The sequence below is a fragment of the Cupressus sempervirens genome, chromosome 7, assembly GCF_028749045.1.
Source record: "Cupressus sempervirens isolate cs-2001-9-10 chromosome 7, ASM2874904v1, whole genome shotgun sequence".
NCBI classification, from domain to species: Eukaryota; Viridiplantae; Streptophyta; class Pinopsida; order Cupressales; family Cupressaceae; genus Cupressus; species Cupressus sempervirens.
Genome location: NC_143124.1, coordinates 559227959 through 559300047, shown reverse-complemented (window position 1 = coordinate 559300047; position 72089 = coordinate 559227959).

Below are 72089 nucleotides of genomic sequence, written 5' to 3'. Positions count from 1 at the left end.
CCCCAAAAATAAGTAAACAATGGAAAAACAACAAAAATGCAAGATCCAATACCAAATCATAATTCTTTATTCAAAAAATAACTGATTAAATGTAATGTGTCAGGATGTAAGGCCTTCTTGGTTATGGCCAAATATGAAGCAAGTAATAGTTCTACAAGATCCCTCAATATCCAATCCAAACCCTAGCTAATCTAGATTCACAACCTAGTAGAAACCTCTAGGGAAGATCTAGATTTGTGCTTGCAAGCCAACTATGCAATCTCCTTGTTTCCCAAGCCTTGGCTACTAGCCCTTCTCAAACTTACCAAAGATTCACATGTAAAGTGCCTCACATTCAATGCTCTATCCACACATATAGGAAAAAAACACTCACTCAGCTACTCCATCTTCCGAGCTCTTCTCCAAGATGGATCCCACACTCTCTATGACACACTCCACTAAAAGGAAGGCCTAAAAGACTCCATAAGACCCCCTACTTATACCCAACTAAACCACAAATCAAACTATCAAGTTACATTAAATAAACCCTCACATTAATTAAATCCTCAAGCCATAAGTTACATTTAATAATACCACCTATTAAATGTCTTTTTACCTTATTTATTTATTTTTATTTTTTAAATAAAATTATGTCCCTCTTTATTTTCTAGTGCAAGATGCTCCTACATCATAAAAGGTAAGTGGGTTCATTTTAAGATGGTACAATTAGAACATGAAAAACTCTTCACAACATATCTATAAGGAAGATGCATGTTTGGATTCATATGAAACATGAATGGGGGAGTAAAGGCATATGAGGAAGAAATATATTTTGGTATTCATGGTACTTTAATATTTTTCATCATATGTTGTCATCAATACCAAACAAGGAGATTTTTGAAATGAATCATTATGGGAGATTGTATAGAGTGGTTTATAGATTGTTTAGTGCTTATGTGTTGCATTCATGACTTGCAATTTGTAATCAATGTCAAGATATCAACCTTCTTATGAGAATTTTCATATTTGTAGAGGAATATTTGTTTTATGTGGTTAGAGGATTATAATTTGTGTATTGTGGATTCATATTAGAATTCAGGAACATGTTCTAATGCTTTGGCTAATGTTGTGAAAAGAATTACAGAGACTAAATATAGTTATGCAATGTTTTTTAGTGATAATTTCTAGTGGAGGTCATAGGAAACAAAGTACTATTAATTTTGGATTGTATCCTTTTAGAGAGTTCAAATTTTGTTCAAAATAAATGGATGCTAGTTGAATAGATGTTTGTGATGTTATGATTAATTTGGCAGAATTAGATGGTTTAACTGTGAAGACTTGAGAAGTTTAATGTGTGGATTATTCCTTGGAAATTGATTGAGTTTTGTAACGCATTTAATTTGCATTGTAATATGTGGACTGCGATTATAATATCTTATGATAGTCCTATATTATTAATTATTCATTGAGAAAAGCTCAAGGCTAGCTAATTAGTTATTAGGACTTGGTATAAAGGAAATATGTTTTCTTGGGTGTAATCATTAGTGACATCATATGTTATTGACATTATGCTATGCAAACTTTCGAGGCAAATTTTTAAAATATAGATAAGCATTAATGCTAAGGATTAAGAATAGACTTCAAAGGAACTATATTGGAATACAAGGTGTCATTTAGTTGGTTCATCTCTTGGATATACTATCCTTAATAATTGTTTGAGGCAATTTAGACATTGGGTTCATTTTTCTTCATAGCAACTTTGAAACTATTTGGACAATGGGTTTGTTTGTTTTTCTTTCAACTCCTAATATGGTTGCTATAGCTCCTAATAGGGTTTATTTCTTCTAACAAGGATTCAAAGTCTCCAAACAGGGCTCATATGTATTGATTGTAATTCATTTGACTCCTAATTGGGTCACATTGTTTCATAAGAAAATTTCATATTAGTACCTCATCTTGTGGGCATCATTCCCACAAGGGTTTTCTCTCAGATCAAGGTTTTCCCTAATTAACATATCTTGTGTCACATTGTATGGTTATTATCATATGATTTCTATATTCTTTTATTACATGTTTTAGATTGGTTAAAGTTGTTAAAAGTTTTTTAAAGAATTTAATTAATTCACACCCCCCTAGTTATATTTGTGGACTTTACTTTCTAACAACAAGTTGATTAGAGGAAAGGGTCAATTAGGTGTACGTGCAATCAACATTGCAAGAGAGGTTGAGAGGCCCAAACCTAGAGGAACTATAGGAGTTGATGAAATCCAACTCAGAAGACACCCAAGATCACCTACATGCAATGACCTATCAAAGGGAAGCCAAGGAAGGAAGAGCATGGAGCAAGGGAAAACCCCTAAATGGACATGAGAGAGAAAGATATGCAAACACAAGAAACTATGTATTTACAATATGCAAGAAGTAATATGAATTGTGAAAATACAATGAGGCAGCCCGAATATAAAGAGCTCTAAGAATCTCCTAGAAGAAGCTAGAAGATGCTAGGACATAAGTGTGACAACTAAGCATACATCCACATGAGGTGGAAAGTCATCGAATAAGGTGAGAGGATAAGTATGACTTAGGAGAGAACAAACTCCCATATTGTCAACAACTTATAACTAACTCATAGACTACAACTAATAAATAAAATGCATTTACCTAAGTAAGCTTAAGTAAATAGAATAAATAATAAATAATTAATTATTTACTCTAACAACCTCCCTTAAGTTCAACCTAGGGAAATGCCTTAAGCTCACAAGACTAAGATGAAATGCAGAATGCAGAACAGGTCTCGGGAATGAGGCCATGTTAGGTACCCATGTACAATGCAAAGAAATGCAACCTCTGTAAATGAGGAAAGAGAGAAAACCACGTGGGAAAAACCCTCCTTGAAAAAGAGGTAAGAACCTAGTGAAGAACTGAAGAAGCCTCCAACTAGAGGAATTTCCCCGAAAATAGGAACAAGGAGTGATCATGAAGAGCATCATTGAAGCTTGAAGAACTGAAAATCTACCATCAGAAAGAAAACTACTGATCTGAAGAACCACAAATCTTCCATCAAAAAGAAAACTATTGATCTGAAGAACCTCCAATGAAGAAGAAGGCACAAACTAAGCGTGTCTATATGGTATGTTGGATACAATTATTAATTGTGTATTGTCTTTGATGTTACACAAATGTCATATCAGTCATTGAACAGAGTCTACCAAGCTTAGATGATCAGCAAAGTAATTTATAGTGTCTACCAAACATTCCTAAACATTACACAGAAAAGTTAATGTCTACTGAGCTCAATCGGGCATCAAAGGATTTTGTAGCAGAAAGTTAGTATTAACCGAGCTCCCAAGGTTAATGAGGAAAAGTTAATGTCTATCGAGCTCACTTGGGCATCAGAGGATTTTGTAGCAGAAAGTTAGCGTTAAACGAGATCCCAAGGTTAATGAAGAAAAGTTAATGTCTACAAAGCTCACTCGGTCGTCAAAAGAAATGTGGTAGAAAGTTAGCTTCTACCGAGCTCACAAGGTCAGCAAAGGAAGGTCAGTGCTAACTGAGTTCACTCGGTCTCCAAAGGATTTTTGCAGGGTTTGTAGTGTTTACCAAGCTTCACTCAGTTAACACTAAAAAACCATTCTGGAGCAGTGGTTACCGAGTTGGGTTGGCTAGCAAAGGATTTTATTATTTTGATATTAAGTTCAATTATTTCATGCAATAAATGTAGCCGACTGATGTAATGATTTTTTTAGTTGTTGTAACTTATATTTGAGTTGACTTGATAATCTGAAAGGTATATATATAGATGTTCAAGTTGTGAATTTAAGAGTGAGGGCGAATATATGGATGAGGGTGGAATAAGGGAATATTGAGCAAATTCTGATGAAAGATTAGATATCCTAGAGGAGCTACAAAGTTGTATTCGATCAGTAAGGATCCAGTAAAGCAGAACAAAGATCTGTAATCAACAAAAGATAAGTTGCATATCATTCAGGTCACTTCATTGTTGCTTTCTAATCATTGTAACAGTGAATCCAGAATCTCTTTACAGAGTTGGTTTAACAATCATTTTGTAAATCCTCTAACAAGGTGATAGTTCAGTTAAATTGTTCTAAAGATCTCTAACCAGGCCACTCCTAATAGGGTGATTAAATCCTCTAACAAGGTCACACCTAACAGTGTGTATTGTAACCTTTAACAGGGCTCACTTCAGAAGAGTGAAAATTGGTGACTAGTTATTTGGTGGTTTTTACCATATTGAGTTTCCATGTTAAATCTGGTGTCTCTTGTGTTCATTTATTTAACCTTTGCATGCATATTAATAACTATGAATGCTAGATGATCAGTAACTAGTTAACCTACCAAGTTACAGTATTCTTGCACTATTTATCAAGTATCAGCAGTAAGTAAGCATTATAGACATCTAAGAGATTTTTGGAATTATTTTTATGGTAACTGATTCACCCCTCCCCTCTCAATTACTTCATCTATATTTCCAACAATTGGTATTAGAGCTTTTGGTGCTTACAGGATAATATTTCAAGGATCTAATCCAAAGATTAGGATGTCTTATAAGAGTGAAATTCCAAGACTTAACAGGGACAACTTCTTAGCATGGCAAGGGTTGATGAGACTTCATCTAGCTTCTATTGGAGATAGAAGACTAAAATACCTTGATGAAAAATATGCAGAACTAGCTGGTACACTATCTGTCAATGATATTGCTGAAAAGAAGACCCACAACATTATGATGATAGATATAGCATCTGCTTTGAGTTATGAAGAATTTGATGACATCAAGGACTGCAAATCTGCTTTTGAAATGTGGAAAAAGCTAAAAGAAATCTATGGAGGAGATGATAATGTAAGAAGAGCCAATATAGAAAGTCTAAGAGGACAATTTGATCAGATGAGGATGAGAGAGGATGAAAACATTTCAAAATATATTGAAAGAGTCAAAGCATGTGTCAGTGCAATCAAAGCATCTAGAAGAGATATCAAGGAGGACATAGTTATAAGTAAAGTTCTCAGAACATTACTGCCCATTTATGCAATTAGAGTCTCTGTAATTCAAGAAAGAAGATGTGAAGAAAATCATAAGATAAATCTAGAGGCCATAGTTGGAAGATTAACTGCATTTGAGTTAGACAATTTTGAAAACTAGACAACTTTGACAACTATGTTCTAGCTTCCAAGAACATTGAACCAACATTTGAAGCCAAGCTTTCACTCAACGAGAAAAGCAAAAAGAAAAAGGAATCTCAATCAGAAAGTGAAGATGAATCAGACCAAAGTTCCAACAGTGATCTTGAGGTGATTGAAGCTCTACTAGCAAGGAAATATTCAGAAGGAGAGGAAAATATAAAGGTAAAGTTCCTCTAATCTATTTTTCATGTGAAGAAGTTGGTCATATTGCTACTAGGTGCCCAAACAAGCAGAACAAAGATGAGAAGAAAGGTTACAAGTACAATGGCAAGAAAGACTTCAAATCATTCAAGGATAAAGGTAAGAAAACATGTTTTATGGCTAAAAATTCTAATGATTCTAGTGATGAAGAAGAAGATGAAATTTTCTACATTGTTGTGAAAGATGAGTTTGATAATGATTAGGAAATGGCACTCATTTCTCATATGAGAAAAAATGATACATAGATCATAGATAATGGTTGTTTTCATCACATGATTGGTGATAAAACTAAGTTTGAATACTTCGAAGATAATGATGGTGGCTGTGTAAGATTTGGTAACAATGAGCCTTGTTGTATAAAAGGAAGAGGAAGAATCTCTCTTACCAAAGAACTTATATGTGATAATGCCTATTGGGTACAAGGACTAAAGCATAATTTGTTGAGTGTAGCACAGCTACTCAATAATGGATTCAAAGTAGAATTCATGCATGGAAAAGCAAGATTGTTGGATGGCAAAGGAAAACTGATTGGATTAGGCACTCAAACAAAAGGTAACTTATTTTATCTTGAACTTGGTGAATGTTCATGTTTTATTGCTCAAATTGAAGAAAGTTGGTTATGGCATAAAAGGTTGTGTCATGTCAATTTTGATAATTTGGTGAAGATAAGAAAATTCAAGAAAGTAAGAGGCATTCCTAACATAAAGAAACTTGAGGTCGGTATATGCAAGAATTGTCAGATTGGTAAAATGGGAAAGACTAGTTTTAAAAGTGAAAACTATAAGTCTGAAGATATATTAGAAATTGTGCATACTGATTTATGTGGACCCATTGGAATTGAAAGCTATACTGGAGAAAAGTTCTTCATTCTTTTTGTTGATGATTAATCAAGAATGATGACTATCATGTATCTAAGGAACAAATCAGAAGCATTTAAGAAATTCAAATGGTGTTTGGCCAGAGTAGAAAAGGAAATATGGAAAAGATTGAAATGCTTGAGGTTAGAAAGAGGTGGAGAATTCATTTCACATAAATTCAATAACTTTTTCATTGAAAGAGGAATCAAAAGATAGGTATCAGCGCCTGGAACTCCTGAGCAAAATGGAATAGCTGAAAGGAGGAATAGATCTATCATGAATTGTGCAAGAACCTTAATGATTGAAAAGAGCATTGCAATCAAATACTGGAAGGAAGCTATCAGCACTGTAGTTCATACCTTGAATTGAGTACGACTAAAAAAGGACTCATTCGAAACTCCCTATGAGCTATGGTATGGCTATAAACCTAATGTAAGTTATCTAAAAGTATTTGGAAGTAAATGATACATTTTGAAAGAATCTAGAAAAGGCAAATTTGATGTGAAAAGTGATGAAGGAATAATTTTGGGATACTCTTGCAAAAGTAAAGCATATAGATGTTTGAACTTATCTACTTACAAAGTCATAGAAAGTGCACATATGGAAGTTCATGAGTTTGCAGAAAGGACTAACGAAGAAAGCAAAAGGGAACCGAAAGATTATAGAAGGTTTTTTTTCATTGAGCCTGATATAGTACTAGTCAATTAGGAATCTTCTACTCCCGAGTCATCAGTAACTGAGTTATAGGAAGTTCAAACTGAGCTACAGCAACACGAGTTACATTCAGATGTTATCGAGCAAGTGTTTACTGAGTCTGAAGGACCCGAGCCAATATCTACCAAGCCAGGATAGCCATAACCTGAAGTGCCATGTGGCAGGTATGACTAACGTGGTGGGGGCCATGTGGCAAAGTGCCATGTGGCAGACTTGCCACGTGTCTAATGCTGGTAGGTTGTACTCTCCATGCAGACAAAGCTGACTAGACCATGGATTGCTGATGTGGTTGCTACTTGTTGGGCTAATTGTACACAATGCTAACACATGTAGTAGCGGTGCTGACTGGTCCGGAGTGACAGGGCTGAGGAAACTGTTGGTGACACCCGCAGACAGGTGGCAGACATAGGAACACTACCGAACAAGCTGGTGGGTTGGAGGAGGCATAGCCACAACGACCTTGCGGTGGCACACCGGGCTGATTCTGGGATGGCAAAGCGAGGAAGAGGCTAAGCCATAGGAGGAGAGACTAAGTCGTCGGGACTGAGCGGAGAGGATTGGGACACCGCTGGAAGAGCGATGCATGGGCGACCCCATGGTGGCCGCTGGGTAGTGCCACGGTAGTGCACTCATAATTTAAAAAAAAAAAATTTCTTGCACTAATCGTCTGTACAGTCTATATGGAAGCCCTCAAGCTAAAAAAAATTTGCCTCCCGGAGCCCTGTTTCTAAAATTGACAAATTTAATATGGATCATAGCTGAAAAATGCCTTCTAAATCCAATGGTAGCATCTGTTTGGGTCCAAAGTGCTTCAAAAAATTTCTCTACCCATAATTTGAAGAAAAAATGTACAAAAAAATTAGGGTTTGTGACTCCAAATCACGGCTTCAAAAATCCTTCAATGAAGTAGCAATAGGAAGGCTCTGATACCATGTTAGAGTTGATAAAATCTAACTCTGAAGATGCCCAAGATCACCTGCATGTAATAACCTATCAAAGGGAAGCCAAGGAAGGAAGAGCGTGGAGCAAGGGTAAAACCCTAAATGGACATGAGAGAGAAAGATATGCAAACATAAGAAAATATGTATTTACAATATGCAAGAAGTGATATGAATTGTGAAAATGCAATGAGGGAGCCCGAATATAAAGAGCTCCAGGAATCTCTTAGAAGAAGCTAGAAGACACTAGGAGATAAGTGTGACAACTAAGCATACATCCACATGAGGTGGAAAGTCCTCGAACAAGGTGAGAGGATAAGTATGACATAGGAGAGAACAAATTCTCATATTGTCAACAACTTATAACTAACTCCTAGACTACAGCTAATAAATAAAATGCATTTACCTAAGTAAGCTTAAGTAAATAGAATAAATAATAATTAATTATTTATTTACTCTAACAAAAACATGCTCAAAAATTCACATAATTGAGGCCCTAGTTGTTGCTACCTTAGGACCAACACTATCAAAGTGAGACTAAATGCCACCATGAGATAAAAGATCAACCCATAAGGTGATTTGCAAAAGTTCTACAATTGAGGACAGTGCCACAAAGAGGAGAAATAAATACAATTTTAAGAATTTGAATCAATGAGAGTGAGCAATGAACATCTCTAGAGTGCAAGCTAAATAAGTGTTATGTTTTATTTGTATTTTTTATTTTTGATAAATATTTTAATCTAGTATGTCTTCAACTATATCTTTGTTGACATCAATTATAGACTTCAGCAAAGATAAAGAGTTAAGTCTTTTTTCTTGTGATCAATATGATATCTCAAGAATTGATATCAAACATGCCTAGGACATTAGGCATATGATCCTTGAATGTAATTAATTCATCATTTCGATTTCGATAATTCAAAAACTTTAAAATAAATAATTTTAATTCATTGTATGTATATAAAATTGTTCTCTTAAACATAACATAATCCCAATTATCATAAAATAGATCATTCCATTCTTATACATATTTGAATGTGTACTTAATATTTATGTTTAAATATTCTTATTAGCCATTCAATAATCACAAACACATAGATATGTATGTTTACACATGTATAAAGATATAAAGTGCTAAGTAACATAAGTGGCTAGAACTAAATACGTACTTTTGAAAACCACTTTTAATCAGTAACTGAAATGACATAAAATCATTTTACTAGAGTGTTATAACTTTATCTGTTTGTACAAATTTCATAATTTTGAAGTAGATTAAAAAGAAATGTCCCTCTTCATCATGGTACTAAGCTCGACTTATTTTGGTTGTCAGACAGAAGTTTGACAAGATATAAAGATTCAAAAAATGAGATAATGGACGAGATGCCTGTAAAGATTTATGGTTTCAAGGTGGATATCTTCTGAGTTGCCAATATTCTCTACGCATTTGTCAAGAGGGGAGTTCTTGTTTAAAAAGGAGGAATGTATATCATGAGATATGACAGTAGAATAGATTGAATCCCCATCAACCCTCATTCATTGCATTAATCGGCGATGGATGTTGACAAAAGAATATTTGTTAAAAGCTTGAATGGCACGTACAACTCCACAGACTTCCATAGAACGTCCTGCGTGGGTAAGATTTTTATTTTTCGCTGTCAAAACGTTCTGTCAAGAAGACAAGATATGCAAGGACTTCGCCTTATCTCATTCGTCTGCGTTCATGGGCGTCTGTAATAGTAGTAGACATTTCACAGTATGCTTGTTTTTTACTATGATAAATCTTTTGCATTTGTTATTGATATTTCAAGAGAGTAGTGGAATAGAATGTGAAAAATCATTGAAAAATTGTTATGAAATCAATTTAGGAATATAAGGATATTAAATTGTTTTATTATGATAATATATTTTTATAAATCTGTTCAAGAATATAAGGATATTAATTTATTTTTTATTAAAAACTATTTTTGAAAATCAGGGAAAAGCTTACAACACAATCTTTGAGTCTTTTGTGTAGGAGGTCTTGGACCACTTATTACCGACTAAAAATAATTTAAAAGATGAATTTCTAAGATGTTTCTAGTAGTAGCATAGATTTAAGGTTGAGATAACTCTAAAATAGAAAAGGCTTATAGAGATCAAATAATAAAATAAAGGGAAACAAAATATTCAATGTGTGGACATAATAATTGAAATTTTGAGGCTAATAAATATTGTAGAATTTTTATTTTTTTTAAATAAGCACTTTTGATATTTCAAATAAAATGATGTATAGTAAAAAAGATAAGATAAATGTTTTTATCTTGTATTCACAATGACAAGATTAAATATTTTATTGATTAGTTTATTTTCTAAATAATTATTTTTATGAATAATAAAAGTGCTTTCAAGATTTCTCACCATGTTGTTATAGTCGACGACCTTCATTTTGAGTCTTGTGGTGAGTCAATTATCATGTTTCTCATATTTTCAAACCATCAAAATCATCATGGAAGCCTAAATCTAGATGATCATGCAAGATGATGTCAAAATTAATTTTAAGGTAAAAATAAATAAATTAATAGACTGCTAGAAAAATATAACAACTTTTTAGTAGAGTACATAAATTACAAAGTAAAAATTAGCATTAATTATTTAATTAAAGATACCCAACTGTATACTTGTAAGAGTTTTGTAGAGATGTAATCTTAATATGTTCAACATATGTGAATATAAAAAAAGGTACACATATAATAATATGCAAAGTTAATGATATTCAAATCTTAAAAAGAAAGGATAACACTAAAGATTCTCAAAAAGTGCAACCTTAAGTTTGAGTTTAACAACACAAGGAGTCTTCATCAAAGGTTGTTCTAATTTGTGTCTATTCATCTGTAATAGATAAGAAAGATAGATTAGTTATGAAAAAATTATCATTAATGATATCTAGTTTGTTGACTTTTTAAATCCCAATGACAAAAGCAAGGCTAATTGTTAGAAATATTAATTTCTACTAAAAATTAATTATCCGTCATTAAATTTTTCTAAAATTTTAGGTTTAGGTTTAGGTTTAGGTTGTGTCGGCTGTAGTAGTTTCCAGAACTTTGTACATAATTGTCTTGTTGGCAAATGTCAGATATTTCTAGAGTATTGTAAACTTGCCTATAAAAGGAAGTGCTATGTATCCATTTTGATAATAAAAAAAAGGTAATCAAATACAATTATTTTTTATTGTGCCACAACACATTGCGTTTTGTATTTTATTTTTGTGTGCCTCTACCCACCCATCAAAGTGGTATCAGAGCTTGGTTAAGAAGAGGAGTTTGAAGGATTATGCATAAGGAGGATTGCAATAGAGGAAGGGGATAGAAAGTTATTGTGAGATCTATAAGTTTCTTATTGCCCTATTTAGGGTTTGTTATATCTGTGAATTTTGTTTATAAGTTTCTATCAAGCATGGCTTTAGGGAGTTTTTAGGCTTCAATTCTAATGTTTTTTGGAAAGAATTATGATGATTAAGCTTTTAGAATGAAGCCTATATTTGATTCCTATGAGTTATTAGATATAATCTTAAATGGTTATGTTGAACCTATAGATGAGTCTACTTTAAATGATAATCAAAAGAGAAAGCTTGATGAAAATAGGCAAAAGAGTAAAATAGCTTTGCAGATTATTGGACAAGCTCTGGATGACTCAGTTCTTGGAAAGATTAAGTCAGCTGTTATAGCCAAGCAAGCTTGGGACATTCTTGAGACTATGTATCAAGGTACAAGGTAAAGATTGTTAAATTGCAAGCACTTGGAAGAGAATTTGAGAACTTACAAATGAAGGATTCTGACTCTATAAAGCAATTTTCAAATCATGTTAAGAATGTAGTTAATCAAGTAAGGATGAATGGTGATGAGCTTTCTCACTAGAAAGTTGTAGAAAAGATTTTAAGAAGTTTTCCTCCTTAATTTGATAATATTGTGGTTGCAATTGAAGAATCTAAGGATTTAACATCATTGTATATAGATGAGGTGTTTGGATCCTTGTATAATCATGAAGACAAGTTGAACAAGTGTAATGTTAATTCACTCGAGAATGCATTTAAAAAAAAAAAACATTTGATAGAGGCAGAGGAAGAGGCAAAAATAATTTTCAAAAAGAAGAAAGTAGTCCAGATCTAGGAGGAAGAAGAAATCAATACTCCTATTGAAGGGGAAGCTATAACAACCAGACATCAGAAAGGTATGATAAATCAAATATTCAATGTTATTACTGCAAGAAGTTTGGACATTTTGCAAATGAATGTTAGAAAAAATAAGTTGATATGAGTAAGCAAAATGTAAATTTTTCTGAGAGTAATTCTGAGACATTGTTCATTACTTGCAATATAGCTCAAGAGAGCACAAATGATTTTTGGTTTTTAGATAGTGGTTCCACCAATCATATGGTAGGCAACAAAGAGTTTTTTGAAAGTTTGGATAGCTCAATTAAATCAGAAGTGAAGTTGAGAAATAATGAGATAGTGGAAGTGAGTGGAAAAGGCACAATCAATGTCATAACAAAGCATGGTAAGAAATTTATTTTTGATGTATGCTTTGTATCTAGTTTGAAACATGATCTTATAAGTGTGGGGCCACTTAGTTAAAAAGGTTATAGAGTTACTTTTGAGAAAAAATTGTGCACTATATTAGATATGCCTCCTAGTAACACTATGATTGCAAGGGTAGAAATGAAAAATAACATAATGTTTCCACTTTGGATGAACAACAATATGATTGATGAAGTTGCAGCAAGTTTTAAGGAAGCAAGTCAAGATCAAACATGGATATGGCACTTGAGATATGGTCATCTAAATTTCAAAGGATTATCTTTGTTGCAAACAAAGGAAATGGTAAGAGGCTTGCCCACAATTGAAACATCATTGAGTCCATGTGAATATTGTATCTTGGCCAAACATCATAGAGAAATTTCCAAAAGGGGTGTCATATAGAGCTAGGGTACCTTTAGAAATTGTTCATTCAAATATATGTGGTCCAATGAAAATGCCATCATTAGGGGGGAGCATTGATTTCTTAACATTTATTGATGAATTTAGTAGAAAGACACGGGTTTACTTTCTTAAATACAAATATGAAACTTTTGGAAAATTTAAAGAATTTAGAACTTTTGTTCAAAAGCAAAGTGGTTTACCTATCAAGGTATTCAGATTTGATAGAGGAGGAGAGTATAAGTCAAATGAGTTTTTAGATTATTGCAAGGATCACAAAATCAAAAAGCAATTTACTACCAATTATACACCACGGCAAAATGGTGTTACAAAGAGAAAGAATTGGACAATAATGGAGATGGCAAGGAGCATGTTGAAAGGTAAGAATCTTCCTAATGAGTATTGGGTTGAGGAAGTTTCTTGTGTTGTTTACATTTTGAATAGGAGTCCAACAAAGATTGTGAGGGACATAGTTCCACAACAAGCATAGAGTGGTAAGATTTACAGTGTTTCTCATCTCAAGTTATTTGGTTGTGTTACATATGAAGATGTTCCTAAAGAAACTAAAAGTAAGTTAGATGATAAGAGTGAGAAATGCATTTTTGTTGGCTATGACGAACAATCTAAGGCATATAGATTGTTTAATCTTATCACCAAAAAAGTCATTGTGAGTAGGGATGTTGTATTTAAAGAAGATGAATCTTGGGATGGAAATATAGATACAAATGTTACAGGTGTTGCAACAATACCATATGATGAGAAGGATAAAAAGGATCATGAATATCAAGAGGATCAACCAAGTTACTAAGAAGGAACTCCACCATAAAGTCCACAAGGAGATCACTTAGAAAATGAAGTTGAACATGGAGAATCTTCAAATTCACAGGTAAGTAATGATTCAAACCCTATACTTCCACAATTGAAGTCAAGGATTACAAGCAAGAAAACTAGAAGCTTGAGTGAGATTTATGACCAAGGAATTAAAATATATTTGCAATCAATTTTTTCTTTATTTGCTCAAGATCCTATATATTTTGAAATTGCAATTAAGGAAAGGCATTGGATTAATGCAATGAATGATGCAATAGAATCAATTGATAAAAATGATGCATGGGAATTAGTTGATTTTCCTAAGAACAAAGATTGCATTGGTGTAAAATGGGTTTATAAGACTAAGTTTAAAGTTAATGGAGATGTAGACAAATATATGACAAGGTTAGTTGCTAAGGGATTTTCACAAGAATATGGGGTTGACTATAATGAGACATTTGCACCTGTAGCAAGACTTGATACTATCAGAATAGTATTATCTATTGCAGCTCAAAACAAATGGATGGTTTACCAAATGGATGTCAAATCAACATTTTTTAATGGATATTTGGAAGAAGAAGTCTATGTGCAGCAACCACCAAGATATGAAATAAGAGGATATGAAGACAAAGTTTATAAGTTGAAGAAGGTGCTTTATGGATTGAAGCAAGCTCCAAGAGCCTAGTACAACATAATAGATTCATACATGATGGAGAATGGATTCAAGGGAAGCACTACTGAACCTGAATTATATACTAGGATCAATGAACAAGGTCAGATTTTGATTGTTTGTCTATATGTTGATGATTTGATCTTCAAAATCAATTTATCTATTGACATGTTTAAATCAATAATGAAAAAGGAATTTCACAAAATAGATCTAGGATTGATGAAATATTTTCTTAGCATTGAAGTTACTCAAAATGATAAAGGAATTTTCATTTTCCAAAGTAAATATGCAAAAGATATTTTGAAAAGATTTAGTTTTATAAATTGCAGTCCAGTTTCTACACCTTTGGTAGTAGGCACCAAACTAAATAAAGAAGATATTGAGAAAGGTTTTGACTCAACTATATTCAGAAGATTGGTTGGTAGTTTGATATATCTCACTACTACTAGACTAGATATTATGTATGGAGTGAGTTTAATCTCTAGATTCATGGAATCACCTAAGAACTCATATTGACAAGTAGGAAAAAGAATTTTGAGATATATTTCAAGAACTATGAATCATGGAATTTTGTATTCTACTTCAGATGATTTTCAATTAGTTGGATATACAGATAGTGATTTTGTAGGGAATACTGAGGATAGAAGGAGCACATTTGGATATGCATTTCATCTTGGGACAAGTGTTGTATCCTGGGAATCAAAGAAGCAACCTGTCGTAACTTTCTCATTAGTTGAAGTAGAGTATGTAGCAAGAACAACAACAACATGTCAAGCAGTATGGATATGAAGGATTTTGAAAGACTTAATGCAAGCTCAAAATGGACCTACCAAAATCTATTATGATAACAAGTCTACTATGGCACTTTCAAAGAACCATGTGTTTCATAAGAGGACAAAGCACATTGACATAAGGTATCACTTCATTAGAGAGCTCGTTAATAATAGAGAAATTAATCTACAACATTGCAGATTAGAGGAGCAACTTATAGATATCTTCACCAAGGTTTTAGCACAAGAACAATTTGAGATTTTGAGGGAAGCATTGGGAATTGTAAATACTCATGATGTCGATTATATCTAAATTAGGGGGGAGTGTTAGAAATATTAATTTCTACTAAGATTTAATTATTTGTCATTAGATTTTTCTATAATTTTAGGTTTAAGTTTAGGTTTAGGCTTAGTTTGTGTTGGTTGTAGCAGTTTCTAGAATTTTGTAGATAATTGGCTTGTCAGAAAATGTCAAATATTTCTAGAGTATTGTAAACTTTCCTATAAAAGGAAGTGCTATGTACATGTATTTTGGTAATGAAAAAAAGTAATCAAATACAATTAATTTTTATTGTGTTGCAACACATTGTGTTTTATATTTTATTTTTGTGTGCCTCTACCCACCCATCACTAATATTCATCAATATCTCACCCATTACAGAAAACTCCTCCAAGTTGTCGATTCTAGTTACTATCTTTTTCAATGCTAATGATAAAAAAGAAACATTTGATTTTAGCACATTCATATCTATTGATAACATCTCTGTAATTGTTGATCATCATATGTCCATTGATCATTTTAATAGCTTTTCAAAGTGACTCAAAACATTATAGACGAGGTTGATCTGAGCTTGTCTACACTAAAGAAAATAACTAGAAAGGTGACTTGTCTCATTTCCAAAGTAGGTCAAAAAGCCCACAAGAAGAATAATGGGTGTGGAAGTCAAGCCATCAAAGTTTTCCACAAAACTCATAACTTAGGGAAAAGACAAACGTTTGCATTAGATCTGCAATTTTAGGGTCCATTTGGCAATAGGAATACAATTGGAATAGGCATATGTAAATTCTTAAAATTTTGAGTTTTATATTTGGATGGACCAAATCAAAATTGTAAATTGAAATAAAATAGGAATACATATTTTTCAATTTTGACCCAAAAATGAGCAATTGGAATATGTTTTCCTATTTCAGTTTTATTTATTTTAGAAAACATAAATTCTTGGGTCCATGAATTCCCCATCAAATTTCAGCTAAACCAAATAGAGAATAGGAATATATATCCCTATTTTCTATTCTAGAATAAGTATTCTAGAATAATAATTCCTATTCTCATATTTGTTTTCAAATTCCAACAAAGAAACTTTCTCTTTCTTTTCAAAGGGTAAAATGTAGTAGTTGTAAAAGCTACTTCCATGATAGAATGATAAGAAACAACATATGGATGCCAATTCTAAAAAAGAAACAAGGTACATTAAAGGATAACAAAGCATCAAATTCATATGCAACATTTATTTTTATAAAGATAGTGTTCCACTCTACAATCTATTGCCACTCTTTTGAAGTTTGAATTTGAATTCCTCCATGGAAGGCCCTAAGGTTCTGAACCCTGCACCCTGCCCTAATATACAGATGGTGTTAACCCTACGTAGAGATTTGGAGGTCATGATAGATAGGTGTGGGACTGAGCAAGAGGTGGGGAAGAATATTTCATACCCTACTCTTTTTGAAAAAGGTGAATTTGTTGGTTGCCTAGTGGAGAGTGGATAGAAGATGACAGATGGGACCTTGGGAGGTTGGAAGAATGCTCTTGTGTGTTTCTAGGTGGTTAATGTTTCTAAAGAGGAACCAAAGATCACTCACAATGCCAATGGGATGGTGATATCCCTCCTAGATGCTTGGGTGGATCACATTACCTCTAGCCTAAAATTTTGTGTGGTGGGGAGATTTGTGGCCTTCAGACCCATGATAGAGATGGTGCATAAGTGGGTTAGCCAAACATGGAAGATAAAGGGTAGTGTTGATATCTCTGCTATGTTGAGTGACCTCTTCTATTTTAAATTCTCCATGGAGGAGGATTTCAATTTGATACTCTCAGGAACTTGGTATTATCGGAAGCATTATCTTGCATTAACGAGGTGACACCTTGGTTTTGATGCTAGTGTACAACTTAATAAGCTAGCTCCTATCTGCGTAGGGCTACCTAGATTACCACTCAAATTTTGGTATGAGAAGATCCTAAGCTGGATAGGAAATTCCTTTGGTCACTTTGTGACTATGGACAAGGTGGCAATGCAAAAATCTAGATTGGTGTATGCTAGATTCTATGTGAATGTGGCATTAAATTAGGCTCTCTTGACTATGGTTACTCTAAAATCTAAATGGGGAGAGAAATACCAACACATAGAGTATGAGAATGCAGGGCTTTTCTATTAGAAATATGGGCAATTTGGACATCTTATTGTTGACTGTAAAGCCCAAATTCAGAAAGAGAAACAAAAATAAAAGGATCCCCTGGAATAGTAAAAGAGGTTGCTGGGGAACCCTTGGAAGCCCCAAGGCTAGAGGAGGGGGTTGCTGATGTTCAAAATATGGAGTACAACATGATTCAAGATACTCCTGCTAAGAGAGTTGGGGGTGGAGTGTACCTAAAGTTAGGGAAGCTAAAGAGGAGAATAGTGAAATGGAAGAATACCCATTCAGATGTGAGATGGAGGAATTAATAAGTTTACCCCTGGGGAGACTTAAGGAAGGATAAATGATGGAGGAAAGTGAAATAGTGGCACACCACTCCCTTCCTAGTTCACTCGCAAGTCTGGGTGACATACACTTGTAGGAACAAAATCAGGTAGACTATGGTACCTAAGAACGAGTGTGCACTCATCTAAGAGTGATAAAAGCCTCCCCAGTAGAGATTGTTGTAAAGGTGATGGCAAGTTTAGAGAAGGCTGAAAAGGAACTAAGTCCCACTTCACCATAAGAGGGTGATAATGGGGAATGGGAAGTTCATAAAAGGAAGAAAAGGGGGGGAAGAAACTAGATTAGGAACTTGTGGGATAGCTACAAGATCAACTAGTAGAGCAACCAAGACAAAACAAGCAAAAAGGGACATGGCTAGTGGTAAGTAGCTTACACTAGAGACTATAACAAGAGATAAGAAATGAAATTCCTATCTTGGAATCTAAGGGGGCTAAACAACCCCTAGAAGCAATATGCTCTAAAGAAATGTATATTTTAAGAAAAGGTTGATTGTGTGTTTATTCAAGAAACAAAAATGTCTAGTGTTAATTTTGTTAGAATAGTAAGTCGTGTCTGGTCAGGGGTTTCCTTCATACGTATGGATGTTGATGGAGCCTTAGGGGATATTAAAACCATGTGGAACCCATGCTCTATGACTGGGATTAAGATATGGAAGGACACAATTTTTATAATAACTGAGTTGAAAACTAGTAATAAAAAATGGGGGATTATAAACATTTATGCTTCTAACAACAAGGTAGGGAAGAAGGAAACTTATGGAAAGTTGGAAAGGATTATAGAAACCATGAAGGATAAATAATTAATGTGTATGGGAGATTTTAATACCCCCCTCTATCACTTAGAAAAATTAAGGGGAAATAGAGACAACCCTAAAATCTTGCAAGATCTTCATGATTTTATGGGAAGAATGGATTTTATTGATGTTGGTTTAAGAGGGAACCCATTCACATGGACTAATAATAGAAAAGGAAGGGATCTCATCCAAGTAAGACTAGATAGACTAATGGTGTTAGGGAATTGGGACTGGTTGGGTAATTCACTTTTGGAGAATCTCACAAGAACTACCTCTGATCATTCCCCTTTAATTTTTCATTGGGTGGATGGTTTAAGAGGAGGATAAAAACCATTTAGATATGAAATTATGTGGCAATCCCACCCAAAATTCAAAGATCAAATCCAAGAATGGTGGAATATAAAGATAGATGGTACTGCTATATATAAACTAATGCGAAAGTTAGAGAATATAAGGAAAAACATTAAGGGTTGAGCTAAAAGTTCCTTTGGACATTTTTTCAAGATTAAAGAGGAAGTCAAAGAAAAAATTAAAAAGCTGCAAAATGAGATTGCTAAGGGTAATAATCTAGATTTTGTTTCTCAAGAAGAGGAAGAATATAGAAAAAAAATGGAAGGACATCATTTTATGGGAGGAATTTTTTTGGAAGCAAAGATCGAAGGTTCAATGGTTAACTGAGGGAGACATGAACACCACTTTCTTCCATAGGTTATCTTCCAATCATAAAAGAGGAAACATGATCAACAGGTTGGAAGGAGAAGGAGGAAGAGAATATAAGGATCAAGAGGAGATGGTAAGACATGCGGTAGAATATTTTTGCAAGGCCTATAAAAAGGATAGTAATATTGGAAATCAGGTTATTAGAAGAAGTTTGATATATACAATCCCATAAGTGCTAGGAGATGTGGAAAATAATAGCATTCTAAGAAACATTACGAAAGAGGAAGTGAAAAGGGTTGTGTTTTCCATGAAAGCCTATAAAGCTCCAGGACCTAATGGTTTCCCGCAACATTTTTCCAACAATTTTGGGAGGTCGTTAAAGGTGAACTAATATGGATTACCAGAGATTTCTTCAAAATGGGGAAGATGAGAAAAAGGATAAATAAAACCTTTATTACCTTGGTCCCCAAGACTCCGACACCCTTGAGTCTACTAGATTTTAGACCTATAAGCCTCTATAACATAGTGTATGAGATATTTGCAAAAGTGTTAGTGAATAGGATTAAGCCTTTCCTTGAAAGCATTATAGAAACACCACAAAAGGAGTTTGTGTTGGGTAGACAAATCCTAGACATAGCAATAGCTACTCATGAAATCATACATTCTATGGAAAGGAATAAAAAACCTAGTATGGCTTTCAAGCTGGATATCTTTGAGGCATATGATAAGTAAAGTGGAACTTCCTATATGATGTGCTTGAAAGAGTGGGGTTTAATGGTAGAGTCATGAATCTTATTAAGATGATGGTAGTGACAGTTCAGTATGCAGTCCTTCTAAATGTCTCTCCTTGGGGTTATTTTTTTGTGGTAAGAGGACTAAGATAGGGTGACCTGCTATCTCCTTATCTTTTTATTATGGTGGTAGAGGTGTTGGGGAGATCATTTTCTAAATTGGTTATTATAGGATGCGTTAGAGGAATAAAACCTACAACTACTGCTGATACTAATGTGTTACAACAATTTGTGGATGACACATTTCTGTTTGTTGAATCCTTTATAATGGAAGCTGAGGTATGGAAGAGTATACTTAGAAATTATGAAGAAAGTTTAGGGCAGCAAATAAATTACTCTAAGAGTAAGCTTTATTTTTTAATACTGAGGCTATTATGCAAAGGAGGATAAGGAACATATTAGGTAGTCAGTTGACCAACCTCCCAAACATATATCTTGGACTATTGTTAACCACTAAGGAGGCGACCAATGAATTTTGGAACACTATTGTTGAAAGAACCCAAAAGAAGCTGGCAGGATGGAAAGGCAAGATTCTAAGTAATGTTGGTAAACTACAGTTACTCTCTACGGCTCTCCAGGGAATTCCAATTTATTTTTTGTCCCTTTTAAAAATTAATCAGAACATGGCTAAGAAAATATAGAAAATATAGAGGAACTTTCTTTGGTCAGGAAGGGAAGACAAGAACAAATTAAACCTGGTCAACTGGGAAGAGGTTTGTAAACCAAAGGAGGGGGGAGATTGGGAGTTAGAAGAATTTGAGACCTAAATAAGGCTCTCCTTGCAAGAGTTGGATGGAGACTGGGAGAAGAAAATATTGATTGGAGCAATATCATGGAAGCTAAATATCTCTCAAACTCCCTATTCACCCATAATATTTTTAATAATGATCTCCCAAGAGGTTCCAAAATTTGGATGAATATTATTAGGAGTAGGGGACTGCTAAGGGAAGGGGTAAGATGGATCTTGGGAAATGGGCATAAGATCAAGTTCTAGGAGGATAGCTAGATGGGAGGGAAACTACTGGTTTACAGTAAATTTAGAAGACTAATGGAGAAACTCAAGGGGGAGATGGGATATAGAGTGGTGGATTATATTGACTAGGAAAAAAGGTGGAAGAAATTGCAAAATGATACATATTCCCAAGAGGATATTCAAATTCTTTAAGAACTGGAAGAATTGATGGAAGCGCAAAGAATTCCAATTCTAATTCATGAGGATAAAGTGGTATGGGACTTAACTCCTAGTGGCAATTTTACAGTTAGATTGGCCTACAAAAATCTATGGAGTAAAGAATTGTACTCCCCAATATGGCATAAAGTTTGGATAAGTAATCTCCTTCCCAAAAAAAATAAAATTGGTGGACTGTTCAGCATGGAAAAATTCTTACATTGGAGAATCTGAAAAAAGGGGTTTTTTTTACCAAATAGATGTTATCTTTGCAAAGAAGAAGAGGAGAATATGTCCCACCTAGGCATTTGCAGGATTATGGTCAACCAAACTATGCTCTTAAGTGGCAATAAAAAATTAGAAAATTAGGATTATGTCAACTTGACATGCAATTTTCTACTTGTTATTAACTTTATATCAAAAAGTTGAGAGAAAATAATCTCTAGCAAATTGAATCTAGTCTCTAAACTATTAGGAATTATCTCCAAAAAATAATATTGATTGGTCAAAATTTTGAATTTTAATGCAATATTACAAAAATTTCAGAACAAAAATAAGATGTAGAAGTATGTCTGACCACCTTAATCAAAATCAAATTATAATATTTTTAAATAATATTCTAGATATAAGTAGTAGACTCATGCCTGGATGTGACACATATTTTTGGGTTTTTTTTTCTAAATAAATAATAATTAATTAATTTTTGACTTTAGTATTTTTGGAATAAAAGAACTCTCATGTCTGACCACCTTAACTAATTCAAAACTCTACAAAATTCAATTTTTCATTTTTTACTTATAGTAGAAGAAACATAGAATGTGCTGCATCTTTTAGATTTAAAAAATGTTGTACCATTTAAAAGTTATAGTTGTTTTCCAAGTAGTGTGTTAGTTTGCACTTTATACCTAACTACATTAGTAAATAAGTAATAATTACTTATTGAACTCATAATTTGGAAAACCTTCCATTTATGGAAAGATAAGAACATTCTTAAGAAACCCTTTTCATTTCATCAAATTTTAGTGAAAAAAAAAAGTCAACTACATGTTTGAAGTGAAAATCACATAAAACAGGCCAAAAGCACATTTAAAAGATGTTTTTAAAGTTGACCATATAGGTTTGGTATCAAAAGATATAGTAGAACTTATAAAGATATTAATTTTTTTCATTTAGTATCAAGGTGGATGGGAAAAAAGTTGGAATTGATTTTGAAATGGTTTGAGATATTTCAGAACTATAGTTTTTTTAGATCACCACTTTTTGGCATATCATGATCCTACACATATCCACCTGTTTCTAAAATGTCCATATACTTTAAAGATTTGGGAGTTTTTTTGGGAGAAATTATGATTATGTTGGGTGTTAAAGGATAACTTAAGTTAATTTGTGGAAAACTGGGATTGTCCTTTTTATCACCCTAAACTAATACTCCTATGGAAAATTGTTCCACCATATATTTGTTGGCATATCTGGAAAGAAAGAAACAATAGAATCTTTTACGAGGAGGAAAAACCAAAGGAGGTTGTCATGAGAATTATGTAGAAATTGCTAAAGGAAAATATAATGATTTCTAAATGCAAGCTACCAAAGGAAGAACTAGGTGGAAAAAATGACAAATAGTAGAGAGATGGGGTATCCAAGAGGGTTTCAACCATTTTGACAACTCCAAGGTTTCAAAGAGATAGAAAACAAGATGGAAACCACCAACCTTAATACAACTTAAGCTAAATTTTGATGGTGTTGCAAAAGGGGGTATAGGAGTGGTAGGTGGAGTGCTGAGGGATGGAAATGGTGATATGCTACTAGTCTATTATGGGAATGTTGGAGGAGGAAGTAACAATCTGGCTGAAGCAATGGCTTTACTTTGGGGCCCGCAATTGATAAGGGAAATGCAGATAAAGGAAATAACCATAGAAGGTGACTCTGAATTAATCCTTGATTTAGTGAAGGGAGTTTCCAAACTAGGCTGGAATATCCTAAGTGTTATCATGGATATAAGACATATCATAGATGGGATAGAGAAAGTCTAGTTACAACATATTTACAGAGAAGGAAATATGGTGGCAGATGTTGCTGCCACCATGGGATTTGAATTAAGGGAATTGAAATTTTGGAGAAACTTAGAAAGTCTAAACGAGGAAATCAAGGCCTTGATCGACAAGGAAAAGGAGAGGAGCAAAAGTTAAGTATGATTAGGAAAATAAAGATTAGTGCCAATTTTGGCAACATTATACCTAGGAGGATGAAATGTACTAAATTTAATAAAAAGTTTAAGGGGAAGCTGATAAGACAACACCATACTAATTGGATAATAAATGGAGGTGATTTGAGGTAATAGTTATTTCACCATTATGGTAACACAAAGAGAAATTTGAATTACTTCCTTTTCAGAAGTATGAAAAATTTTAGTACCAAGGCTGTCAATAAATTTAGGGATGTGAGAATAATAATGCTAAGTACATGTGAATCCCATCATAATTTTGATTAGGATTTTGAAGCATCTCAAAAACTAGTTTGGGAGACAATTAAAACCCTTGTTGGTGTTATTTTAATAATTGTTTTGATATTGGTGATTAATATTTACAAGAAGCCTAATGACAAGGAAGTTCAAATGTGAATTATTGAGGTTGGAGGGTCAGAAATTAGTGAGCAAGAGATGGGCGGAGATTTGAATAGACTGGAACCATTGAAGATTGAAAATTTTAAAGATAGAATGGCAACCTAGTTTTTGTTAATGGAGGGGGGATTTTTCCCTATATGTAGGCAATTGCAGGATATGACGAAAAATGTGCACTCCAATTTATAAATGGGTGGAATGAGTGCAAGGTCACTATAAATGGCATTACATTCCAAGTAAATGAGGAATTAATAGCAATGGCCACTAGGTTGTCCATGAAGGGGAAAAAATTGAGGAAGGTCACGAAAATGGCGAACGAGGCTAGTCTGATCATTTTTTTTGAGGAAGATGAAGAAACAGTGCATTATATGGCAGGATTCAGAAGGGATAAGTTACCGACTTTGTGGGATGATGTCTACCTAGTGATTATGAAATACCTTATCCTTGAAGGTAGGTTTGGAGTTTACTACTACTATCACTTTCCACTGCTCAATCATTTTAGAAAAAAGGATTTCATTTCTATTCCATTTTTTCTTTTACATTCTCTAGAGGATATGTTTAATGATGTTAGGGGGAAAAGGAGTCAGGGTCAAAAATTTACCATTATCCACCAAGGCCTGATCTTTAGACTCTATCATTTCCATCTTGCCCTCTATCCCCCTAGGGTTATAGTGGTTGATAACCAGAGCCACCACTAGAAATCCCCCCTAAGTACTAGCACAGGTACCACAATCAACACCCCGCACCCCTCCCCTAGCAAAGATGATAAGAAAAAAAAAAAACCAGAGTCGGCTATTGAAAAAAATAGTTGTAAAAAAATTAAGGTTGAAAAACCAATGGAGGTGGAAATTGAGGATTCGAAAGAGGAGGGAGGAGGAAAGGGTAGGAGAAGGTTAGGAAGGCTTGCTAAAACACAGGCTAGGTATAAGAAAAAGTCCAAAAGATATAGGGTGGAAGAGGAGGAAGAGGAAAGTTCTGAGAGCAAGGAAAGGGAGCTAGAGGAGGAGAATTTCTCTAACTCTAAGAGAGAAAAAGAGGAAGCGAAAAAAGAAAAAAATGAAAACTTGATGGATAAAAACTAGGTGTCTTCTGGTAATACCTAGGCATTAGCTAGTAATGACATTACCATCGAGACTCATGTGTTAGCCAACTTCACCCTCTAGCCCATTACTTTATGTGAAGATAATAACAAAGTGGACACTTCCCCCATCACAATTTCCTCTCTAGCAAAGGAAAAATGTAATGTTTTTACTAACCCTCAAATTTTGCAAGATGAAAATCAATTGACAAAGACTAATGAGGAAATTTGGAAGGTTGATAATGAAAGTAAGGAAAATGAGGAGGAAGGAAATAAAAAGACTGCAAAACTAGAAACAAGAGTCAAAACATTGGAGGAGGGATTCTACACTTTCTCTAAATTTGCACTGAAGGTCACTCATGCAACTACTACCACCCTCCAGTTACTGGCATAGAGAAGGATGAACTAGGGATGGACATGGAAGATAATAAGCTCCTCTATAAGTTTCTTGCTAATTATTGGGCTTGGGTTCATTTTGTTGGGAAAGGAAAAGAAAAAGATGAAAAGTAATTTGATTGTTTATGAGGGATTTAATGATCCTAGTTTATTTTGTTTTTTGCTAATACCTAATTTTCTGGTTTACAACTGTTACTAAGACTTGGGTTGGCCTGTTTGAGCCAATAGTTTTTTATTTGGAACTTTATAGTTCATTTAGTACTATAGTTTATTTATTTCTATTAATGGTTGTGTGTTGTATGGGTTGGTTTGGCTTACCTTTACCTATTGTGTTTATCTTGAACATTAGTTGGTTGGATTGTTACAGACATTTGCTACACTTGCTTGCTTCTTGCTGGAGTTTTTGGTTGGTATAGTTTATGTGGCTATGTTGCCTATTGTTACTTTTTTAGGTATTTGCTAATAGTCGGCTAGTTACTAGCATTCTTTTTGTAAGGGCTGACCCCCTTGTTTTGGTCACTTTATATTTCAAAAACAATGCATCAAAGATGTGGGAACTCAAAGAATACCACAACTGTAGAACACAGAAAATGAAAATGAATTTGTTGAAGATGCTTTTCAAATTTCAAAGCTAATGAACAAATTACAAAATGGGAACTTTAGAATAGATTAAGCACTCTTATCACAAATAATTTTTGGTAGATTTTATAGATGGAGATGCTTTAGTATACATGCATGAAAAATGTGGAGCCACATATAATAGAGCTAAATTACTTACTACTCTATGATGAAGAGATGTCTTAAGGAATGAAATGATTGCAGGATGCATGCAAATCAGATTTTTGCAAAGAAAATATCAAATCTTTTACTTAATGAAGCATTTCCAACACTTTCCAATATCATAAGCTTTGTGCTCTATTGCAAAATGAGGGTTGCAAATATTTAAATTGTGTAAAATACTTTTATAATAATGGTCAATCAAAAGGTATTTCAGGTTGACTTATATAGTCATGAATTCTTTTTTGAATAATTTTTAAATATCATATAGGGAAGAAAAAATTAAGTTTTCAAAAGTAAGTCAATTTTAACTATTTATAGTTAGTGTGATGTTTACATTGGAAGTTAAAATGACAATCAAATGTGTAATTTTGTGTTGTCATTTGGAAAACTTCACACATTAATGACTAAGCTCTAGGTAAACTATTAAATATTAAAACTTGAGTTACTTTTTCTAAGCTTAATCTTTACCTTACCATGTGATATATTCTTTTTTCTTTTTTCTTTTTTTTTCTTTCTTTTTTTCCTTCTTTCGTCGAAACTTTATATTTATATTAATAATAACTGGTTCAAAAATGGTTCCCAGATAAAAGAACTAGAAAAGAAAAAATCAAGTCATTACATGATACAAAAAGGATGCAAAAGAAGAAAAAATGCATTTAGATAGAGTATCTATCAACAATAATGATTCTTCTTGTTGTGAATCCCAAATCTAGAATATGGTGACTATAAAAGAGCCCAAAACTCATATGAAGAAAATTATTAATCCAATCATTATTTGTTGTCAGAGAAAACAGCAAGAGCCAAGCCAAAAATTGATATAAAAGTTTTCATCATTGATCTTCATCAAAAATTTCATTTGAGACTGTGATATTAGTAAAAATTCATCCAATGGAAGTGCAAGCTAGGACCCTAAAATTCATACAATATCTCAAAAGAACAAGTGAGATCCATAAAAATAAAACATGTGAAATTATAGAGAAGCCATGATTTCCTACCAAATAATATTTGACAAAGGGCTGAATAGGATTCTAAGCATATTCTTTTGCGCAAACAAATTGTAATAATATTTGTAGATTTATATGAATATAAGTTGAGTATGTCCAACACTAATTTTTGAGTTGGATCATATAGTTGATGCAACTTATATTCTTTGAAATAGTCTTGGTGTGCAAAGACAATGTCCTACCTTGCTAGGGAACCCAAAATGACTAGATCTAAAGTTGTCAAATTATGTGATTAGTCTTCTTTCTGAACTAATTTTAAATTCTATTATTTAATTTTACACTAAGTCTTTATAGGTTCTACTAATCTTAGTTGATTCTTTAAAACACCATTTAGTATTATTAATACACCAATTCACAAACTATTTTATGAAATTAATTATGCTAAACTCTATTAAAACCATATCTAACCATTTATTTTTTCTCATTTTGTTCATTATTCATTTCACTGTCCATTCATCCTATAATAATATATTACAGTAGGAACAAAAAATATTCCAACTTAGATCTCAAGTAAAACTTAGTCCTTTATATTTATAATAGCCCACAAACATCTTTATAGGAGTTGGGATAAGAGGCCAATCAACTACAAAATCTTCCTTATTTTTTTTGTACATATTAATTTCAAGTATGAACTATAGCTTTAAATTATAAGAAAAATAATTACTTAAGTCATTATAAAATAGAAGTTAAGGTACAAGACTTTGTAGCTCAAATGCATATACTACACATTTGTATTGATATATTTTTAGTGGCATATTATTTAGATTAAAATCCTCAATCTCTCATGTTTAGTAACCATATACCATTTTCTAAATTAATTCTACTCCATCATTTGTATTATAACATCTCATTAAACTTTTAGCTAAGTACAAGGTCCTTTTACACACCAAAACATTTTTTATCTTTATCATAATCTAATCATACACATATGGAAAAAATTATATAACATCATTATTACATCATTAATCTCTTTGAAATAATACAACATATTTTCTATTCCATTTATTTTCACCTAGAGATGTCCTTCTTCCATTTAAATTTCTAAATTCCTTTCTTGATACAAGTACATATAATCTCAAGACACCTTTGAAGTGTGCATATTAAATTTACAAAATAAAACATGAATTTATTTCAATAGTAATGCAACATTTAGATTACAAGATTCAAGATATATTCTTCAACATCTACTCAACAATGATCCAAATAGAGCCCTCCATTAACCACAAGCAATACCTCAAGTATATTTTTCACTCAACATGAAGTCATAAATGATTGACATAAGACAATGATTCATATGGACTTCTAAGGAAATCTAAAAGACATGCCGAGAAAAAATGGGAACTAGAGGCAACAAAAACATAAGGAAGGGTTTAAGATACTATCTAGGTAAATGTCATTGAGCATATTCCTTGAATGTTGGAATCAACCTCATGAACTTATGTCACCATCCACACTTAGGCCTTCTATAGGATGACTTATAGTCCCATTACTCCAACATGTCATAAACAACCTCAATATAATTTTATCTTTATTAATATACTAAACCAAACCCCCATAAACTATTTATTTTATTAATTTTTCCTTTTTATTACAAAATCACATATAGATCCAACCTATTTAGGGTCCTGGTCTCTACTACACAGTATCATCTAGTGACCACTTCTGGGTCCTACCAACTATAGTGAGCCACTCATCTAGGGTGCCTAACCATACTTAATAATAATAATAATAATAACACATAGTTTTAGGTTCAAATATGATAGGGTTTTATATCCCTAAGAACTCCCTGAACACTGAGTCAAGCATTTATGATTCCAAAACATGTAGCATGTACAAGAAACAATACTTATAAAACATGGAAGATATCATAATATAATTTGACATGTCATTGGTGACTCAAAAAAAAATTTGGAGTCTTGAAAACCTAAGCATGAGGTAAAATTGGTTAATAGACCTTAAGTTGTGCATTTGATCAATATATTTGTGCATATGTTCAATATAGTTTAATATCTATTCAATATACATGTGCATATGTGTAGTATATGTACACATTTTTATCTTCAATAAAATGACACATATGTATTCTATTGTGTTCTTTTATTTTATGACAAATTTCTAAGAACCTATATATACATTCTTTTTTCTTGTGTATCTATTCCATAACTATGTTTTTGAAATGGATTGGCCTAGGTTCAACACAACCCATAACTTGGGCATGATAGGGTGTCCATATAGGAAGTCTAGAGTGGATTCCAACTAGCTCACCCAACCTCCTTTAGGGAGATCCAATCATACATTTTCTAGAGTTTTTACAACCTATACTAATGTTGATTTGACTCCTACAAACTTGTGGAAGGTGCAACAAACATCAATCATTAATAAATACCAAAAACTATATCAATCTTCATACCAAAAAAGCCCAACACATAAAAATTTGCAAGAAGATAATCAAGACATGTAATACCATTCAGAACTCTTAAACCATTTTTGAAAATTATTTAAAACAACATAACATACACACTTATACTCATATTTCTAAGGGATCCATGCCTACCTAGAAATATTGATAATGACTTAAATTAGGTTGTAAGAAGGAGATTGTTGCATTCTACCTCCTGGCTCATTCCATCTCACTTTCCACCAAAACTATTCTCTCAATCTTTTACTAATTGTTTTTCATAATACTCAATCTCAAAAAAATTACAAACCTTTTCCTTTAAATTTTTTATTTTCTTGTATAGAAAGATTCTCTTCCTAGCTTTCCCCTCCTGTCTATTCCTGGGAACCAAATTTATATACTTCCATATGGTTGTGATGGTTGTAGAAGTTGAACAACTATACAACCACATAGTTAGATTTAGTAAATAAACATATGTATTAAATCAAAGTAATTTAGTTTATGTATGTTTAATAAAATTTCCCTTGTTAATATCATATCCTTAACCCTGCTAGGTTTTAAGGATGACTAATAGCCCAAATAGAAAGCCTAATTTTTTTCTAACCCCTAAGTCATAGATTCAGATCTCTTAGGCCAAGTTAATTCATTTTTTACTTTTAATTACACTATTATAATTAAAAAAATTATATTTTGTATCTTACTATTCCAAGGAATATTATTGACTCAATGACATGTAACTAGCTTCATCTATAGAAGGTCTTACATGTTCATGTTCAAATAGAGGATTTTGTTTAATATTTTTATTTTATTATTTGTGTGTGTGTGTGTGTGTGTGTATACATATGTATATGTATATATATATCTATATATGGGTATGTGCAGGATCATAGTGTGCCAAAAGGTGACAATCTAAAAAATATGTAGTTTTGAAATGCCTCAGAGTATTTCAAAATCTATTCCAACTTTTTTCCCATGATACGAAACGAAAGAAATTAATACCTTTATAAGTTCTACTATATCTTTTTGTACCAACCCTATATAGTCAACTTTAAAAATCCTAAAAATGTATTTTTTGGCCTATTCTTGTGTGTTTTTTTACTTAAAACATGCAGCTAACGACTTTTTTTCACCAAAATATTATGAAATGAAAAGAGTTTTTTGAGGATCTTCTTAACTTTCCATAAATGTAAGGTTTGTCAAATTAAAAGTTCAGTAAGTAATTATTAGTTATTTTCTAATGGAGTTACGTATAAAGTGTTGGTGGACACACTACTTGAAAAACAACTATAACTTTCAAATAGTACAACATTTTTTAAATCCAAAAGGTTCATCAAATTCTATGTTTCTTCTACTATAAGGAAAAAATAATAGTTAAATTTTGCAAAGCTTCTAATTAGTTAAGGTGGTCAAATATGAAAGTTTTTTTATTGCAAAAATACTAAAGTAGAAAATTAATAATTATTTATTTATTTAGAGTAAAAATAACCAAAAATATGTGTCACATCCAAGCATGAGTCTCCTTATGTCTAGAATATTATTAAAAAATCCGATCATTTAATTTTGATTAAGGTGACCAGACATACATCTACTTCATATTTTTGTCTCAAAATTTGTGTACTATTGCATTAAAATTCAAAATGTTGACCAATCAAATTTTTTCTTTTTTTAGATAGGGTCTAGTAGTTTAGAAACTAAATTCAAATTCGTAGAGATTATTTTGTCTCAACTTTTTGTTATAAATTTTATAACAATTAGAAAATTTTACATCAAGTTAACATAAGCTTGATTTGTTGATTTTTTATTGCCACTAAAGAGCATAGTTTGGTTGACCATGATCCTACACATACCCACACACACACATTTCCATTTTTAGGAAAAACATATGTTTTAGCTTTGGAGCATAACTTATGATTGTTTAGATTGTTTTATTTCTTCTAAAATTTCTACTTGGTATCAAAAGTATTAAGCCCATTATCGTAGTGAGTTTATAAACTTGTGTTTGTTGGGTATTTGAAGTTATTATGCATGACATATGGTTAGAGATTAAAGATATGTTTGACATAAATCACTATCTTTTAATGAAAAAAAAACTAGCATGCATGGGAAAGAAAAATGATGACTGTTATGATAGAAAATGATTTGTGGGATCTTGTGAAAAATGGTTTCACAGATACTACAAACCCTTCTCTATTTTCTATCTTCATAAACAATCAGAAGACTCAGTTGAGAGAGACAAGGAAAGATCTTAAGGAAGTGAGTCTGATTGAAGAAACCTTGACAAAAACTTTATCTCCAATAATAACAATAGCTACTTATCCCAAAGATGCTTAAAATATTTTTGGAACTACATTCAAAGGGATTGATCAAGTTCATGTTGTGAAGTTGAAGATGCCTTGAAGAGAGTTTGAGTCTCTTATTATGAAATGAAATGAATCTATTTAATAGTTTTAGTTCTAGAGTCCCTAATTTAATAAATAAGTTGAAAACTAATGGAGAAGAGATTGAAGAATAAAGAATAGTGCAAAAAATCTTGAGGAGTTTACCTCAAAAATTTGATACAATTTTGATTCCATTTAAGATTCAAAAGGTTTTTCCAATTTATAAGTTGATAAGTTGATTGGTTATTTCCATACTCAAGAGCATCACATTAACAATTCTATAAATTCTTCTCAATGGATGGCCTTCAAAGCTCAAGAAAGTGCAAGAGGTAGGTAGAGAGGAAGAAATAATCTTTGATGTGGATCTAGAGGAAGAGGATGCAGAAGCTCTTCACAAATAAATTCTAGAGGAGAAAGCTCAGTAAGAGAAGTTGACCATGAAGGAGCAAGTAGCTCTTAGAGAAATCCTCAAGGAAGAAGAAGAAATAAAAGATTTACTAAGAGAAATGTTAAATATTATTATTGCCACAAGTTTGGGCATTATTCAAATGTATGTTGGAAGAAAAAAAGTGATAACTCAAAAAAGAGTGCTAATGTATCTGATGTAAATGTTAGAAATAAAATAATAATACAACCTTCATCATGTGCAATATTAGTGAAGAAGGAAGCGCTCAAGTTCGGTATTTTGATAGCAGTTGTAGTAACCACATGAGTGGAAGTAAAAGTTTGTTTTCTTTCATTAATAAGAATTATATGTCTGAAATTAAGATGGGGAACAATGAAATTGTTCTTGTTGTGGGCAATGGATTTATTCTGGTCTCCACCAAGCAAGGTAAGAAGAAATATATTTAGAATATTTATTTTTCCCTTGGTATAAAGCATATTCCAATGAGTATTTGAGGACTCATTTAGAATGGATATAAAGTGTGGTTAGAAAATAAAAAGTGTATCATTTATGAGAAAGATGGGGGTAAGAAAGTTGTTTTAGGAATCCAAATGACAAAGAACTAGATGTTTACATTGAAGATTGAGACATGCTTCTCCACTCAATATAATGTTGGACCTTCCAAGAAAGTGTTTATAATATTACAAAAGAAATAATCTTTAAGAAGTGTGATTTTAGACCCTTAAAAATTATGGCATGTAAGTTAGGGACATCTTGTCTATGCTAGTTTAAATTTATTATCTAAGAAAAGAATGGTGGATGGTTTGCCAAGTATTGTAGAGTCTAGTAGAAATTGTGAGGCTTGTATTTTGGGTAAGAAACATAGGTTATCTTTTAATTACAGTAACTCTACATGGGTTAGAGGACTATTGGAATTAGTGTATGCTGATTTGGTTGGCCTTATTCAAGTTACTTCCATAGGATGGAGTACTTATTTTATGACATTTATTGATGATTTTAGTCATAGAACATGGGTGTATTTTCTAAAAAATAAATCTGAAGCTTTTGATAAGTTTTTATTATTTGCGCCTCAGGCTAAAAAAGAAAGTTGAAATTGCATCAATTCCTAAGGTTAGATAGAGAAGGAGAGTTTACATCCAATATTTTTTGTAAATTTTTGTAGGAAGAATGATATAAGGAAAGAGATTACAACTAGTCACTCTCTACAACAAAGCAAAGTCACTGAAATAAAGAATATAAATATTATTGAGATAGAAATAAGTATGGTGAAAGTAAAAGGTCTCCCAACTAAATAATGGGGATAGGCTATAGAAATAAAATTTTACTTGATTAACAAAAGTCCTACAAAGGAAGTGCATGAAAAGATACCTCTTAAAGCATGGGCAAGGCATAGATGGGTACTTAAACACTTGAGAGTGTTTAGAATATATAGTCCATTGATATAACTAAGAGGGGGGAAAAGTGATTTAGTAATCCAACTATTATCACAATTATCAACCTTAAACAAACTTAACCATATGAGTAATATAAACTGAAACCACAGCAAGACAATCATATATAATAACACCATATATGTTAACTAGGGAAACCCTTGATTAGATAAAATACCCTTGTGGGGATGGTACCCACAAGATGATGTACTAATATAAATATTCCTTGTTAGAGGATGAACCCTGTTATGAGTATATGAATACACTTAGTACATATGAGTCCTTGTTAGGAGACTTTGAATCCCTATTAGGAGTTGTGAAAGATAGTTGGACCCACTACCCAAATAGCTTCAAGGATAAAACCAATGAACCCATTTTCCAAATGATCTTTGTATTATTCCTTGTAGAATAATAGAAATGAAATTTATGTCCTTCCTCTTCTTTTTTCCTATCAACTGGACTTCTGTTCCTTTTGATCTTGTACAACTAGATCACAAAACTTGCATCTAATATTCCATTGGATTGCTTACACAGATTTACCAAATTCTTTTCTCCTTTTTGCACTTCTCACTTCAATCGATACATTACAAACAAGGAAAACATCTTTTATTGATACCATATCTTCATAATAATTCCAGCTTGAATTAGCCTTGAGGATTTCCCAATTAATAATAATAAGATAATTAATTAATTACAACTATAATAGTATTGTTGGCTCATGGTCTATACTAAATTTCACACATGTGATACTAGTGCTTGCACACTGGTTGATGTCATCAACAACCTATCCTTTGTCACTACCTAACTATGCATCTTCTTACTACATCTCAAATGCAAGATAGAGAACAAACATCAAGAACTTCTTTCCTAATATTTCATGTCTTTAAATTTCTCTCTATAAATCAAGTACAACTTTCATACATATTTGACTTAGACTTTGCGCACTTAACCACATCATGTGAACACTATGCCGAACATGTCCATAATTGCACATCACTAGATAGTCAAACCATTATGTATTCCATTAAGATATATGTCTAGTACTCAGCATGTCTTTACAAAAACCATGCTATGTTGACATCAATGAAAAAAAAATCATGAATGCAACATGTCAATACTCTCCAAAGCTTAGGATACTCCCCCAAAGTAGTATCATTAGCATTCATGCTAACAATCTCCCCCTTTGGCATTAATGGCAACATAGATAAAAAACCTTCTAACTTCCAAGAATACAAAATAGTGTTCTACTACTATTGTTGACCAGCATCAGTTCTGCACATGATAAAAATAAATCTCAATACAACAAATGCATACTCCTACTTATTTGATAATAATTGTTTACTTTACACTAAACAATTAACAATACATTAGGTGAACATTCCTACTTCCTTTCATGAATCTTTCTAAATCTCTCTAAAGAGATTTCTCTCCCTCATTTGTATAGTTCTTCTCCACCATTTCTTAGGAGATTTTTTTTTCATGCATATTCTCTCCCTCATAATTAGGAGTTGTTTTTCATGCATATTCTCTCCCATTGACACCAATGTCAAAGGCCTCAATGTTATAACATACAATTGTTAGATACCAATTGTTAATGTGTTTCTTTAAGACTTCAAGCACCTTGAGTGCCCAAAGACAATATTCAAAACCAAATACCAAGAATCCTCAATAACTCTTCTCATCATAGATACTCCCCCATATGGGAAGCATCAACATTTAGTCTAGGCTAACAATAGTGTTTTTTTCCATTGGACTAATGCACTCTCTACATCATCTACTCAGAAATAGGCAAAGGCATAAACCCAAGCATCCTCTCAAGTACTCAAATGTATCTTTAGGAAAAGGCTTCATAAATATATCTACAATATGATCTTTATTACTTGCATGCTCCAATCTAATCTCTTTTTCTATGGCTCTATCTCTTAGCACATGATACTTAATAGATATATGCTTTATCTTAGAATGCAATATAGGATTCTTAGACATATTCATTGTGCTTGTGTTATCATAGTAAATGATAACAGGCTCTTCAAACTCAATTCTGATATCATTAAGCATCTACTTCATCCACATAACTTGATTATAGTTATTTGTTACTACAATATAATCTTCCTTAGTTGTACTCTAAGAAATGTAATCTTACTTTTTGTTAGCCAAGAAACCAATCTTCCTCTAAGAAAGAATTCTCCACTAGTGGTCCTCTTTCTATCATCCATACTGCCTACCCAATTTGCATCAATGAGTGAAATAACTTGATCTATCATACCAAATTCCATATTTAGATATTCCTTTCAAATATCTAAATATTCTCTTTACTAATTAAAAAAGATACTCCATAGAATCAGCTTTAAATCTAGCTACAATCCCAACTACATTTTTATATCTGGTCTAGTGTGAGTCAAATAATACAAACCTCAAATCATGGATCTATACTTCTTCTGCCCTATTGCAGGTGTCCCATCTTTGTTAGATAACTTGTGACTAGTTATCATAGGTGTACCAACAAGTTTACAACTTTCTAAACCAAATCTTTTTAAAAAATCATTTAGGTACTTAGCTTGTGAAATAAAAATACCATCACTATTCTAAACAATCTACAATCCTAGGAAAAACTTCATTTCTCCTATCATGCTCATTTCAAACTCATTATTCATCTCTTCAACAAAATTATCACTTTTTTCATCATTAACTCCAAAAATGATGTCATCAAAAAATATTACTATTATCAGCAAACCATTCTCAACTTCTTTCAAATAGAAGTTACTATTTGTCATACCTTTAGCAAATCCAAGCTTTGCCAAATAACTATCCAACCTTGCATACTAGGTTCTAGGTGCTTGCTTCAAATCATATAGAGATTTCTTTAGTTTTCATGAATTTCTTTGTCTTCTAATAAAGGAAAACCTTCAAGTTGCTCAATATATACCTCCTCCTCAAGTTGTCCATTCAAGAAGGTTGACTTAACATCCATATGATAAATCTTGAATTTCTTATTTTCTTCATAAGCAAAGGACATCCTTACTACTTCCATTTTGGCTATAGGTGCATATATCTCCTCATATTCCATGCCTTCTTTCTATGAATATCCATTGCATACAATTCTAGCCTTATTCCTCACAACTTTGCCTTGATCATTCATCTTGTTTCTGAATACCCATTTGGTTCCTATCACATTCTTGTCTTTAGGTCTCTAACTCCCATGTATCATTCTTCACAATTTGAGCTAATTCTTCCTTCATTTCTTGAATCCAATGATCATATTTACATGCTTCATTTGTGCTCTTGGGTTGAACTTGAGATAACAAACATATCTCCTCATTTACTTTGTTTCTTGTCATCACACCTTTGTCTTTGCTTCTAATTATTTTCTCAGGAGGGTGATTCTTTGTCAAATTCCTATTAAAGGTAGCAGTTGACATCTCAACTATTCTCTTCTCTAGGTTTAGATCTATGCTCTCCCTTTTTGTCAATAGTTAGCACATCATTCTACAAATTATTGTTATTCTTAAATAAAACTTTGGCATTCTGTCTAACAATTCTAGAATTATCTTCTTCATTTAAATTATAATTTACCATATATTCCTTAGTTCTAAACTTTTCATCAATCCTTAGATTTGTGCATTCAACTATTGTCTTAGTTCTATAGCTAAAGCATGTGTATACCTTTCTTTTCAATGAATAACCAAGAAACATGCCTTCATCACTTCTTGGATCAAACTTGCCAATATCATCATCTCTCTTTGTATAACTTTTTCTCCCAAATACTTTGAAATAATTAACTAGTGGTCAATAAACAAACCATAGTTCATAAAGTGTCTTGGTCATACCTTTTCTAATCTAAACTCTATTCAAAGTGTATACCATTGTATTGAATTCTTTTCTCCAAAATGTCTTATAAACATCATTCTTAAACAACATTGCTCTTGTCACTTCTGCTATTGACTCATTCTTTCTTTCAACATTCCCATTCTTCTCAGGTGTTCTATGTGAATATTTGTCTTTTGCTTCCATTCTCTTCAAAAAATATATTAAAATCTCTAGAGGTAAATTCCCCTCCTCTATTTGACCTCAAACACTTTATCTTAACACCAAATTCATTCTCAACTATATTCTTAAATATCTTAGACTTCTTGAAAGCTTCAGATTTCTCTTTAAGAAATGCTACCCATATTATTATAGTGAAATCATCAACAAAAATAATAAAGTACCTTTCACCATAGAATCCTCTTAAATTCATTCTCAACTCTATTCTAAAATATCTTAAACTTCTTGAAAGCTTTAGATTTCTCTTTAAGAAATGCTACCCACATCATTCTAGTGGAATCATCAACAAAAATCATAAAGTACCTTTCACCATAGAATCCTCTTGTTCTAGAATGACCATTTAGATATGTGTGAACTAACTTCTTTCTAGGAAATGGTACTTTCTTATGTTTAGCCAAAATACATTCTTTACACATAACATTAATAGGCTTTGTAATCTTAGGAAAGTCTCTAACTATAAATGTGCTACTAATCTTCACACTATTATCAACATTTATGTGATATAATCTTCTATGCCACAACTAATTTTTATCCACTTTACCTATCAAACATGTTATTTCAATAGGAATATATTGAAATACATTAGCTCTAGATCTTGTGCCTCTTCCATTTAGCTTACCATTTTTGTATTTGATAATGCAGGTCTTCTCAGTGAATTGCAATTGATAACCCTTGTCCACCAACTATCCAACACTCAACAAGTTAAGCTTCAATCCATCAACAAAATAAACATCATTAGTGTTAGTTTTACCATCAAGAATGGATCCAATTCATGTTATATGACAGGCTGCATTGTTACAAAATCTAACAATACCCCCCTCATGATTCTTAAACTTAACACATTTATTCATATCACCAATCATGTGATGTGAACAACCAGTGTCAATTATCTAATAAAATTTCTTTTACACTTGGGAAATTAGAGATCTTTCTCCTATATTTCTCTATCAAGATCATCTTCCTTGATAACCACAAATCCCAATTCACTATCACTTTCACTTTGACCTTTCTCATCAGATTCTTCGTCTTAATTTTAATAAAGATAATTTCTATCTCTATCTCTTCTAGGCTTAAAATTTCCCTTATACTTTTTGTCTCTTTTAGGAAATTTAGATGAATAATGACCAAATTCATCACAAGTTTGATATTTAAAGATTCTCTTACCATCTTTTTCTATTCTCACAAGAAGGGCTATTCCTTCCTCAATCTTCTTGTCTTCATTAGATCTATTGCTACTAGAATAATCTCCACATGTGCTTACACTGCTTGTTAGATTAGGTCAAATATTGAGGGTACTGAAAGGTATTTTGACTCTAGCTAGATCTCCAAACTATCTTAGATATACTTCTATAGATTCTAATCTTCCAAGTAATTTTTACTTTGTGAAATCTTTAATGCATGACATTACTAGTTGAATCATCTGAGCTACTTGCTTGAATGGTGGTGTCAAGCTTTTCAAGATCTTCCATATCACTTCATCATCTTCCTTGGTTCCACTAAGAGACCAAATTACTACAACAATTTTTGATATTCTACCAATATAGCTTCTTATAGATTCATCTTCCATCATCTTAGCATCTTGAAATGCACATATCCAATTCTATAATCTCATTCCTTTTGCATGTGTATCACCTTAAAAAGTATGTTCTAATGACTTCCAAAATTTATGAGATGTTTGAAGTGACTTTACCTGATTGTATTCATTCTCTAGAAGAGCTGATAGTATGGCTTCTCTAGCTTTCATGTTACACATGAACAAATCTATCTCTACTTTAGTGCATTGTTCAAGTTTTTCTTCATTCACAATTTTATTCTCACTCTTTGTCAAGATCTAGTAACCAAGACCCATGTACAATAGATAAGTCTTCATCTTCTCCTTCGAATTGTCATAGTTGGCCCCATCGAATCTAGGACTATCCTTTTTGAAAATATTCACCATTGATCTCCCAAAGTTGTTAATCTTATCCTTCAAGCACCTAATTATCTAATACAAATTATTATAATATATAGTCCACTAATATAAATGAGAGGTGGGGGAGGGTGAATTGGTTATCCAACTATTATCATAATTATCAACATTAAACAAACTTAACCATATGAGAAATATAAACTAAAACCAAAACAAGATACTCATACACAATGACACCAAATATGTTAACTAGTGAAACCCTTGATTAGATAGAAAACCTTGATGGGGATGGTACCCACAAGATGATGTACTAATGTAAATATTCCTTGTTAGAGGATGGACCCTATTAGGAGTCTATGAATACATTTAGTACATATGAGTCCTTATTAGGAGACTTTGAATCCTTGTTAGGAGATTCCAACCTTTCTAGGAGTTGTGCCAACCTCGTTAAGAGTTGTAGAAGACAATTGGGCCCACTACACAAAAAAATCAATGATAAGAGAAATGAACCCACTCTCCAAATGATATCTATATTATTCCTTACAGAATAATAGAAATGAAATGTACTTCTTTCCTCTTCTTGTGTCCTATCAACCAAACCTCTATTCCTTTTTATCTTGTAACTAGATTACAAAACTCACATCCAATAATCCCTTGCATTAAATCCACACATTTACCAAACACTCTACTCCTTTTCACACTTCACAATGCAATTGATACATTACAAACAAGGAAAACATATTTCCTTTATACCATATCTTCATAGTAATTCCTTGAGTCAGAAATTGAGTCTTTCCCAATTAATTATAATAAGATAATTAATTAATTAATTATAATAAGATAATTAATTAATTAATTATAATTACAATAGTACTATCAACTCACAGTCTATACTAAACTTCACATATCTCTGATCTGTTTTCTAAAATCAGGTATAAATTCCATATGTCTTTGACTTAGACTATGTGCACATGACCACATCATCAAGATACTATGCTGAACATGAGCATAACTTCCAATCACTAGACAATGAAACCATTGTCCATTCCATTAAGATCTATGTTTGGTACTCGAGCAGTCTTTACAAAAACCATGCTATATTGACATCAATGATAAACATAGTCATGAATGCAACATGTCAATACTATACAATGCTTAGGATACTCCCCCAAATTAGTATCATCAACATTCATGCTAACAATGTAGCATATTCATATGTGTCAAATGAGAAAAGACAAATGTTTGATGATAAGTGTGTGAAGTGTATTTTTGGGAGATGTAAGTGTATAGATTGTATAACCCCATTGCTAAGAAGACCATCATTTTAATAGATATCAAGTTCATGGACAATGAGTCATGCAATGGATCGATGAATACATAATCTATCACTTCAAGTAAAGTGCTTAATATTGATCAAGATGATGAGTTTGATGATCAACAAGATGAAGCAACAAAAGATATAGATTAATCTAGATAGCTCCAAGTAGCTAATAATGAAAATAGAGAGAAAGGAAAGAAACCAGAGATAGCTAGACAATTAGCTCCTCATATGTCTTGATAGCTCTAGATTAATACATAAAGAGATCCTCATAGCTCCAAATGACTCTTGACATAGCCTACACAACACATCAGTAGTAATGAGAAATTATGATCCTACTCTCACCTCCCTTTTATGAAAAAGTACCAAAATTCTAAAGGAGATATACCAAAATGAAAGGTATAATGATTTTAATGAGAATAGTATTTTATTATTATTTTCTCATAGTTCTCTATTTTACTTTGAAGAAGTTGTAAAAGAAGAAAGATGGTGGAAGGGCATGGATGAAAAAATAGATGCAATAGAAAGAAATGAACCTTTAGAGTTAATTTATTTTCCTTCTAACAAGAAAGTTATTGGTGTGAAATGGGTGTATAAGACCAAGTGTAATATGGAAGGAAAAATAGATAAGAATAAAGAAAATTTGGTGGTCAAGGGATGCAAAACAAACTTTGGTAGAGATAATGATGAAACATATCTACCTATTGTAAGGATGAAAATTATGCATTTCTTCATAGAAATGGTAGCCCAATACAATTGGAAGGTATTTCAAATGATTGTGAAGTTTCCCTTCCTTAATGGTGTGTTGAAATAAGAAGTGTATGTGGAACATTCACATCATTATGAAGTTTTAGGAGAAGAAGATAAAGTGTATAGGTTACAGAGAGTTATTTATAGGTTGACACAAGTGCCAAGAATATGGTATGTTTGAATTGAATCATATTTAACGTGAAATAGTTTCAAAAAAATGATGGTGAACCTATTAGCATGAATGTTGATGGTATTCCTTTTGGGGGGTATCCTAAGCATTGAAGAGCATTGACATATTGCATTCATGATTGTATTTGTCATTGATGTCAACATAGTAGTAATTCTATGAAGACTGTTAGAATAGAAGACATAGGTCATAGTCGTAGAATTTTTTTATCAACATAGAACTAAAGCATGATTAAGGACATGTTCCACACTATGTCTTTATGATGAGGTCAAATGTGCATAATCTAAGTTGAAGATGTGTGTAAGATATAATTGATTTACAAAGAGCAGTGCAGAGATAGAGTGCATGAAAAGAAGTTTCTAATGATCCTATTATATCTTCTAGAAGAGATATAATTTGTTTTTGCATAGTTAGATAGTGATCAAGGATAGTCTAATGGTGATGCCAGTAAGTGCACAAGTCTTGAAGTCCCACATGTGAATTTTTGAGTAGACTATGAGCTAACAGTGCTATTGTAATTACAAATTAATTAATTAATTAATTATAATTAATTGGCAAAGCCTCAAGGATGATTCAAGGAATTATTTTGAAGATAGGGTATAAAGGAAAGATGTTTTCCTTGTTTATAAGTGTGCATGGTCAATTACAGAATGTGAAGTAATCAAGGAAGTGTAAAAAGGAGAAGAGTGTTTGGTGAATGTGAGTAAGTGATCCAAGTAATTATTGGATGCCAAGTTTGTGATTTGGTAAAATACAATTCAAATCTATTATTCTACAAGAAATGTTACAAAGATCATTTGGACAGTGGGAAATGGGTCCATCTACCTTCCACAACTCCTAACAGGGTTGGCACAACTCTCATCAGGGTTGGAATCTCCTAACAAGGATTCAAAGTCTCTTAACAGGGACTGATATGTACTGAATGTTGTTATAGAGTTGTAACATGGTCCATCCTCCAACAAGTAATATTTATATTAGTGCATCATCTTGTGTGTATGAGTGTCTTGTTGTGATTTATGATTATATTATCCACATGGTTAAGTGTTATTAAAGTTGATAATTGGGATAAAAGTTGTATAATTGAGTCAACCCCCCCTCCCCCCATCTTAGTTATATTGGTGGACTATATATTCTAACATAACCTACTCTTTACATCAAGGAAGAAGATGGTAAAATTTTAATTATGTTCTTGTATGTTGGGGTCAATACAAGAAGTTGGGTCTCACTTATGGCCAAAAAGTGGAATTATTTTTCCTCTTTTTAAATTATCTTGTCAATTGATGCTAGAATTTGAGGCATTTAGACATTAAAGATTAAAAAACTTCAGAAATAATTTTTTTGTGCCCATAATCTTCTTTTTGAATATGTAATTTATTTGTATACCCATATGATAGATTATTCTTTTGGTATGGATCTTTATAAACCACCTTTTCAAAATCCTTGTTTCAGGAACATACCATGCTTGTGTATGGATACCAAAATTTGACACAACCAAGTGAATTTTTGTGAATTCTTTTAAATGAAGTTACCTGACACACCAAAGATTAATGAGAATAATTTCCTTAAATTTTTGAGTAAATATTTTTTTATTACTATTTAATTCACAATTAAGCTAATTTCTAATACTTCTCATGTACAGACACCATAATTTAATCAAAATTTATGTTTTTTGGAATTAGTATTTTCAACTTCAAAAGAATTGTGTGATGATTTATGACATGTAAATTAATTTAGAAATATGAAAAATTGAAAAAGTTATTGAATTTTTAATGAATCTCACTATTTTATGTTTAAGAAATACTTTTGATTATTAAATAATGCAAAAATAGCAAATGAACTGATAACACTAAAAAATTTACATTTTTGAAATCAAAATAGTAAGACCTATAATGGCTTTTTGTTTTGTTAAAAAAAATAAATGGGGACAAATGTATATAAATTATGATAATCTGTGAAACTGTCGATTAAATACCTTTGTCAAAATTTGGTGTATAAAGGCATCGGCTTGGTCCCACCAAGCCTATGCCATACCTTTCCCCAAGCCAAAACTAGATGCAAATTCCCACCCATACTAGCTTATATGTACTTATAGATATAATATGGTGAGAGTCATCCTTCTTGAGGCACCTATTGTAATTTAAATCCTATGGTTTTTCTATGTGGGTTAGGATTTGAATTAAAATAGCTGCCTCGAGAAGAATGACTCTTGGCATATTATATAAATGAGTATGTATAAGCTAGTAGCAATCATCATGCACCATGGAAGAAATTTTTATAAAACTTTAATCTAAGTATATACTTATATATATGAATTATTATATTATTAATAGTAAAGTGACAATTATTATTATTGTTTTAACAATTATAATTAAATTTTATTTAGGTTAGGGTTATAGTTATAATATACCATGTTAATATAACCCCCATCTCTATTTTTCTATCCCCTACCACTAGTCTCCCTCTCTAAAATTAAATCAAAATATTAATCTCTCTCTCTCTCTCTCTCTCACACACACACACACACACACACACACACACACACACACACACACACACACACACACATGAATGCCCCCTAATCTCTGTCTCCATCTCTTTTATCCCTTTTTATTCCTTCCCCCATCTCTTTCTCAATCTCTAGCTCCCACCACTATCCATTACCTCCCTTTATACATATACCCCTAATAACCCTTTTTCTAGCCTATCCCTAAGTTTTCTTTCTACTAAAAATATATTAGGACCCCTCCCCTCTCTCTCTAGCTATGACCCATAATCATGTTCTCTCAATCTCTCTATCCTGTTCCTATCCATTTCCTCTCTCTCTCTCTCTCTATATATATATATATATATATATATATATATATGCATGTATATATATATATATATGCATGTATATATATATATATATACCCCCTAATCACCTCCTCACTCACTCTCTCCCCTCTCTTATCTCATCATTATATCCCTCTCTCTACCCTTATCTTTCACCTCTCTATACTAAAAACATAATAGGATCCCTTACCTCTCTCTCTCTGATATTACACCCAATCATCTCTCTCTCTGTGTATATATACAACCCCTAATCTCCCTCTCCCTCTCTCTTCTATTATCCACTACCTCTCTCTATATATATTCTCTCTAATAACCCTCTCTCTACCCCTATCTCTAAGTTCTCTTTCTATTAAAAATGTAATAGGATCTCTAGCCCCTCTCTCTAGATATTGCCCCTAAGCATCTCTTTCTCTCTCTAGGCCTCACTCTATACCTCTCTATTTAAAACATGATCTCTCTCTCTCTCTCTCTCTCTCTCTCTCTCTCTCTCTTCACCATCATATCACTCTCTCTAACCCTATCTCTAAGCTCTCTCTATTGAAAACATAACAGGGTTCCTTGTGTCTCTTTAGATATGCCCCTCTCTCTAGATATGCCCTCTAATAAACCTCTCTTTGTTCCTCATATATTTCACTATTATCCTCCTCTCTCTCTAGATATGTTGTCTAATATCTATCTCTCTTTTTCTCCCTCTCTCTTTTACCCCTTCCCAACTCTCTCTCAATCTCTCCTTCCCTTCTCCACCCCTTCCCTCGCCTCTCTATATGATCCCTAATCACCCCCCTCTTTCTCTCTCTCTCTCTCTCTCTCTCTCACACACACACACACACACACACACACATTATGCCCTCTAATAAACTTCTCTCTCTCTACTATTATTTCACTATTATCCCTCTCTCTAGATATGTTGTCTAATATCTATCTCCCTTTTTCTCCCTCACTATTTTACCCCTTCCCAATTCTCTCTCAATCTCTCCCTCCCTCCACTACCCCTTCCATCACCTCTCTCTATATGACCCCTAATCACCCCCCTCTCTCTCACACACACACATAGACACACATTATTCCCTCTAATAAACCTCTCTTACTCTCCCCTAATATTTCACTATTATCCATCTCTCTCTCTATCCCCTCATTTCACCATCATATTGCTCTCTAACCTTCTCGCTAAGCTCTCTCTATTGAAAACATAATAGGGTCCCTTGCCTCTCTCTCTCTCTCTCTCTCTCTCTCTCTCTCTCTCTCTCTCTGTCACTCTCTCTCTAGTTATGCCCTCTAATAAACCTCTCTCTCCCCCCCCATTATTTCACTCTTATCACTCTCTCTCTCTCTAGATATGTTGTCTAATATTTATCTCCCTTTCTCTTGCTCTCTCTTTTACCCCTTCCAAAATCTCTCTCAATCTCTCCCTCCCTCCCCTATCCCTTTCCTTGCCTCTCTCTATATATGACACCTAATCACCCCCCCCTCTTCTCTCTCTCTCTCTCTCTCTCTCTCTCTCTCTCTCTCTCTCTCTCTCTCTCTCCCCTTATTTCACCATCGTATCACTCTCTAACCCTCTCTTTAAGCTCTATGTCTATTGAAAAACATAATAGGGTCCCTTCTCTCTCTCTCTCTCTCTCTCTCTCTCTCTCTCTCTCTCCCCCATTATTTCACTCTTATCCCTCTCTATCTAGATATGTTGTCTAATATTTATCTCCCTTTTTCTTCCTCTCTCTTTTACCCCTTCCCAATTCTCTCTCAGTCTCGCCCTCCCTCCCCTACCCCTTTCCTTGCCTCTCTATATATGACACCTAATCAACCCCTCTCTCTCTATCATTATGTCCTCTAAAAAACCTCTCTCACTCTCCTCCATTATTTCACTATTATCTCCCTCTCTCTCTAGATATGTTCTCTAATATCTATCTCCCTTTCTATCCCTCTCTCTTTTACCCCTTCCCCACTCTGTCTCAATCTCTCCCTCCCTCCCCTACCCCTTCCCCACCCCCCCCCCCCCCTCTCTCTCTCTCTCTCTCTCTCTCTCTCTCTCTCTCTCTCTCTCTCTCTCTCTCTCTCTCTCTCTCCATCCCTCCCTCCCTCTCTCCCTCTCTCTATCCCTCCCCCCTTATTTAACCATCATGATCACTCTCTCTAACCTTATCTCTAAGCTCTCTCTCACCCTATCTCTAAGCTCTCTCTCTATTGAAAACATAATAAGGTGCTTGTGTCACTCTAAAAATGCCTCTCTCTCTCTCTCTCTCTCTCTCTCTCTCTCTCTCTCTCTCTCTCTCTCTCTCTCTCTCTCTCTCTCTCTCTCTCACTCCACACACACACACACACACACACACACACACACACACACACACACACATGCGCATGTGCACACACATTATCACCTATAATAATGATTATTATTATATTAAGATTACAAGTGGAGTTATTTAAGTTTATATTTCAACTTAATTTAGTAATAATGGCCACATTTTATCTGAAATCAAAAATTTCTAAACTTTGACAAGAATTTGAAGATAGTTACACTCAAAGTTTTAAGATATGACAAAAAAAAAAGTATTAGTCCTTTGAATCTAGTTTCTAAAATACTATTTTTTTCCCAAAATATTTTAGTTTTAGGTCATCAAAAAATGGTGCCATGGAGAGTGGTATTGTTTATTTAGAAAAAACATAAGATAGTGCAAAGTGTGGTCCCCCTAAAATTTTAAGTTTAAAAAAAAAATATTTACTTGCTCTAGTCAAAAGTTACCCAACACTATGTAGTTTATCCAATATTTTTAAAGTAATTTTATAATGTGTATTTTTTTAATGAATTTTTTAATTGGACACATCTCAAAAATGTGAAATATCTATGTTCTCCCCTAGAAATGATTGAAAACTAATCTAAAATCAAAACTTCTTTTTTTCAAAGTTTGTAGAATGGAGTCTAGTTTCTAAAAAACTAAGTTGTTGTGAAATTTGATGAATGAGCTAAAATCTACAACCCAATTAGTACATGTTGGTTTTTGATAGAAAATGGACATACATTCAAAAAAATTATAGTTGAAAGGCTTGAAATAGTTCAAATAAAAAATAAATTATATGGTTATATAGCTAACATTGAGACCTACAATATCATGTAACCTTATTATATCAATGCTCAACCATGAGGAAACTTGAAGGAGAGGACACAAGAAAAATTAATCATTTTTTGTATGTTTGCAGCAAAACATGTCTTAGACTAGTTTAGAGACTCCAAAACTTTGAGTTGGATCATTAAGGAAAAACAAAGCTTTAGGCTTGGTAGAATCCAAAGCTTTAAATAGTCTGTGTGCTCAATAGTGCCCACATGCTATAGTGCACACACAATATTTAAAGCATTTTTAAATTTAGGGTTTCATGGCATGTACATGCTTTAGTGCACACACACTCTTGAAGCCTAAATTTCAATAGAAAGAGACGGAGAGAGGCAGATAGGGTAGAGAATGAGAGAGATTAGAAGATGGGAAGAGAGTAGGAGATGGTATAGGGAGAGAGGGAGGGAGAAATAGAGAGAGAGAGTAGGGAATTAGAGAAGGTGGGATAGGGACAGAGAAACAAAGAGAGATATTAGGGGATGGGAGTGTGAGAGAGAGAGAGAGAGAGTGGCAGAAGGGAGAGAGAGAGTAGGGGGTGAGAGAGAGAAGGGGATGGTTTTCTATGAGAGAGAGAGTAGGGTATGGGAGTGTGTGTGAGAGAGAGTAGGGGATAGGAGAGAAGAGAAAAAGAGTGAGTGAGAGAGAGAGAGAGAGTAGGGAGAGTGGAGAGAGAATAGGTGCTAGGAGAGAGAGAGAGAGAGGGATGGGAATGTGTGTGAGAGAGACAATAGGGGATGGGAGAGAGTGTGTGAGAGAGATAGAGTAGGAATTGGTAGAGAGATAATGAGAGTAGGGGATAGGGGACAGAGAGATAGTAGAGAGGGAGACAGAGATTAGGGGTGGAAGAGAGGCAGAGAAAGATAGAGAGAGTGAGTAGGGGATGTGAGACACAAAGTGCTGTAGAGATGATACAATGGAAGCCAACAAAAGGCCCAAATCCCAGAAAACCTTCAAATTTTCTCCAAGGGTTAAAATGATGATATTTTCTACTCTCACAAGTGTATATCCCTCCTAGGAATCACTAAGAAAAGTTTCAAGTCTCACCACCCCAAGCAAGACACAAAGCATGAACCCAACTTGAGCAAATAGAACCAACTCCCTCAAAATGGGCAAAATAGGGATTTTGTTGTTCAAGGCTTTACAAATTTTAGAAAAGGCTTGGAACAACTTAGTTTCAACCTAAATAAGGTAAATTCACTATTGGTTGCACTCCCAACAACCCACAATCAAATTTGTAAGATTAGACCTAGAAGCCTATTAGGTCTCCTAATGTTGATTTTGACCAATAAATCCAAAACTCACCAAAGGACTTAAGGAATAAATTTTAGATTAAAGTAGCCTTTTTCAAGTTCTTAAAAAATCCAAAGTTGTAGAGTTCCACTCCACTCCAACATATCCTAACCACAACCAAGTACACAGACCTAATTAGCTACTTTAGGCTTGGTTTTCAAGGTAAGTGGTCAAAAATGGGTGCATGGAATAAAATATCCACTTACAGGTTGTTCCTTATCATTAAAAAGGGGCACTTTTTTTTAACATTAGGTCCCCAAACTCTTTCCATCACTCTGTCCACTCGAATTCCTCCAAAATAGGGTCAAATACATTAGGATATTTGACCTAGGGCTCGCTCCCAAAAATCACCATCACAAATTCCTACTCCAAAACTACTAGAATTTGATAGAGTACATCCCTAAATTTATCCATACTAGGGAAGAAGGAAATCCACTTGTGGAGAATCAAGTTATGGTCATTTTTGTGACCAAACCTTTAAATCAAGGGTTTCACAGACCAACAACCTAAGAAAATTGATAACTTTTGCAAGATAGATGATAATGACTCCAAACCAAAACCAAAACCCTCAAAATAGTTAGTATCAACTTATTAGTACAAAAATTTCATCCTCCAATCATTAGGTTTTGTACTATAGGTGAAAAATTAAAAAAAGTACATTGGAAGCAACAAGAATTTTATTGATGTGGGAGAAAATACAATTGGATTCTTCTATATGTCTTCACTTTCGATATTCTCTGAGGCTATAAAGGCTATTTCCATCAGGTTTAACCACCCCTAGATAGTTTTGAACTATTGGAAGTTATATTTCAAAAAGTTGTCAACAAAAATGCAAAAGTTGGTAAGCAACTTTTTAGCAATTTTGCACTTATGACAAGTTTTATTGCAAGAATGTTTGCAAATGGACTTTACTAACTCCTAGGGACCTTATTAATGTTCCAAACACCTAGAAATACCTATAAAATATAAAAATGATGAAAAATCCACTAATTGGACCAATTGATGACCAAGGCTTATAGTTGCACCAAGAGATCTTGTGTTCATTACAAGTTGGATGGTCATAGGGAGATCATTAGATCTATCCCTAGACCTTATTACAACATGAAAAGAAAGAGGATTAAGTGCTCTAGACCATAATCCCCTACACAAAAGAAACTCTAGTCTTTGGAGTTGTGAAAAGTGAAGGATCAATGCCATAAGCCTTAAGAACCTTTTCAGTCAACCAAGTGGCATATGCTGCTGTTTGCCCCTTCCAATGAACTAGATACTCATAATATGTATGTCTCCTTGTTTTCTTATTGATCCTCTTGTCCAAAATAGTCTCTACCACTAGTTTAGGCATAGATGGATTGGATTTCTTCAACTCTTCCTTAGGTTCTTCAAGTGTACCTACATTGACATCAGTTGTAAAAGTACCTTTGAAAGCATACAGGTCAGAATCATTAAATATAAGAGACAAGTTGATATCAAGGGGTAAATCAATTTGATAAGCATTATTTCCACACTTTTTTACTATCTTGAATGGGCCAATTATCTTCATTTTTACTTTGGTATGCATCTATTTTGGGAGTCTTTCCTTATTTAGGTGAACCATTACCATGTCCCCCACTTTGAACTATAGTTCTTTCCTCTTTTTATTTGCCCATTGTTTATACTTTATGGAAGAATCTTGCAACCTATCGTGCACTTGTGGATGGACCTCTTTCATGACCTTAGCAAAATCTTTATTTTGTGCTCTTCTCTTCTCCATCTCCTTAATATCTTTGAGTTCCACTGTAGCCCTAGGATGAGTTCCATAGAAAACTTGATAAGGTGTTAGGATTGTGCTTCTATTAATTGAATCATTAAAAGAAAATTCTGCTAGGGATAAAACACAATCCCATTAAACTTCATGTTACTTGGAAAAGCATCTTAACATGTTTCCTAAGGACCTATTAACTTCCTCTATCTTCCCATTAGATTGAGGATGGTAGGCAGATGAAAAATAGAAATTAGTCTCTAATTTTCTCCACAATGTTCTCCAAAAATGCCCCAATTTTTTTGAATCCCTATTAGATATAATGGATAAAGGCAAACCATGAAGTCTGTCAACCTCTTTGAAGAACAAACTTGCTAAATGGGAGGCATCATGAGTAGTTTTGCAAGCTATGAAATGAGCTATTTTGGAAAACCTATCCACAACTACAACAATGCTATCATAACCTAATTTGGTCCTTGGATGTCCAACTACAAAATCCATACTTACTAAATCCCAAGGCTTTTGAGGTATTGGAAGTGGTGTATAAAGTCCTACATTTGATGTACCTCCCTTTTCTTTCTCACAAATCAAACATTCTTCCACAAACCTTTTGATATCAGTCTGCATTTTAGGCCAAAAATAGAATCTCCTAACCTACTCTAGAGTCTTGTCAACTCCAAAATGACCTACCAAACTACAGAAATGCTTTTCCTTTATAATATTCTCTCTAATAGACCCCTTGGGAAAAAAAATCTGACCACCTTTGAACAAAAGTCCTTCTTGCAAAATGTATTCATTGAAATCAGTATGATACCTTTCCCCCATGGATTTGCAGACTTGGTATGCCTCCTTGAAGTCTTCATCTTGTTCATACATATCCTTCATTGCATGGATATCAATGCTTCCTAACTAAACTTCTTTAATTTTCAAGTTTCTCCTACTAAGTACATTAGCAGCCTTGTTACTCTCTCCTTTTTTATGCTTAATGTTGAAGGTGTATGCTTGTAAGAATTCTATCCACTTCATATGCCTATGGTTCAATTTTTCTTTCCTATTCAAGAAGCTTAAGGCATGATTATCAATGTACACAACAAATTCTTTAGGAAATAAGTAATGTCTACATTTTCTAAGGGACTGCACCATAGCATAAAGTTCAAGGTCATATGTTGAATAATTTTGCTTGGCCTCATTAAGCTTTTCAATAAAAAAGGCCAGCCTTGTCACTAGAATCACACTCAGCTATAAACAACTTCTAAAAATTAGGGATCACCAAAATAGGTTGATCTGTAACCTTTTTCTTCAAACATTCAAATGAATCATTAGCCTCATTAGTCCAAGAAAACACACACTTCCTTGTTCCTTTTATGTTGTTGATCATAAGAGCGCACACATTACTAAAATTTCTAATAAATTTCCTATAAAATCTACACATTCCATGAAAAATCTTTAGCTCTGATGGTGTGGTGGGAGGTGGCTAGTTAAGGATGGCTTCAACCTTGGAAGGATCCATTTTCAATGCAACTCCTGATATCACAAACCCCAAGAAGATCAGCTCTGTCTGCAAAAATGAATATTTTGCCAAGTTTATCATTAGTTTCTCCTCATGAAGTCTACGTAAAACCAAATCTAAGTGCCTCAAGTGTTCATCCTTATCCTTTCTGAATATTAGGATGTCATCTAAATATACAACAAAAAATTTATTCAAAAAATATTTTAAAACTTCATTCATAAGTCTCATAAAGGTGCTAGCGTGCATTAGACAAGCCAAAAGGCATCAGAAGCCATTCATAAAGGCCTTCTGAAGTCTTAAATGTTTTTTTCCACTCATCTCCACCTCTAATCCTAATTTAATGATATCCATTTTTGAGATCCACCTTTGAGTAAATACTTTCCCTCCCCAAATAGTCCATGAGGTCTTCTATCCTTGGCATAGGAAACCTATATCTAATGGTTATCCTATTGATTGCTCTAGAATTTGTACATAATCTCCAAGTATCATCCTTCTTAGGGGCTAGGATTTCAAGGACTACACATGGACTTATACTTTTCCTAATGAGCCCCTTAGCCAAATTTTTTCTAATTTGTTTTTCTATCTCTTCATTTTGTTCAGGGCTCATCTTCTATGCTACTTTGTTTGGAAATGTGGCTACTGGGATGAAATCTATGCAATGAATGATGTCTCTTTCTGGTGGTAATGTCTCTAGTCGGCTGCCTACAACTATTCATCCATAATTTTCTAACAAGTCTCTTACCTCCTTGGATCCTATATTGACAACCTTGGATGGGCTTTGTGATTGCTTGATGGGATGTTTTTGTGGTTTGACCACCAATGCATAACAAGGTGTGTCCTTTTCTTTAGTGATTCTCATAAACTCCTTTTCACTTACCAACATCACCCAAATTTTAGTAGGTTTACCATCATCTAGTAAAGATGTCATAGTATATTCAACCCTATCCTTGGTTATGGTATAAAAAAATTTCTTTCCATCATGCTTAGCACATACATCATATTGCCATGGCCTCCCAAGAAGCAAATGGCATGCATCCATCTTTGCCACATCACACAAAACTCTATCATTGTACTCCCCAATATTAAAATCCACCCACACTTGTTCATTTATAAGTGTTTATTTTTATTTTTTCAACCATGATACTTTATAGGAGCAAGGGTGAGGTCTTGTGGTCAGTTTCAACTTATCAACCATCTCCCTAGAAGCAACATTATCAGATGAACCAGAGTCCACTATAACTCTGTAGACCTTGTTATTTACCTTGCAATAAGTCTTAAGAAATGATTTTCTTTGTGGTGGTTCTATACTTGTAGGGGCTTTTAACATTTTTCTTTGCATCATTAATGATTCACCATGCTCAGGAAGTATAGGTCTAGAAGTGGAAAACTGATAAGAGGTAACACTTTGACTATCTTCCTCTTGGGTTAATTGACTTATCCTATCTCCTCCTTGTTTGTTCTTTTTAGGACACCTAAAGGACTAATTTCCTACTTGGTTACAAGTAAAACACTTACTACTGAATACACTAGGCCCCCTTCCACTAGACCTTTGACATAGGGAAGGGAACGAATAACTAGGGCCAAAGGCTCACCCAGCTATCCAAACCACCCTACAAGAGATATCACAATGGAAGAAAGCACAAGTGGACAACAACCAAAGGAGGAGAAGAGGGAAATACTTCTATTGATTCATCAAAATATCTTCATACATGCCCAGCTATGAGGCCTTTTGGGTTACGACCAATTACAATGCATTTACATTCAAAGATCCAACAAAAAATTTGCACTATAAGTTCTGCTCCCTTGAAACTTTCTTTCTTCTCCAAAAATTCTTCTCTACCAAAACTTACCTAGCTCTAAGCCTAAAATCTCTATTTATACTTGCCAAAATGGCTTATAGAACATTCTAGAAAATTACATAAGAGGAGGGCTGACCCAACAATGGTCTAGAGTCATCCCAAGAAAAGATCTTAAATTAAATGTCACCAATGAAATAATTCCTGCAACTTGGCTCAATGAAATCACATCCAAATACTGGCACTCAGCATACACTGGGTAACTCAGCACCTAAAGGAATTCTATAGTAACTCGGCACTTAAAGAGTGCTATAGTAACTTGGCACCTGAAGAGTAACTCGGCACCTAAAGAGTGTGATAGGAACTCAGCACTTGAAGAGGGCTATAGTAACTCGAAACCTGAAGAGTGCGACAGGAGCTCAGTACCTAAAGAGTAACTCGACACCTAAAGAGAGCGGCAAGAACTCGACACCTGAAGAGGGCTTCAGTAACTTGGCACCTGAAGAGTGTGATAGGAGCTTAGCACCTAAAGAGTAACTCAGCACCTAATTTAGTAACTCAATACCTGAAGAGTGTGATAGGAGCTCGACACCTGAAGAGTAACTCGGCACCTAAAGAGTGCAACAAGAACTCGGCACTTGAAGAGTGCTACAGTAACTTGGTACCAACTACATAATGAGCAAAAATGAGAAGGATAATAAGGAAACCTAGGATGCTCCTGCATTAGACAACTGGGGTTGGAAGAAATGATTCTCTCGAATTACTGAGATGTCCCAACCTGAGCTGAATCCAACTCAAATTGAGAGATCCATGAAGCATCTTCAATAGGTCTGTTCTTCCACTTCACCAAATATTCATAGTAATCTTTTCCTCTTGTACTCTTGCCAACTCTCTGATCCAATATCTATTCAACTTCCTCAATCTGTTTCTTAGGATAATCATCTGGTATAACAACTTCATCCTCTGACTCATGATACTTATACAAATCAACAATGTTAAATATAGGAGATATATCCATGTCATCAGGTAACTCAACTTCATAAGCATTACCACTGTCAAACTTCTTCACAATCTTACAAGGTCCAAATTTCTTCATCTTCAGCTTGCTATATCTTCCAACTAGGAATCTTCCTTTCTTTAAATGAATCATCACCTCATCACCAACCTAAAAATCATGGTGTCTTCTAGACTGATCAGCATTCTCCTTATACTTTTGATTACTTTGTTCCAACCTCAACTTCACTTATTTATGCAAGGACTCCATAAAGTCAGCAAATTCTTCTCCTGCAGCACTTTTCTTTTCTTCACCAACAACATCTCTCAAATCTGATATACCTCTAGGATGCATTCGAGTAACAATCTCAAAAGGTGTCTTCCCCGTACTCCTATTCATAGAATTACTATAAGCAAATTGAGCTTGTGTCAATACCATCTCCCAATTACTCAGCTTATTCCCAACTAAACACCTCAACAAATCACCCAAGCTTCTAGTCACAACCTCTGTCTATCTATCTGTTTGTGGATGGAATGTAGAACTAAACTTCAATTCAGTACCCATCTTCTTCCACAAAGTTTTCCAAAAATAACCAATGACCTTACTGTCTCTATCTGAAATAATGCTTCTTGGTAATCCATGCAATCTCACAATCTCTTTAAAGAAAAGTTCAGCAACATGCTCTGCATCTGATGTCTTCTTACATGGTATGAAATGAGCCATCTTAGAAAATATATCCACTACAACAAATATGGAATCATACCCTTTCACTATTTTAGGCAATCCAAGAACAAAATCCATACTGATATTAGTCCAAGGTTTCTTAGGAATAGTAATAGGTGTATACAAATTAGTATTTTTACTCACTCCCTTTGTAACTTGACAAACTCCATAGCTCTTTACAAATTTCTGAACATCCTTATACATTTGTGGCCAATAATATTTCTCTTTCAGCAAACTCAATGTTTTATCAATTCCAAAATGTCTAGCTAATCCACCACTATGCTTTTCCTTAATCAAATTCAACCTCATAGGACTTCTAGGAATACATAACTGAATATATTTGAAAAACATACCTTCTTGAATGAAATACTCATCATACTTACTTATGTGATTTGTCAAATTTGGTGCTTTGCACTCTCTCCACACCTCAAAAAAATTAAGATCAGCATCATATAACTCTTTCATCTAATCAAAACCAAGAACTTCAACCTTCATTTCAATCAACAAAGAACGTCTTCTACTCAATGCATTAGCAACTTTGTTAGTAACTCCACTCTTATGCTTGATCACAAATGTAAAACTCTGCAAATACTCAACCCACTTCATATGTCTTTGATTCAATTTATGTTGATTTCCCAAGTATTGTAAAGCTTTATGATAAGTATACAACACAAACTCATTAGGCATTAAATAATGTCTCCATTTCTTCAATGCTTGAAAAATGGCATAGAATTCTAGATCATACACATAATATTTCCTTTTAGCATCATTCAACTTTTCACTAAAGAAAGAAACAGGCTTACCTTCTTGACTTAATACAGCTCCTATTTCATTACCACTTGTGTCACATTCAACTTGAAATACTTTGTTGAAATTAGGTATAGCCAATACAGGTAATTCAGCAACCTTTTGTTTCAAAGTCTCAAAACTCTTATGAGCTCCATGCGTCCACTTGAATTCCTTTTTATCTCCCCTCATTGTTTCAGTCATAGCATTACAAACAGCACTGAAATTATTTATAAACTTTCTATAAAAACTAGCCAAACCATGAAATGACCTTACCTCACTCACATTCTCAGGTGTAGGCCATTCCAAAATTTCTTTAACCTTTTCAAGATCCATCTTCAAACCATCGGCTGAAATCACAAACCCTAAATACACAATCTCTTCTTGCATAAAAGAACAAAATCAATAACTTTTCCTCTTTCAACCTCTACAATACTTGCCTAATATGCTCAAAATGTTCTTCCTTAGTCTTGTTGAATATCAGAATATCATCCAAATAAATAATCACAAACTTACCCAATAATCTTTTTAGAACTTCATTCATCAACCTCATGAAAGTACTAGGTGCATTAGTCAGACCAAAAGGCATAACCAACCATTCATACAAACCATCTTTTGTATTGAAAGCAGTCTTCTATTCATCACCTTCTCTGATTCTAATCTGATGATAGCCACTCTTCAGATCAATCTTGGTAAAATACTTTGCTCCACTCAAACAATCCATTATGTCATCCATTCTTGGCATAGGAAACCTATATTTCACTGTTATCTTGTTAATGGCTCTAGAATCAGTACACATTCTCCATTCTTCATTCTTTTTAGGTGCTATTATAGTAGGTACAACACATGGACTCAAGATTTCTCTGATCAAACCTTTCTGCAATAGTTCATGCACTTGTCTATTAAGTTCTTCATTCTCTGTAGGTATCAATCTATATGGTACTTTGTTTGGCAAACTAGCTCCAGGGATCAGGTCCATACAATGACTTATACTTCTTACAAGAGATAAACCATTAGGAACATCTTCAGCAATAATATTTTTATACTCATTTAGAAACTTTGTGATTTCTCCTGGCACTTGGTCAATACTACCATTTGTCACTCGGTCACCACTAACTGGCACTCGGTTAACATTTTTTTCTGGCACTTGGTCTCCATTGGAAAAACTCGGTTTTCTTGGAATTATAGCAAAACAAACTTGATTCTTTTTCACTTCTTTTCCAAATTGTTTCCCATTAACCATGCAAATTTTTATAGCAGTACAATTAACCTCATCTGGAACTTCAATCAAAGGCAACAATGTTTGTTTCTTCCCATTTAGCCAAAGAGTCTATCGATTCAATCTTCCATCATGTACAACATATCTATCATATTGCCAAGGTCTACCCAACAAAATATGACAACAATCCATGGGCATAATATAACACAAAACTTCATCAAAGTAATGTCAAATTTTGAACTTCACAAGGCATGGCTCACTTACCAATATATTATGCTCATCTTTGATCCATGAAACATGATAAGGTTTGGGATGTTTTAGCCTCTGCAACTACAACTTTGTAACCAATTCTTCTGATGCCAGATTTGTAGAACTTCCACTGTCAATGATCACTTTACAACATTTTCCAGCCATCTTACATCTTGTCTTGAAAAGACTTCTCCTTAAAATAGGTTCCTCATCACTTCCCTTATTTCATAAGGTTCTTCTCACCATCAAATTTTCTCCAGCCTCAGGTCCACTTGGTGAACCCTCATCCTCTTCTTGAATCACAACATTTCTATTATTCTACCCACCTTTAGAACATCTACATTCAAAGGATCTATGCCCTTCTTTGCCACATCTAAAACAATTACCATGAAATCCACCTCTAGAATAAGAATTACCTCTTCCTTGATAAGAATTACTGCCTCCTCGATAGGAATTACCACTTTTCCATTCAGTCTTGCCTTTGTCATCATTCTTCCATTCATATATGCCTTTATCCTACACAAAACTTTCAGATCTACCACTTTTTTCGTAAGATCTACCTCTGCCTCTCTGGAATTTACCACCTCTTCCTCTCTGTCTTTGTTCATGCTTCTTTGTCAAGATCTCCTTAGCTTTCAAGGCATATTGATATGCTTCTTCTACACTTTCTAGCTTCACAAAACTTATTTCATCTTGTATTCTAGATCTCAATCCATTAATGTACCTTGTAATTTTCTCAACATCATCATCCACATGTCCAGATCTGATGTCCAGTCTATATAATTTCTCAGTATACTCTTTCACAATCATGTCTTTTTGTTTCAAATTTTGTATCTTTCTCAACAAGCTAACTTGGTAATCAACAGGAAGGAATTTTTTCTTTACCTTTTTCACCATCTTTGGCCAAGTTCTGATCTTCTCCTTTCCTCTCCTTTGTCTATCAGTTTGCAAGTGTTCCCACCATAATGATGCATAACCTTTCAACCTAGTGATTGAAATCTTCACCTTTCTATTATCAGGAGTGTTTTCATACTCAAAGAACTTCTCCATATTAGAGATCCAATCTAGCACAACATTGGTGTCCAATTTTCCATCATAAGGAACAACTTCTACAGCAGGCTTTGAATTCGCTCTAGACAATACTCTCAAAAATCTTGCTTCATCTCAGTCTTCTTCAGGTTCAGGATTATGGTTTGGTGCTACTGCTTCATCTTCACTTACATCATCAAGATGTGCTCCTCTCCTTTGGGTTGTCTCCACGGCATCTAATCTGGCTGCAATTTGTCTCAACTAATCCAATATAGCATTATCAATATTATTTCCTCTACCACGAACCATCTTTACAAATCAGGTTCTTGCAAGATCGTAACCCTCTACATGTTATAGGTCAAATCTACAGATCTTCCACCCTATAACCAAATCCAAATTAGGGTTCTACATGATCCAATCTCCACAAGGATGAACCTCAAGCTCTGATACCAACTGACGCAGGTGAGGGAATGAATAACTAGGGCCAAAGGCTCACCCAGCTATCCAAACCACCCTACAAGATATAACACAATGGAAGAAAACACAAGTGGACAACAACCAAAGGAGGAGAAGAGGGAAATGCTTCTATTGATTCATCAAAATATCTTCATACATGCCCAGCTATGAGGCCCTCTGGGTTACGGCCAATTACAATGCATTCACATTCAAAGATCCAACAGCAAATTTGTACTTTAAGTTCTACTCCTTCGAAACTTTCTTTCCTCTCCAAAAATTCTTCTCTACTAAAACTTACCTAGCTCTAAGCCTAAACTCTTTATTTATACTTGCTAAAATAGCTTACAAAACATTCTAGAACATTACATAAGAGGAGGGCCAACCCAACAACAGTCTAGACTCATCCCGAGAAAAAATCTTAAATTAAATGTTGCAAATGAAATAATTCCCACAAGTTGGCTCACAAAAATCACATCCAAATACTAGCACTCGACATACACTGGGTAACTTGACACCTAAAGGAATGCTATAGTAACTCAGCACCTGAAGAGTGCTACAGTAACTTGCCACCTGAAGAGTAACTCGACACCTAAAGAGTGTGACACAAACTTGGCACCTGAAGAGGACTATAGTAACTCAGCACCTGAAGATTGTGATAGGAGCTTGACACCTAAAGAGTAACTCGACACCTATAGAGTGCAATAGGAACTCGGCACCTAAAGAGGGTTTTAGTAACTCGGCATCTGAAGAGTAACTTGACACCTAAAGAGGGCTTCAATAACTCGGCACCTGAAGAGTAACTCGACACCTAACGAGTGTGATAGGAACTCAACACCTGAAGAGTGCTAGAGTAACTCGACACCAACTGCAAAATGAGCAAAAATGAGAAAGATAACAAGGCAACCGAGGATGCTCCTACATCAACCTTCCTCTATCATTAAACCTTTTGCCTCTAAATGCCCCTCTATTAGCAGACTCACTTTCAGAATTTGAACCACTAGATTCCTCCCAATTTTTGTTAAAAGATCCCCTTCCATGGAACCTACCTCTACCCCAATTGTTATTTCCTCTACCCCTTGCATTTGTATCTCCTATTATTTTATGTTTTTCCTCTATTTTTAGAGCCATATTGAAACACTAATGTATTGAACCAAGAGTAATTAATGTCAATTCATCTTGAATGCTATACTTTAATCCATTTACATACCCTACAAGCTTCTAATTTTCAGTCTCATATACCTTGGCTCTAAGGGTCAAATTGTGGAACTCTTGTGTGTAAGTGCTGACATCCAAGTCCCTTTGCCTATGGTTCTACAATTTTTTATGCACCAACACCTCATTATCTTTAGGTATGAATTATTTTCTGATTTCAGCCTCCATCTTCTTCCAAGTGGCAATTTTCTCTTTGTTCTCATCCAACCTCTCATTCTGCAAGAAATTCTACCAACCCAAGGCAAGACCTTTGAGTTTGGCTTTCTCAATTCTAACCCTCTAATTTTCAAGGGTTTTATCACATTCAAAGTGATTTTCTAGGGCCACTATCCAATCCACACATTCATCAAGTTCCAACTCACCATGGACAGTATGTAAGTCCCCTTCTCCCTTCTTTCCAACCCTCTCCAATGCTACAAGGAAGGGTCTTTGATCAGTGGGGATATTATCTATTTCCTCATTCCCTTCTATCTCTTTTGGTTCAAAATCTTCATCACTCCCTTTCCTCATTTTTTTTTGAGTTTATACGACTCCCTCTTCATACTCCTATTCTCTTCCCTGACTACTCTACTTTTAGCCACCTACTCCTTGACTAGCTTGGCTAGTTCCACATTGGTGATCCCCAAAGGGATCTCCCTTTTAGTTTCTTCTCCTCCATCATACATGGTGCCACAACAAGATCAAAGTGGCTCTGATACCACTTGATGCAAAGACAACACAATGGAATCCAACAATAAGCCCAAATCCCACACAACCTTCAAATTCATTCCAAGGGTTAAACTAATGATATGTTATACTCTCACAAGTGTATATCCCTCCTAGGAATCATTGAGAAAAGTTTCAAGTATCACCACCCCAAGCAAGACAAAGAAAATTTGAACACAACTTGAGAAAATAGAACCAACTCCCTCAAAATGGGCAAAATAGGGATTTTTTTGTTCATGGATTTACAACTTCTAGCAAAGGCTTGGAAAAACTTAGTTTCAACCTAAATAAGGTAAATCCACTATTGGTTTCACTCCCAACAACCCACAACCAAATTTGTAAGATCAGACCTATAAGCCTATTAGGTCTCCTAATGCTAATTTTGACCAATAACTCTAAAACTCACAAAAGGAATTGAGCAATAAATTTTAGATTTAAGTACCCTTTTCCAGGTTCTTACAAACTTCAAAGTTGCAGAGTCCCACTCCACTCCAGCATATCCTAACCACAACCAAGTACGCAAACTTAATTAACTACTTTAGGCTTGGTTTTCAAGGTAAGTGGTCAAAAATGGGTTCATGGAATCAAATCTCCACTTCTAGGTTATTCCTTAGGCTTAAATGAGGGTACTTTGTTTGAACATCAGGTCCTCAAACTCTTTTCATCACTCTATCCACTCGAATTCCTCAGAAAAAGGGTCAAATAGATGAGGATATTTGACCTAGCTCTCGCTCCCAAAAATTACCAACACAACTTCTTACTCCAAAACTACAAGAATCTAATAGAGTACATTCTTAACTTTCTCCATACTAGGGAAGAAGGAATCCATTAGTGGAGAGTCAAGTTATGGTCATTTTTGTGACCAAACCCTAAAATCAAGGGTTTCATAGACGAACAACCTAAGAAAATTGATAACTTTTGCAATCTTGACGATAAGGACTCCAAACAAAAATAAAAACCCTCTAAATAGGTAGTATCAACTTATCAATGCAAAAAGTTCATCCTCTAATCATTAGGTTCTATATTGCATGTGGAAAATTAGAAAAATACATTGGAATCAACAAGAATTTTATTGATGTGGAAGCAAATACAATTGGATTCTTCTGTATGTCTTCACTTTCAAATTCTTTGAGCCTATATAGGCTATTTCCAATAGGATTAACCACCCCTAAATAGTTTTGAACTATTGGAAGTTATATTTCAAAAAGTTGTCAACAAAAATGCAAAAGTTGCTAAGCAACTTTTTAGCAATTTTTTGCTTATGACAAGTTTTATTGCAAGAATGTTTTCAAATGGACTTTACTAACTCCTAGGGACCTTTTTAATGTTCCAAACACCTAGACATTCCTAGAAAAATAAAAATGACCAAAAATCCACTTATTGGACCAATTGATACCCAAGGTTTATAGTTGCACCAAGGGGTCTTGTGTCCATTACAAGGTGGATGGTCTTAGGGAGATCATTAGATCTATCCCTAGACCTTATTAAAAATTGAAAAGAAAGAGGATTAGGTGCTCTGTACCATAGAAAAAAAGAGAGTAGGTGGTGGTAGAGGAAGTGGGAGAGGGAGAGTGAGAGAGAGAGGGGATGGGAGATAGAAAGTAGGGGGTGAGAGCAAGAGAGAGAGAGTAGGGGATAGGATAGAAAGTAAAGAAAGAGTAGGAGGTGTGAGAAATAGAGAGAGTAGGGGATGGGAGAGAGATTGAGAGGGAGAGTAGGTGATGGGAGAGGGAGTGAGAGATTGAGAGGGAGAGAGAGCGAGAGAGAGTGAGAGAGAGGGGGATGGGAGTGTGTTTGAGAGAGAGAGAGGGAGAGAGAGAGAGAGAGAGGGAGAGAGGGAGAGAGAGAGAGAGAGAGAGAGAGAGAGAGAGAGAGAGAGAGTAACCTAAGAGAGAGTATGGGATGGGAGAGAGAGTTAGAGAGAGAGAGTGAGTGGTGGGAGAGAGAGTGAGAGAGAGAGAGTAGGGGGTGGGAGAAAGAGAGAGTAGGGGATGTGAGAGATAGTGTAAGTGAGAGAAATAGAGAGAGTAGGGGATGGGAGAGAGAAGATTAGGGGATGGGAAAGGGTGGGATAATGAGAGAGTAGGGGTGGGAGAGAGAGAGAGAGAGTAGGGGATGGGAGAGAGAGAGTAGGGGGTGGGAGAATGAGAGAGTATGGGATAGGAGAGAGAGAGAGTAGGTAGTAGGAGAGGGAGTGGGAGAGAGAGTGAGAGAGAGGGGGGAGAAGGGAGTGTGTGTTTATGTGAGAGAGAGAGAGAGAGTAGGGGATGGGAGAGGGGAGAGAGTAGCCAAAGAGAGAGAGAGTATGGGGTGGGGGAGAGAGAGAGAGAGAGAGAGAGAGAGAGAGAGAGAGAGAGTAGGTAATGGAGGAGAGAGTGAGAGAGAGTAGCAGATAGGAGAAAAAGAGAGTGAGAGAGAGAGTAGGGGATGGGAGAGAGTGAGTGAGAGAGAGTGGGCAATGGGAGAGGGAGTGGGAGAGGCAAAGTAAGATAGAGAGAGAGGGGGATGGGATTTTTTGTGTGAGAGAGAGTAGGGGTGGGACAATGAGAGAGAGAGTGAGAGAGAGTAGGTAGTGGGAGAGGGAGAGTGAGAGAGAGAGGGGGAATGGGAGTGTGAGTGAGAGAGAGAGTAGAGGATGGGAGATGAGAGAGAGTGTGAGAGTAGCTTGAGAGAGAGTAGGTGGTGGGAGAGGGAGAGGGAGAAGGAGAGCAAGAGAGAGGGGGATGGGAGTGTGTAAGAGAGAGAGTATGGTATGGGAGAGGAGAGAGAGTGAGAGAGAGTAGGGAGAGAGGGTAGGGGATGTTTGTGTGAGAGAGAGTAAGGGATAGGAGAGAGAGTGTGAGTAAGAGAGAGTAGGTAGTGGGAGAGTGAGTGGGAGAGGGAGAGAAAGAGAGAGGGAGAGAGAGAGTGGGAGGATGGGAATGTGAGAGAGAGAGTAGGGGGTGGGAGAAAGAGAGTAGGGATGAGAGAGAGAGAGTAGGGGGTGGGAGAATTAGAGAAAGGGATACAAGAGAGAGTAAGCAGTGGGAGCAGGGGATGGGAGTGTGAGAGAGAGAGAGAGAGTAGGGGGTGGGAGAGGAGAGAGAGAGTGAGAGAGTAGCCTAAGACAGAGTAGGGATGGGTGAGAGAGAGTGAGAGAGAGTAGGTAATGGGAGAGGGAGTGGGAGAGGGAGAAAGAGAGAGGGATGGGAGTGTGTGTAAGAAATAAAGGGTAGGGGATGGGAGAGGAGAGAGAGTAAGAGAGAGAGAGTAGGGGATGGAAGAGAGAGTGAGAGAGAGAGAGAGTAGGTGATGGGAGAGACTGAGAGAGAGTAGGGGGTGGAAGAGGAGAGAGAGAGTAGGGGATGGGGGAGAGAGTGTGAGTGAGAGAGAGTAGGTGGTGGGAGAGGGAGTGGGAGAGGGAGAGGGAGAGAGAGAGAGAGGGAGAGAGAGTAGGGGGTGGGAGAGAGAGAGTGTGGGATGGGAGAAAGAGTGAGAGAGAGTAGGGGGTGGGAGAATGAGAGAGAGAGTAGGGGATGGAAGAGAGAGTGAGAGAGTTAGAGTAGGTAATGGGAGAGGGAGTTTGAGAGGGAGAGTGAGATAGAATGAGGGAGTAGGGGATGGGAGAGCAGAGACACTAAGAGAGAGTAGGGGATGTGTGTGAGAGAGAGAGAGAGGGAGAGAAAGATAGAGTGGGGGGATGGGAGTGTGTGTGAGAGAGAGTAGGGGGTGGAAGAGAGAGAGGGGGATGGGAGATTGTGCATGTGAGAGAGAGAGTAGGAGATGGGAAAGAGAGTGTGTGAGAGAGAGTAGGTAGTGGGAGAGGGAGTGTGGGAGCGAGAGCAAGAGAAATTAGGGGATGGGAGAGAAAGAGAGTGAGAGAGAGTATGGGGTGGGAGAATGAGATAGAGTATGGGATGGGAGAGATAGAGTGAGAGAGAGAGTAGGTAGTGGGGGAGAGAGTGGAGAGGGAGAGGGAGCAAGAGAGGGAGAGGGAGACTGAGAGAGAGAGAGAGAGAGAGAGAGAGAGAGAGAGAGAGAGAGAGAGTAGGGGATGGGAAAGGGTGGGATAGGGAGAGATAGATTTTTTACATAGTGCATATGCACTATAGTATGCATGTGCTTTAGAGGGAATATGCACTATAGTGTGTATGCACTATATGAAAACATCAAAAAATGGTTATAATGAAAGTTTGGGTCCCTACTGATCCATATTCTATTTTTTGTCTATTGTGTGTTTTGTTGTTCCAATAAAAAAACATAGGTTTCATGCTATTGGAAGTTAGTAAACACCATATTCAATCATTGGATACACTATTTGAAGGCTTTTTGAATATTCTTTCTATAGAAAAGGTTAGTGCAGTTCTTTTTAAAATATTGTTTGTTACTATATTATAGAGACAAATTTGATTATAATTTGATAATTTGTTTAATATATATTGAATTCATTGAAATTTTCATGTTTGAATGAATTGATATTTGGAAATGGTTAGAAATTTGAAAAGTTGTTTAGTATATATTACATATTCATTGAAATAATTGTAAATTGTATATGTATTTGAATTATTTTTAATTTACAAATTGTAAGTAATTCAGATGTTTGAATAATTTGACATATAGAAATCATCATCATGCCAAGGAAGAAACCAAAAACTCAAACAATGGAAGAGAGGGAGAGAGATATGGTAATTAAAAGAGATAAAATGAAACTTCTATGTGAACAAAGAAAATTGCAAAGCAATAATGAAGAATTGTCTTTCCAAGAGGAACAAGAACCACCGATACAAAGAAACAAAGAGGAAGAATTGGAAAGACAAAGATAACAAATGGTATTGTTATGCTCAAGAAAAAAATTGAATTGTGAAGCTACACCATCTTCTAATGTTGGAGTCATATCATCATCTAATGTTGAAAAGATGCTAATTTGTACATTCGATGATGTACACACTCCATCATGTCATATTGAAGGCACAACATCAACATATCATGTAGGTGATATTCCATCTTTTTCATCTTATTGCCAAGGCACATCATCTTCACTTCAAGGTATGAAAAAAACTCAACCTTATGTTGATGTTCAAAATTTTGAGGGAATGGAAGAGATTATAACATCTTCTATAATTCATTTTAGAAGACCAAAATATTTGATTGATATTGACACTAACATTTTGAAATCAATGCCTGACAAGATTAGCAAGCATACTTGTCAAAGAAAAGTTAATTGTATGTGGAGATTATTCTATAAAGAATTAAATATTACAAGTCAATGCTAATTATTTGTTGAAATGATGAGAAATTTGAAATTTAGGCAAGATTCTTGGACTAAGAACAATGGATGATTCAAATTAAACAAGGCATTGTAAAGAATCTAATGAGTGGTTATAATAAAATGGGTTCTAAATCACACAGAAATGATATTAATATCACAAGATGAGTACTTACATGGACAATAGTAAGTACCCAAAAGAATAAATCTTGACTCATGAGAAAGACAAGAAAAACATTGAAAATTGGTAGAGTTACTCTAAGGAGAGCCATGCTAAGCCATGAGAGATTAGAAGATCCATCAAAAAATGAGTTATGGACATTTAGTGGTAGACTACTATGAAAGGATAAAGAAATTAGTGAAGCTTTAAAACCATTGGTCAAAGATTTTTGGACAAATAACACCCATGTTTCCCCTAATCAAAGAGATGTTGTAAGAAGGAGGATTGGTAGCCAAATTTGTGACCCACATGCAAAACATATTTTGGACTCAACTTAGACACAAATTTTTGAAAAATTTATTGGTATGTATCCTCAAATTCAAATAAGTCAAAGATTTTTTGAGATGGGTAAACTTTTTTATGTGAAGATAAATCAGACATGCATGACTTGTTGTTGTAGGATAGATATTGAATTTTCTAATCTTTTTTATATTTTTAGGCATATATGTGTGTTTTTGCATTCTAAGATCATTTTGAAAGTTTGTAACATGAATGAGCCACCTAGATCTTCAAGGGAACTCATATCCAATATTTTATGTGAAATAGGGGATGGCCAACAATTTGACAAGACATTATGCTTGGATGGTACATGCATATTTTGTGGTTCTTTGCAACTTTTATCAACTTGTGAATATATGGAGAGTACACATGCAATTGGAAATGAAATAGTAGATATGGAAAATATAAGACAGTGACATATGCTCTAAAAGATGGGAAACAGGGTAAATGATGTGATTTAGTCATTGAAAAGATTTTAGTGTATGAGTTCATGAAGATTTTTTGTGGAAAGATTATTTACGAGTATGCAAAGCATACACATAGAGCTCGATGGCTAGATTTGCAATTCAAGTTGTGCAAGGATAGGTTTCCATTGGATACCATTGTTTTAGTTGTCAACTTCATAGAGAACTACACACTACAACCACAAAATCAGGTGAAAGAAAAGTATTATACTTCTCAATAGGTTTTCATATTTGTTCACATAACATTCATGCATTCACCTACAAGTACAGAGGATGATAGGAATATTTTGAGGGCATACCATTTTTACATCAGCAATGATTGATCACATTGTATAGATTTTGTACATGGTTTTTTTTTACTATTTTATGGAGATTTGGCTAATAGGGGCATACAATATCATCAACACATTATTTGGTTAGAAAATTGTGCATCTCAATTCAAGAATGCATGGATGTTCTATTGGTTGAGCAAGATGCATAGGTTGTCTAGAATTTAATATATGTGGAATTTCATAGAGGCCAGTCATGGAAAGGGAGAGTGCGATGGTGTAAGTGAATGCATTAAAAGAGCCTTAGCTCATGAAGAACTAAAGTACAAAGATGAAGCAATATTGAAAAATATAAAATCTATCATCCAGTGGTATAACACTACAATGGGTCCAGGTAAGGAAGGTGAGTCTATAGTTTGTAAATTTTTTTGGTTGATAGATAATAGTAACATTGCACCATATGAGGATCATTATACAATAATAGGATCAAGTGAGTTGTAGTCTTTTAGAATCTTTGATGCAGGTTCATGGAGTATCCATACATAAAAAATGACATACTATTGTCCATCACGTGCAGAAGAAAATTGGGATGAGTGTGAGTCAACTGAAAGGGTGGACAAATGGGATGTATAGGTTTTGTACCCAATTGAGACCTATTGTCCCCCACAAGCATTGGAAATGGTAGTGATAGATTCATCCATTGACTTTGACCACTTGTTTAATCTAGTGTAACTTGGTAATATATATATCTTTGTAATTTCAATATGTAACTTTAAAACTTTTATGTAACTATTTTCTAAATTAATGACTATATTTTGTACATTCATCACTGCAGGCCATGTTTTTGTTGTTATTGCACCTGAAGACAATGAAGAAGGGGAAAATTATTACTTGTGCCATTGTGTCCAAGCCAAAAAAAAGTTGGATCACTTAGTTATAGATGGTGAAGGTTTAGAGTGCCATATTAGTGCAGTGGTTATAACCGACACATGGCTTAGATGATATCTAAGAAGAACCCTAACTTGTGGTTATTCAAGGATTGTCAAATAGAGAGGAAGATTCTTCATTATTCAAATCTTTTTGTCACATAAAATGTCCACTTGATAAAATATGCTGGAAAACCACATAATAAGACTCTTTGGAAAGTTTTTAAGTTAGACCATGAGGCAATACTTGAGACATTAAAATGTAGAGTAGATCCAGTTGGTTCATTAGATTGAATAGAGAGAGAGAGAGAGAGAGAGAGAGAGTAGGGGATGCATGGAAGAGATGCCACTCTTGATGAGATGTCAAAGAGACACAACCCTCCAATAGGTGATAAATAGTCATCCTGAGAATCTAAAGCAAGTGCATCCAATAAAGAAAAGGAAAACATCATTGAAGGATATATATGCGTATATGAACATTAACCAATAAAATATATAAAGGAATACCAATATTGAGTATTGTATACAACAAAATTTTTTCCAAAACAAAGGCAATAAGTCATTCATAATAGTCAAACAATAAAGAACTAGATATATATATGAACCAGATTATTCTTACATATGTATAGAGTATTATTGACCAAATCAGAATTAGCAAATTGATATTGCACGTAATCCCCATTACAACAGCATGGAAGCTTTGTGATTTTAATAGTTATATTCTTTAGTCTCAAACAAATATTTCTCACTAATATTTTATAATAGAAAATGTTTACAAAAAATGGCATGTACTTGTATGAGGACATTATATATTATAGAAATCCCACAACAAAGTAGCTAGCTAGTTAGCTGCTCAAAAAATAGTAATCGAATGCAAGTGGGATCATAAAGATAGCTTAATAAACTAGTATCCTATTTACTCAAGCAACATCTTGGTCATCTACTTGATTGGGACATGTTTGGGAACTGACAATCTCCACTTAAACTCAAGTCTCCATTTAGAGGTGTCAATGAGCTTTTTGTTACTCTGTTAAGATCATTAATATATTTCGATGAGAAATTTGAGAGATCATGCACATCTTGAGTATCTTGGCTTCCCATGTCCTATAAATGCAAGGCCATTGATGAATAGGAATTTCTAATTGAAAAATCTATGGTGTTATAATGAAGTGCATGACTAGATTCTTTTCCTAGTAATGATCCAATTTGAGGCTTCACTTTGCATTGCTCCATGGATAATTCTATAGCACTTGTTACTTCTCTATCTAGAAATTTTGTGTTTGTGCACATGTCACTCTTTTCCAATAGATGTAGGTTTTGCATCTTCATCCTAAGTAATTGGTATACCCTAGATGGAACCAAGACAACTATTTTCTTCTGAAATGTCATTTTCTCTTAGATTAATCTCTCTATTAAGCATGTTTTCTATATCTTCCTCTGTATATTTAATAGATGTAGCTGCAATTCCTCTATATATTAAGCTTTCCTCCGTAGGAATGAGAAGGCATGGGGAGTTAGACCAAATATTTGTCATTATATTAAAAAGGTAGTTCTTGGCCATGCCACTCATGGGAATCATTTCAATCTTATTTTTAGAATTGGTACCTCATTTATCTTGAAAGAATAATATATATTATTTTCAATGTCTTTGAAATATTTGTAGTTGGTAGCCAATTTCTTATTCATCATGTTTGAATATTCATGGGAAAATAAGGTATTTGGTTACCTATAGGTCCTAGGAATCTTAATTCGGGTCCTACAATAGTCCTAGATGAACCCATTTGACCTAAATATGTAAAGACCAAAAATTGCTCAAAAGTTGCAATGTTGCTCAAAAAGTTGCTTGAGCAAATTTTGCAATTTTTGCAAAAAGTTACAAATTGGAGTTTGGGAAGTTGTAACTATCCATGCTCAAGTATGTGAGCATGGGAAACATATTTTTTAAGGTTAGAAGGTTTCCAGTCAGATTTTCATTTTTAAGCAACTTTTACAACTTTTGCAATTTTGCACAAAACGTGCAACTTTTGCAAAGTTCACTAGATTTCACTTCTAGGACTTGGAAAAGGTTCCAAAATATTTTAAGAAAACTAAAAAACCTAGGATATCTTGACCAAAAACTCAAAAAGATCTAATTTTACCTAATTGGCAACTTTTTTTCATATCTTGCACAAAGTGGCCTAGGCATACATATCTTTTTCATATCTCTCTAACTGTTCATCATGGGATCAAACTATCTATTCCATTAGCTCTACGTGGCTAGGTAAACCCTAGTCTCAAGCTTCTTCCATCCCATTGAGTGATCAAATATTCTCAGGCATGCTAAGCTAAATCATCCCTAAGAATAAGTAAATGCCATTAGGCATGGATCTTTAACAGGGCATATCTAAGAGCTTGTGCTAGGTATGGATGTGATTCTAGGTGCTACAAGACAATATTGTTGAGACCTACAATAACCTCTCTCAATTTTTGGAGATCCAATTCCATTTAGATTTTTTGGCCCCATCTAAGGTGATGTTGAAACTTGTAGTGCCAGCGAGTACAAAGTTGCCAACTGCCAAATCTCTCCCACTGTTCATTGTGAGGTTAAATGGGTGGCTAGGTAGACCCTAGCCCTAAGCTTCTCCCATCCTATTGAGCACTTGAAAATTCTTAGGCATGCTGAATTGAATCAACCCTAAGAGTCACTAAATGCCATAGGGAGGAAATCCTTGATTGGGCATATCTTAGAGCTCGTGCAAGGTATGGATGTGATTCTAAGTGCTACAAGACTAAATTATGGAGAATTACAATAACCTCTCTCACTTTTTGTAGATCCAATTCTATTTAAATTTTGCAGCCCAATCTTGGGTGATGCTAAAACTTGTAGTGTTGGCCAATACAAAGTTGTCAACTATTGAATCTCTCTCACCATTCATTGTGAGATCAAACAATGTATTTTGTAGCTTTGGTTGGCTAGGTAAACCTTATCCTTAAGCTCCTCCCATCTCATTGAGTGCTCAAACATTCTCAAGCATGCCAAACTAAATCAACCCTAAGAGCTACTAAATGCCATAGAGCAGCGATCTTTGATGGGACATATCTCAGAGC